The sequence below is a fragment of the Anneissia japonica genome, unplaced genomic scaffold (genome assembly GCF_011630105.1).
Source record: "Anneissia japonica isolate Jap-2015-1 unplaced genomic scaffold, ASM1163010v1 scaffold2737_len523936_cov211, whole genome shotgun sequence".
Lineage (NCBI taxonomy): Eukaryota > Metazoa > Echinodermata > Crinoidea > Comatulida > Comatulidae > Anneissia > Anneissia japonica.
Genome location: NW_022735439.1, coordinates 71,474 through 127,162, shown reverse-complemented (window position 1 = coordinate 127,162; position 55,689 = coordinate 71,474). Strand labels below are relative to the sequence as shown.

Here is a 55,689-nt window from a genome sequence, read left to right as displayed (position 1 = left end):
ATATTATACATGTATAATCAGCATATCCTTAAACATTATAACTTTTGTTGTTTTCGTGGTTATTATTATTATTATCTTTATATAATATACAGTAGGCATAGGCCTATCTATATAGGTCTAAATTTATGTATGTTTCGAATCCGTCAAAATTATCATATGTATTCGTGGTCATTATTGCTGTAATAATGCATCATTTGTTATGAGTTGGATCAGTTAATTATAACAATAAGATTGGCGTTCTTGTCATTAATGTTCACACGTTTAGCTGAAAATTGCTTTATTCTTGTCTTCTGTTTCTCATGAAGGCTTCATGATTACCATAGATCGTGCAAAAGCAAAATCACTCCATTATCAATTATGTTTAACATTTTGTCTTCTGGCACTGATGCGTAATGGAATCGTAAGTGTACGTTATCACGAAACCAAACCATACGACTCCGAACTTCATTGCCACGAGCCGTTTCAAAATATGACAAGGAAAATGTATGGCGCTCTCAATTTGCCGTAGGCATCAGTGCACACAATATTGATAGCGCACGATTTCAATGGGATGCTTCCTGTCAAATATTGATGAGGACATGTAATCATGTACGGTTTAGTACGTTCTGATATGATAGCTCGGGGCTTTTACCTGTCCCGATTCCTCCTGCTTACTGAAGCACAAGCAACATTTAATACGGAATAAAATAACATCTAATTTGAGACATCAATGGTGTCCTCTTATGTCTCGGATGGCACTTTACGCTAGAGAACGGGGAGCCGTCGACAACGGAAGTTCGGGTTCTGCCTTATTGTTTACTGTGGTCTTCACGCTCTGATGAGCACAGAACCACCGTCCACCCGTCTTCCCGTCCTGTTGCGTAAAGTGCCTAATAAGGAGCTTTCGATTGCGCGAAGTGACGACGGTATGACGTAGAACGCAATGACGTCACATACGTTGAGTTATCGCGGTCGCGTGGATTCTAGGACGCAATTTGGTCAAAGCTACGTTGCGCACATAGAACGTAGGACGTTCACGCATGAAAAATCCATTTATCTAGCATTGCATCGTCGCGCAAATCGAAAGCTCCCTAATCTGATTACAGGCCTATACAATCATGTATATATAAACAAAAATAGACAAATAATAATAGGCCTAACAGCTGCTTGAATATGAACATCATCTGCATTAAATTACTGTATCACCTTCAATGAAAAACTCCTTTTTGAGTTATGAAAAATGTGTATCTAGGCCTACATTAAACAAAAATTGCAAGAATAAAAAAAAAAACAAAAACAAAAACAAACCTATAAATAAAATGCAACCGATACACCAATGTAATGTTATCAATGCTTATGAAATGTGTTTGCTACAGATAAGAAGTGTCTCCAACATCAATCGTTTTTACATTCCTCTGACACGGCTAACGCCGATGCCAGCCTCTGGGTTTGAATCAGAAATGCCAAATCCAATGAACTGCGATAGAATAGCCAGGCTATAAAAAAGTAATAATAATAGTCAGATTCAAGTGAAATTAATATACGGCTTGTGATATTTGAGGTGCGCTGTATAATTGCAAGCAACAACAACTGTCTACGTTGTAGATACGATTGTCCTACTATGTCACTTTAAAGAAAAAAAAAATTAAGCCTCCTTTCAAATTAAAATTTGAGAGCGCCCATTCTGGCCATTAGGTACCATAGTTATACAAGTTGGTCGCCGGTCCCAAACATGTAAAGCTGATGTGTTCAAGACTCTCCATCTGTAAGAAAAAAAAAATCCCTCCTCGCACTACCTCCCCCACCTCTATTCATTTTCTGGTCTGCTAATGCTTTATCATTTGAGTAAACACTGGTTACGTTGGTTCCCACTGGACGTAAACTAACGCAACGCAACGCAACGACGTAGACGCAACGTAACGACGCTGAAGCAGAGGATGGGACAGAGGGGAGGCAAAATTGACGTGGTTGGTCGACAGCAAGTCAAACAATTTTGGATTTCAATGTTTTTGTCATAAAAATCTAAATTCATTTCGAAGTCAAATCAGGGGTCATATTTCACTGAATCGTCCTATTTAAATCAGTACTTGCAAACCAATACCGACAGTTTTTCGTCTCATTTTTGTTGACACGTCTTTCAATATTATTACTATTTAATGCTTAAGATTTAGACGCAGACTACAAAACTGCGAATAAAAATGAAAGTTGACAACTTATTGCGTGTGCTCGGCAAAACATTGTACGTTTACAAGGTTAGTTGTGTGAAGCATCCCTGTTGTCACGTGACTTCACATTGCATCACGTAAACCATCATTGCACACGATTTTTTTTACAGATTGTAAATTAGATGCATCATACAAGATAATATAGGGCCTATTATTGGTCAATGTTTACAGGCCTATTCAGATGCAAGATACAAATTAATATTTTATTGTTGAATGTAAAAAAAAAATCGAACCCTCAGTGTAAGGCCAGCAATGTCCTTACACGGAGGAAAAACACGTCGTGGTTTGTGATTTATTAAGTTATATTGCATATTCCTTCATATGTCTACTCAAAATTGTAATTTATTTATTTATTACATTTAATTTATCGAAGCAAATGTGAAATTATCATTTTATAACATTCACAATTATAACATTACCACAAGGCAATTATATTTACCTTTTTGCATATAGCATGCAGACTGCCTTTTTCTGACTGAGGAAGAAGTAATAAAGATCACATCAAATGATGTATTCAAATTACATTCTGACTTGAAAGGACGTGAATAACGTGGCCCAGATTAATACAAATGCGTTTTAAAATATTTAAATACGAAAGATATTATTCTGAATATCACAAGAATACTAAGTGAGCTAAGGAACTGATTCTTGTGGTAAGTAACGTATAAAGGTAAAACTGTGAATTTTCATCAAATTGCAAATATGCCTACATTGAGGATGAAATCTTCTTCAATGCAAAAATTTACTATCCATTTATAATTACAACAAAGACATACAAATGCTTATTGAAGCAAATCTTATTTTTATAGATGTGCTATTGTGCGGTTTATTACGTCATACATGTATATATAGGATATATATATATATATATATATATATATATATATATATACACATCCATATACCTTCACGAAGAAACCTCGGGAGTGTTGTTTCTTGTGTTTCTATCTTCAGTACATACTCAGCGCGCTTAAACCACGGGAGCACATAACGCAGTGCACGCTTAATAACTGTTACACCATAGTAGCACGTATGCAGTATACGCTCAGCACGTGTGCACCATTAGGTCTACGCAGCAAACAGAGCGCGTGCATTGAAACGTTTAGCACAGCCAATCACAGATGGGTAGCGCTACATGATTTATTTTGATAAGGATGAATTCGGGGCTGAAATTCATTAGGCCTACATAACTTCGTGAGAAATGCTTTATAATTGTTACATTATTCCAAATGGAGTTGAAGACCCCTTCGGAAACAAGCAGAAATGCTTTAAGGCTTATCCTGAAATTCTCTTATTGTTGTTTTCGTTTAATTTTGTACTCTGTTTAGTTGTGAGAATTTCGAAATAAATCAAATCAAGAGATAACGTCAGCGCAGCAGTGAAATGACACTACATTCATTGAGTCTAAAAGTATAGGCCTATGTTGAATTTTCCAGAAAAACATTCGATGGTCAGATAATAATCCAGGAAAATTATATTCTGATACTGTGTGGTTTTCTGAGAAAATATTGTGTTGTAATTTATTATTAACATAATAACTGCGGCTTGAATTTTGTTTTGCTAAATCCATTAAGCTTACGTATGCATAACGAAAAGCGTCTCTTTGCTCTCCGATGACGACATCTTACCGCGACCTCCCAAGCACTTCAAAGCTATTAAATCGTCATACTATTTACAATAATAATAAGATACAGCAGCCATTCAGACCTCACTGCTTAATTGTCATTCTTGAAACTCATTTACAGATTCCAACAGCTAATTAAAGAGATGAGCGATAGCACAAGACGGCTTGTGTAATACAAGTTAAACCATTAATAAACCACGGAAAACTAATAAGTTTATTACCCGTCTGACATTTACAAAAACCTACTGTCTATAATTTGTTTTATTCTGTTTAAATATTTTTGCTCAGTGAAATCTGTAGAGCTTTTACTAAAACAGTAGAATTATGAGTGTTAGGCAAATTTGTCGATTTATTAAAAACTATTTATGAAAAGGTTTTGCTGTGTTCGTAGTTGAGCCTACGTTGTTTTTCCGAAGGCATACGATGAACATATTATTTCATGAGGAAAAATACTCATCCCTGATACTATAAATAGGTATAATTCAATCCAGCAGCAAGATGACGTGACACGTAACCTGCACCTGGCAGGTGCCATATTATTGTTGGAGATTCTCATAAAACAATTCAAAAAAGAACTAAAAACAACAAAAACCAAACCAAACCAAAATTGTTTGTTTTTGCTATAGTGAACAGAATTATTATTATTATTATTATTATTAATTTTTTCACCATCACCAGTATAAATCTGAACACGCAAGTACCACCAACAATCGGAGAAGACAATTTGATTTTACAAAGTTAAAATTTACATTATCTGTAATGAAAAAAGGAGTATGTTGTTTTGCAATCATACAAAAATAAACAAATCAAAAGTTATATAAAAAACAATAGAAATCCTTTTAATTCTATCTTAAAAACTATAATTCTATGAACAATCAATATAGTCCGAATTATTTAGAGTACAATATTTGAAAGCTACTTTGTCTTCCGACCTGCGGATAAAACATCGAGAAATGAATGAAATGCCCTATGATTAAAAAATTAAATTTACATTTGTCTATTATATTAGTAAATTAAAAAACATATCCCAAAGATAATATACTAAAATTGCATAAAACGGTTATTTATTACAAGAATGTCTTTGATATCATTACTCTTGCCATTAGATATACAGCATGATAATCTAATGGATTGAAAAAAAAGGATACAAAATCTGGGATTGCATTATAGTGTCTATAAATCATGACGGACGTATGCAATAACCACAAGCTGTTGCACAGCCTAGAAACACTAATCTCTGTCTAATACTAATACTGTATGTAAAATTTAATCAAATATGGACTAACAACTCTATAAAGTAAATTATAAAGACGAAAAATATGTTCCTGTTGTGGAGTTGAACCAAAGACACTGATTTCAATTTGGACAATCTACCAACCATGTGGCCAATGGATTTTTTTTTCTTTCTTTCAGCATTGCAATTTTTTTTCAAAATTTTAAATTAATATTAACAAGATGAAAAAATATGTAATTTTGAAAACCAGAAATTAAATCTATGAATTTCGATTTTTACATTAAAGTCACATGCACTGTACGAATAATAAGAATTTCAGTTGGATTCAATCCAGTTGACTAGTGTTCTGTATATCTCTTGGCGAGAATATAAACATCGCTTTAAAAAACAGTAGTTATGTACTCTCTAACAAATTCTGGATACCAGGTTCAGTTAACACATGACCTATTGAGTACCTAGCTTTCTGTAATACAATTATTGCATATAAATGTCTATTGCCTTCTTAATCCACATTTAGGATTTATTTATATTCTTTATTTTACACACATTTTCTAATTTACTGTATTAAACCCTGTATAGACTGTCAAAATTTAATTGTTACAAAAACATAAGACATGACTAAATATGGTAATATGATGACATCACATGACCATATATAGGCACATCATGACTTTATATGGGCATACAACAGTTTTGAAAAAGAAAATTTGATAATTTGGACAGAGCATTATACAGAGTCTTGATTTAAAGGACTTATGTCTTCAGCTTAGCAGGTCAAATGTATGCTGTGTTAATATAAATATATATACAGGTACTGTATGTGTTTATCCAACATAAGGCAGTTTATGCAGGTATATTTCTGTATTATCAAAACATCTTTTATTACACTATTAAATTTATGCAAAAAATTGTGTACATATCAAAAACTATATGTAACTATATTATAAAATATAGAACAAACTATTTACAAATATTCAATGAGCTGTTGTAAGAATATAAAGTTCATAATATCATACTAAAGAAATCTACATTTATATTGGAATGTGCAACTAGAAAGACTGATATTAAAATACTATATATACTCTATAAATTCAAGGACATTTTGTAAGTTATGTACATTTGCCATTTGATTTAAAACTGATTATTAATTTTGCGACAACAGAACTACTTGAAAACGATGGCCTCAAACTCTCCCATCAACTGATTTTGCTGATGCCGTACATGTGGTTCGAATTGCCTCTAATTTCTCCGGGTGTTTGCGGAAGTACATGATAGAACCTATAATGAGTATTACAGCTACTAAGGCAGCAATGGTACATCCAACAATCAAGCCAACATTTGGCATGCCGCGTACTATATAGGTGGCGCCAAACTGTGCCTCAAACGACACCTTATCGTTGGAGAGCTCTGCATCAATCTTGTTCCATGTCTTGTACTCATCGTTTGAATAGTAAACTGTCAGAACATCATATGAATCATCATTCAGATTGATCTGCATTGTAAACGTTTTTCCTTCTTCCGTTAAAGCTACTTGTGGGCCAACTACTATAAAATTGCTTTCGTACTGCTTGCCGACATTTACTTCCCGGCCATAAGATTCAACTATCTTCTCCCCAACCTCTGGGGTCCATTCCTCCAGACGAATGTCAAACAGTTGGCTTAAGTCACCTTCATCAAAGGTTAGAATGCTATAAATAAAAAAATATATATTTATGTTTCTTCATTATCAATTATTTTTCATTTATTCTTACTTCTACTGGAAAATATCTTAGTTACTTTTTTCAAATTGGACACAGTTAAGCTTTAAAAAACTTAAAAGTCATACAAGGCTGAGGAAAATAGTTAAAATAAAAAAGGTACATAATTTACAAACCCTGAATTTAATATCTCACTCCATTCTATACCCCATCTACATCTACCATTCTTAACTGTCCCATTGGTCACCTTAAAACTTGTGAAGATCGTTTCTCTATTCTTGCTGCTCCGAAGATTTGGATCAAACTACCAGACTCTTCATGTTTGGCTGTCTCGACTCAAATCAAATTTTTTTTTCTCTGTATTTTAATTTCTGAACTTGATTCCTGTTTTTTTTTGGGGGGGTTTTGTTTTCTTCTTACTTTTTGTGCATTTGGGATGTAGTTTCTTAGCGCATAGAGATGACTTTGTATTAAGCACTTCAAGTACGTCGCTATTACACCATTTCTTGGTTTAGAAAGCAACAGCATGACAGCTCCCTGCTCTGTTAGAGGAACGACATTTGAGCGATCAGTTCCTTGTAAGCCTTGTCCATCATTGTTGTTAGGGTTGGTATTTGATCCTGTCCATCTGTAAACAAATCAATACAAAAAAAATTAAATATTTGCATTTGTGGCAAAGACAAGTCAAACCAGTCACTCATTGCAAAAAATCGATTTTTAATTATTTTTACAGGGTTAAAAAGTAAAATGAGAGCTATAAAATGGTAAGAGAATAATTAAAATCTGGCATTTGTTATGAAGTTAAAAGCATTTAAACATGGAGCTGTTTAAAAAACGATATTTGAGAAATTATCCTTTAAAGTTTATGATTTTGGGCATTTCTCAGGCAGAAACCATCACCAAATCGTTAAAAAATGTTGTGCTACATTAAATTTGGAATGGGAATACCTCTTCTATCAAATATAAATTAAATTAATTAATTGGCTCATGCTGCCAAAGTCATTGACTTACTGGAAGTGCACATAGTCTCCTGGTTGAACTTCAAGGTCGTTTGGAGTGAAATCGTACTCCGTTGCCGGATAAACTTGAACAATATTGCCCCTCTTTCCTCGTACATTCAAATTGTAAATATTGGCTCCATCCATGGATTCTGGGCGTTTACGTATAGCAAAGGTATGGGATCTAAAAAAATCAGAAAGGTATTTATTATCTTAAAAAGTTGTTTATTAAATTTAATCTACTGCAAACATATATAACAATTGAATGATTCACACAGCAAAGTTGATAACTTAAGAAGAGGATCCAAAAATTGATTAGACTTAGGAAATTAAAAATTTACCTTAAAATATAATAAAAGTATATTTTATTATATTTAAGTTACAGGTTTCCCTCCAGTTAAAGACAACTTTTGAAAGATTTCTCTTTATATGGGAACACAGAAAAGTGGTCTTTAATCAAATGTTGTCTTTTATTGGAGGGGTCTTTACAGGGCTGGAAAAAGCGAGCAAATGGCGGCGGGAGGCATCATGAATGTTCCAGAGACATTGTTGGGGAAAAAAATTTAAAAAAAAAAGCTGTCGGGCTTTATACCAGTAGTTTACAGATAGCATTTCATGCTGGAGGCATTTTATCGAGACAATTTTTATGGTTGGCACAAATTTTATTTATCCAGGCTTGGCTCTTGAATTAGTGGGTGACCTGTATTTAATAAGTCAGCATTAGGAAGCAGTAAACTGAAGCCAACCAGACATAATTGTTCATCAATTCTTCATTCAAAAAAGAAATTCATTATCCTTGCCATTAAGTACAGTAAATTCCGGTATGACGTACCTATCTTGGAATGTTCTGCCATACTGCGCTGTGTTGATGGCAAGTCTGAGCTGGAAGTCTGTGTTGCCGCCTGCATCTGGGAATATTTCAACTTCTGGATTGTTCTCAAACACATAGCCTCGAGTTTCAGCTTCCTGCTCATTAAGACCAAGTCTATAAACAATGACAATTAGCATTCACATTATTAATAATAATAATAATAAAAAGTTCTACTTATATAGTATATAATGCAAAAGGCTTTTATGCACTTCACAAAAAAAAGGTTTAGTAAGAATATAGCATTTCCAGATTTGAAAATTAAAAATTGTATCCAAGATTCTGTCATGATATCTTTGGCATGTCACCAATTGAGTAGACCTCACGTGACAAGACACTACTTGGTAGATTGGGTAAGATCACGTAAACGGTATCAGACTTTAATTCTGGAATTATCCCTTTGGTTGTAAAACAGATATTATATGTATTTTATTTATCTTCTTTACCCTCTCCCCAGACAGACCCTCCCCCTCCTTTGAGTCACCCCAGTTAATGGGCTTGCCTCAACCCCCGACAGAACCCCCTCCTTTGGGACACCTCAATTAAGGGGCTTACTGAACCCCCAGACAGACCCCTCCTTTGGGACACCCCAAGGGACACCCTATAAGGGGACACTTTATCGGCCATGGAATGAGGAAAAGTATATTTTTTAACACTAAGGCCAATCCCCATTTATGGAACACCCTCATTAAGGGACATATATTTGTCCCGAAGGTATCCCCTTATAGGGTTTTACTGTAGTTCAAAATTAATAAATATTACTAGACATTGATGATTTCAGTGTAGGCCTACCTCTCTGCAATGTTAAGCTGACTGGGCTGATTGTTTTTAGCGGCATTGTACCTTGCATCAGTATCATTCCAACCATCATATTCCCCAGTTGATATGTTGTACCTATACACACAAATATTAAGTTATGCATTGTGTATTAGTTCACATTCATTCCTACCTCAAGTACATGTGGAATGTATAAGTTGGCTTATATATTGATTATTAATTTATATATGTTTGAATAGTTTTATCTGGTTTGCATATTATACCTGTAGAACTGTTTTAATTGGTAAGCAGTAAGTAACATCCACTGTGTTTGGTATATTACCAATTAAAAAAGTTCTACAATTTATATATTGTCTGATTTTTTTAAATCATAACTATACAGCACACAACCCTTCTACTCTCAGCAACAGTTAGGCTATGTATGCCCATATATAGTCATGATGTGATGTCATCATGACCATACTGTATTACCTGATTCTCATGGCACATCTTTCATGCTGTATATTAGGTATCGTCCAATTAAAAGTGTTTGTTTGTCCATTGACCCCGTTGCCAAGGTGATTATCCCGACTCCAGTGGTTTTCCCTACAAATCGGTGCTTCTATGCCATGTGCCGGAAACATCTTCCATATTCCACGTTCACCATCGGGATCATCTTCTGGATAGACGAGATTCTAAACCAAATTGTATCATATTTGACGTGAATGTTACACAATAATTAAGCTGGAATTTCAGATGTTATAAATTAATCGTGTAGGACATTAATTAAATTGCAAGCTATGAGATTTTATTTTATCAATCTAAAGATTAGTTTTCCAATAATACTAAGTATGAGTACTGTAAATCACCTGATGACAAGATGACTAATGTCAAAATCATTATTTTTTCTTTATTAACTCTCAGGCAAGGTTCTCTGATCTTTTTTCATTTACTTTATTTATTATGCCAAATGTATTAAATGGAATTCCTTTTTACACAATGAGTTATTTATTAAAACTATTGTTTTTTTTTTAATCAGGGAACAAAGGTTAACATTCCATAAAAACATAAATAAAGACCTTTTACTTTACCCGTAAAAGGAAAAACCAAATATAAACATTGTATAATATAATATGTATATTATGCCTATAACTTACTTCACAATCCTCCTGATTGGTGGGAATAACAGAGTCACTGCCTGTATTCAAATTAGCACGAATAAATGCCTTTGGGACGACGCATGCGTAGCGTGGCTTCACGTTGAAACTCTCGCTTTGATAGTATTCACAACGTGATGCATCATTTGTCAAAACTGCAATGTCCTATTTCCAAAATAAATACAAAATATTGAAAAAGTGACAGTTTGAATTAGAAGAGGGGGGGGGGAGAGCAGGGAGGAATTTTCACAGGAGGCCCAGTACCATGGTTGGGGCTGAGGTATAACAACAATTATGATTATGGCACCTCCAGATAGCTGGAAATGGCACTCTGACTTAACTATACATATAATCTTCTTTTTTTTTTCTCAATTTTTTATGATTTTGGGAAATTTAAGGGGGGGGGGGGAAATGTTGGCTGCCTTTAGCTCCCCTTTGAATCCACCACTGAAGAGTACATCTTACTATGTTACCCAGGCTCCCTACTGACATCCTAGTAGCTTACCTTCCATGGATCCGGGTGCCAGTAAGGGTAATAATCACGTTCCTCAGGGCACTCATATCCCCTTCTTGTTCCCTGTGGATTCTGTCTTGTATATTTGGCGGAATCTCCTCTTAATCTCTGTTGATAAATGCAATACATTTAAAGATAATAAATTTTATGAATATAATTATTTATAAAAATAATTAAATTGTAATATAATATAAATTACAGGTTAGAATCATAGGATAGGCTAAAACAATATCTTCAAAACATATGTTGTATATAACTCATATACAAATACAATGGATTTAAATTAATTTGCTTTAATCATTAAAAACCATAAATAATTTCAGAATCTTTTTCAACTTTTCATTGAACCTTTGGAGATTTACTTTCTTCATTGTTGGCAAAAAGAAAGAATGCAGAGAATGGTATTGATGAGGTGTATTTGTGCAGTGTAGTTTGTTGGATGATTCTATTATTTTATAGGTGTGTCAGAGTTACATGCAATTTGACAAATTGTTGGTTTATTCAGGTAGAGTAGCTTTGTTCATAAAATAACTTAAAAATTTTAAATCATTACATACCTGATCGGCAGTGAACAGGCCTTCATTTCTTTGTCTCAGTTTACAGTCAATATAATAGTCATAATTTTCTTGCATACCAAATCGAGTGTCTCGGTTGCAATCGTAGTTATAGCAGTTTGCTGGATTGTCTGGAATTGTACTGCACATAGTGGGAAAAAACACAATGAGAATTTCAAAAAATTCACAAATAATCATTAATATATACTTTTGACAACAGCAGCATTTTATATCTAATTGATGATAATAATTAGAGTATATTTTAACAATGATGATGTTATAATTATTGGTACTGGTACTGGTATAGGCATTAATTTATAATGCTCTTTTTCCTTGCAGCGCAGTTCTTTTCCCTGGTCACTGGGTGCTAAGTGTTGTTGCTGGTAATCAGTTCAGGAGCAGGCAACCCCACCAGGTACCCATTTACTGGGTGGAGAGAACCAATGCAGATAACGTGTCTTGCTCAATCAAGCGAAATGCACAGCGAGGGATTGAAACCCCGACATCGAGGTTCGGAAAACAAAACTTTTCCTGCTGCGTCAAACCGATTCCACTAATATTTGATATTAAAATTCAATTCAAATTTGAAACAGAAAATTAAAATGCTTTAGTCACCAATTATATTTAATTAATGATATAATAATTACAGCGTTTTAAAAAATTATGATGGTGATTAAAATGATTTTCAGTATACCTTGTTGTTGTTCCGTCTCGTATCCAGTCACCACACATATACTGCAATATGATTTCACAGTGGCTATTCTGATCACCACAAGAATGCTGATTTGTCCTATAAAACATAATGACAATAAGTAAAATATCTGCTGATGGAAATTGATGTTATGCTGCCCTCCAATAAGAGATGTTATTTATCAAAACTGGAAGATAGTAAACAAATCTTTTATGCCATTTCCTCTTTTCAATTATAAGAAATATTGATTTTGTGTAAGCTATTGAAAACATTTATTTCATCTCCTTCTTGTTATAATATTTATTGTGAATAACAATAGCACCGTTAATAACAAAAACTGCCATGATGAGCCATATACAAATACTGTATACGAATACAGTATATAAATAGCCACTTACAATTGATTTAACAGACCAAAAACCTGGTAATTATTTTCATTTATATTAGAGCAACTCAGTAGAAATATAAGTGTCGACCACAGGAATTTGTGTAAACATCATGTCTAATCTAAAAATTCAAATAGTAGCACACACTCAGGGAAAATTTGTTATTCGTATTTTATTTTTCTACTTGGGAAAACTAGCCTAGTTGCTTTTCTGGGAACAATTTGATCAGTTGAAATAACTTATTGCTTTAATAATTTCCCCAAGAGGAATAATGTTGTGCATTGCCTGATTTGATTATTATTTTTTGTTTTGGTCAAACTAATCAGGTTGGTTAGTTTGACAAAAAAAAAATCAAGCTGAAAATGGTTTTAATAAAACAGAATTCTTTAAAATCTTGTAAGTGTTGTGTACTATAGCTTACCATTCTATTTGTAAAGTAGATCCTGTGTAGTAATACAAACTGCCAACATTGTAGCCGCCTCTATTGTTGTTTTGAGAATCAAACAACCTGCAAACAACAACAATTAATCACATCATAAGTAACACACCAAATGTATATCAATGTTAATAATATTGTTTATCAGGCAAGAGAAATACTGTACACACTTACAAGACAAAAAGTTTTCAAAATTTCTATCAATAAATAAGGCAAGATTTTTTTATACCTTATTTTTGCAAACCTGCTGCCCGCCAATAGGATGATTTCGAATAAAAATAAAATCTTATTTTTGGCCAAACAGAAATTCAGAAAAAAAAAAATTGTTTTATTACGTCAGCTGTTGCATTGAAATCTTCAAAAATTAGATGCATATTTTTTCCTAATTATATAAATTTAAAGCAATTAACCTTCCCTTTACTACATTGTTTAGAATCACCAATACAATTTTATTTTTATTTTCTCTTCAATCTGAATAAATCTGAATGGTTTGATTTTGGTCAAACCATTTGCTAAATAATAAAAACAAAAACTTATTTTTTACCACACAGGGTTTAAAAAAAAATCCCGCCTAAGGAGCTAATAATTACTTTAATTAATTAGCCTCCTCCCACGATTTTTTTATTATCACTAACTGCAAAATCTTATAAAAGTTTATGCATTTCAGAATGTTTGCACGATTTTTTTCCCTGGAACTTTTCCACTTTTTATCCAACTTAATTGTTATAAAAACATAAATTGTAATAAAACTTTAGATTGAACTCACCTATTGCCATTGTTCCTTTCTCTCTTTGCTTCATCTAATCTGTTATTACTTCCCCTAAAATCACCAACAAAAGAAAATAATTTGTTATTAAATTGCAAGTGTCAAATAACATTAGAAACAACTGTAACATGGGTTAATATGTGTATTTAATTATTTTAACAATTTATTTAATATTTCAGTGGCCAGCAATTCTGGGGGGAGGGGGCCCTAATAGCCATAGATCAAACGTCAAACGTTGGATTACAGTAGTTGCTTCATCCTTACCATTTCGCTTACAACCATGCGCCACCACACCACTGGTATCAGTGCCAAGGCCCGGGCTTGGCCCTAATAAAAATTTAGTATCATTACAGGGAGCTATGCCTACCTAAGAAACCGACTCATTGCACCACTAATCAACATTTTCGTTAATGCTTAACTAGAAAAACAGGCATTACACATCTTTGTTGAAAAATCACAAAAAATATTCAAGAGAACCTGTGGTCGTACTACCTAGGCTACAGTACTGTACTTTCGAAGTTCCTGTCACCATGGACCTATTAATAATGCTAAGTACAACGTTACCGTACACCTTCGATAGGAATGACAAAACGAAATCATGAGTTTCTTAATAAAAACAAACTAACCTTGGGTTTTGTAAGTACATATCAGCGTTAATTTCAATAACAAACAGTAACAGAACAGCTACTAAGATATTCATTTTGAATGAGGTACCCATTGTACATTAACGATGTTCGACCAGCGATCTCTCGCACTGTAATACCACTTTTGATGTTATCCGCTAAAGGTAGACCTCATAACTACTAACATTATCGCTTACGTAGTTAAAATAGATCGTAAACATTCATTATACATGTTAACTTACAACAATACAGAATATTACGCTATGCGTATAATGTATTTATATAGGCCTATTCTCTTTGTTTTTATTTTCCATTATTATTTAATTACAAAAATTAAAGAAATTATAGTAAGTATTAAGTGCGGAATAATACATGGAAATCCTCAGGGATCATCTTAAAGTTTACACGAAGTCTCTGATCCATACAATGACGTAACTTTGGTCTTATGATTCATGGGCATATTACTGTATACATTTTTATAGGGCCTAAGTTTAGCATTTTTGTTGTAATTTATTCGGTTTATATGAACATTGCTTCAAATATAATATGATGTATTTATAATAGGCCAAATTTTATGCAGGCCTATGCGAGCTATAATCTTTTCAACTGCTGATCAGAACTGCAGAAACCTGTTGCCAATAATAACACGTAACACATAGGCCACAGTATTTAGAATGTTATTATTCTATTACAATGTTTATTTCAAAGACAACTCAAAGCTGATGTTTTGAGGGGTTTTTTTCTCCACGCTAAATCACTTCGCACCAGGAGTGCGGAGACAAACCAGCAATTTTATATTTATTATTATTAATTAAAAATTAATAAATATTTTTTGATTTGCTTAGACTGCACACTTATGGATTCGCCAGCTAGCAATAGTTGGAGTGCATTGGCCGAAGCAGATCATTTAATTAATTAATTCAAAATATCTTTATTGCAATCAAAGTAAGCAGATATTGAATTATATAAAACACTAAAAAAAAAAGTCAAAAGCAGAAATTAAAAAAGACAAAACAAAGATTAAACATAGATTCGAGAGCTACCGTATATATATTAATACTTGTTTTAGTTTTTATTTTCATTATACGTGTGTATTTACAGCTTACGTGTTTTTAATTTCTGGTTATGATTATGATGAGTAGCTAAATTTTTGTTGTTGGGTATTGTAAATGATTTTTTCTTTATTTCACGTTTTTTGGGTTGCCTCGTGAAAGTTAAAAATGCTATGTGGCCCTGCCCAAAAATGAAGAAACTGGGACGATATGTTATAGTTCGACGGTCTGTCAGAGACTGTATTTGAGAGCTGACGGTGTTTCCCAGAAAAGCCGAGCGTCCCACCGTCGAGGATGGACAAACAATCCAGCTGTCAAAAATTATACTATGGTTATATTTGCAATGCCGCTTTCCTCTATTGTTTCCTGATTTGCACCCTCAATTATATATTTACATCTTTATTAATATTTAAATGTACAGTACTGTATGTAAATATTCGATTTCCATAATGAACATTGTTAGACCTATCTTCTTTTGCGTCATTGCTGCTTATGATGGTTTGAAGAGAAGAATACGATGATGATAATAATAATGATGCAGTGGGGTTATCGAGCAAAACCTGGTGGGGTCAGGGGACTCTAGTATCAGCGAAACACAAAATTTAAATACGCAATATCCATTTTAGTTTAGCAATATGGTCAAATAATTTTCGCTAAATAATCTAAATTTACTATTAATACGGAAACACAAAATGGAGTTAGTAGCCGACGTTAACTTGCCCATAAAAAGTGGTTAGGAAATTGGCATAACTTTCAGTATTTGTAAGCTTTTTGTGGCCTCACGAGGCTAGTAGCCTATTTGGTTTTAAGTTATGGCCTGGGAATGATAGCTACAATACTATTTCCGGATATGATCGAATCCTTTTAAAGGAAATGTTATATAGCATTAGCAATACCACCACCACTGTAATATCCACACACACCGAGGATTACTTCGGAATGGTACCATGGCAATGATTCATTGGGGGTGACTAAAACATGAAGTAGGAAATACGAGAAGTAGGAATATGAGAATGCAGATATATGGCCCAATAAAGCAGTTGCGCACACGTCATATTTTTATTTTTATTTTATTTCAGTTTTATACCATTTTCAGTGCGGTTCGAAGCTTTAGTTTCCAAAGTGGAACTCATATTAATAATTAAAAAAAGCAATGAAAGCAAATATTGAACAATGAAAGCAAATATTTGAGAACATCGCCGCTGTTGTGGTTGTCTGTAGACCTATAGATGTTAAATCATCATCATCATTATACCATGGAGTCTTTTGTAAATTTGTTGGTCTTGAACGCACCGTCAATTGACGAGTGCCACTGTAACAAAAGTGTAAGTTCAATAAATTATTATTATTATTATTATTATTATGCCAAACTATCATTATGTTAATATACATCAGGGACCATACCCAACAATCTCGACACGTATCCATTTCCAACAATACCAGTCTTAGACAATACAGTCAACAGGTAAGCATTACGTCATCTCATTGACCAAATATGGACTGTTAATTAGTCACCGCAAGTAGGTTGAATTGAGTCAGCGAACTGTCAACCAATACGCGGATCCTCAATACCAAAGAAACCGAAGATAGATAGAAGCTAAAATTGATACTAGTAGTTTGTAAAATCGTTGGTTCGTTAGACTGTTTCATTCCACAACAGTTTCTCCTGAATATATCTAATATTAAAAGACCAAGGTAAGTGATTTAATTATGGTTTGAATCAACGAGAACCTAGGCCCTTAAAGAAGTGCATGTACCGTTCTGGAGTTGAGATTGGGCTGCCAAAGTAGGTAGGCCTACAGTGGAGTGGTGAGCGCGGTAGGAGCGTGGAGGCCTATGTTGTCAGTAGTAACAAAGCCTGCCTATTGTTGCAAATCAATATATTTTGACTAATTAAACACATGCTATCCAATATATTATAATGTATATGCTCCATAGATCGAGGAGTACGGTATATTTAACAAAACCTTTTGTTGTGTTTGTGAGTAAGAGAGAACTTACTGCACTCAGCTCAAGACTGCTTGTTTGCCTCACTTTCTTGTGCATTTTCCTTTTTGTGTTTTATTGCTGTGATCTGTATTATTTGGTCTTTGTTTGTGAGACTGTACTATTGTGATGCATGGGGTTCCTGAATGATGATCAATTTTATGCCTGCCACAGTTTTCCTAAATAATTGAGGCTTGGCTTGCGCTTCATAACCGCAAGGGAAAGGCGCAATATAAATACCCAGTACCAGTACTGAAGATATTATGACTGTGAACTTATGGCTTAAATTATTTTTTTAATTTTTTAAATTGATTTAATTATATGGACACAGCACATGCACAAAGATTATCAATTAGTGAATATATAAATGTCCTACTTGTAGGTGACAATCCCTTTCACAGGACAAACATATACACAAACTAAATTCTGATCTTTTCCCTGATTTTTCTTATTTAATGGTATTTATAATATTTATTGTTAGCAACAAATATTAATTGTAGATACTGTAAGTTTGCAGTGGTGTAACAAAGAAGAGTCATGAAGCCCTGGCTACAGCTTCTTGGGCGCAGTACACATGGGCCATGGTAAGGACCTGGACCCAGTGAGATAATTGCCAAAACCCCAATCTGTTTCAGCATTTTTAATGTGTTAAAATAGTCCCTAACGGTCAAGGGCCCCTGGAGATATTATTGAATAACTGTTATTGTTAATTACTATCAATTACTCATTCTAAAGCACATGATTTTATGTATTTTGATGTTTATTGATGTTTGATTTACTTTTTTTTATATACTCTCCATTTTTGGAGGGAATCTTGAATAAATTGAAATTGAAAATTGAAATTTAACACCTAAAAGCTTGTACAATAGCTGTTATACCCCTACGAGTTTGTATTTCAGATAAGCTTATAAAATGATGTACAATGAAGATGAACGAACAGAGCTTGAAATATACATTGATGATATTTTCTTTCCAACTTCTGTTACTGTAACATTGTTTGCAATTTAATTTCTATTTACAGCAAAGATGAGGTCATTCCTGTGGTTGTTAGCATGCCTTGCAATAACCAGTGCAGATCTTTACCTACACAATCCCAGAGGTTCCAATAACAGACTTAATGAGCAGTCAGCCAATAGGAAGAATGCAAACAGGATGTTTGACTCTCAGGTGAGGATTCCTTTTTTTTCAAATAAAATCAAATTCTTATTCATCATTAAATTCCATAAAAACCAATTACAAATGCAAAGATAATATAATGATATATTATATATAGAGTGGTATTCATGTATTAAAAATTCTCTAGTAAAAATTATTTAAATTTATTCTTACACTTATCTCTCTGGTAATCCAATGTCATTGTCGTATTATACATTATTTGCTTCAGTGGAGGCGCCAGAGGGCCCCTCTCCATTTTTTATCATTCAAATAATTTTAGATTTAAAATAGTGGCCACAAACACATCTACCTTTTGATTTTTCAATCATTGATCCACCCATTGTGTAAATAATTCAACTTATTGAATTTAAACCAATATACTGTAATTAACCATTGTTAGATTCACTAAACTCCTATGAGAATATTGCACCTGATTGAAAATTAAAGAAGACATTTGGAGTTCGATTTTGCAGATTTTTAGATATATTAAGTTAATAACTTCAACCATGTTGCAAATAATTAGACAATTTGTAATTAATTTACAGAACAATAACAGAGGAGGGTACAACTTTGGTGATTCAACAAGCAATGCAGCTGGGAATGAAAATCAACAGTATAGAATGGTGAGATTACAAAATTATTTATGACACAAAACTACATTCATCCATATCCCTTTTGGTAACATCAACAGTCTGAGCTTTCTGCCTTGTATTGGCTACCATGATACGGGCATTAGCACCATTTGTCAGTTATTGCAGAGGGGCTATTTTCAAAGTGCAGCTTTACAAAATTTATATAATGTATTTTATCTTTAAAAAGAAATGAACCTTCTTTTGTTGTTGCTTGAGAGCTGTATAATATGCGAACAGTAATTGCATTTATTTATTAAAAATTTGACAAAACTGTCCAAAGCAAAACCATGCGACGAGGGCCAACACGAAAGTGCGAAACTCTTGTAACATTCATTCATCAAAACAAACAGTGATTAAAAGAAAATTACATTATGACACAAATATAAATGATAATTAACTTAACCTAAGATTGCTAGAATGGATGATTGTTATTTAATTAATGTTTTATTCAGTTTGCAAACAGTGATAAAAGCCAACTCTAACTAAATATAAATATACTGTACACAACACCTTTTAATTGTAAATTCAATACACTCTAAAATATTAAATGAAACATTGAATTTCTTTGAGTTTGATCAGACAGCTCCCTGGTTTGATGTATATCCAGAAAGTGCATCTCAGTTGGCAAAGCACATGATTTTATGTATTTTAATGTTTATTGATGTTTTGTTTTACTTTTTTTATATACTCTCCATTTTTGGAGGCAATCTTGAAAAAAATTTAAATTGAAAATTGAAATTTAACACCTAAAAGCTCGTACAATAGCTGTTATACCCCTGCAAGTTTGTATTTTAGATAAGCTTATAAAATGATGTACAATTTATTCGGTGTAAACACCAAGGATAACCCACAAAAGTCTAAAGAAGACTTATATTCAGTGTTGGTGGTTATTTGGGCAGTACACCGGGACACAATCCCCTACTCTTTTCCGAATAATGTACTGCGTTCTTTAGCGTGCACACGGGCCATAATGTACACCAACAGCTTAAATGTCTCATCCGAAAGACAGTGGGCGTAACTTTGATTTCAGGCCCTCTATATGAAACACAAGGAGAGTATCGATGGAATTGAACTGGGGACCTAGAGATCTCCACGGTTCAGCACACACACAGTGGCTACCACCAGTTGCTGACTGAGCTAAGCTGATAGATATACAGCCTGATATAGGATTATACTATAAGTGCTAGATTATTATTATGATTATTAAAGTTATAAGATAAGCTCCATCCAAAGATAGTGATGCAGGACATCAAAATTCATTATTTAAAGCTTACAGAATTTCCTAAACTAACTTTGATATTAAATTCCAACCAAGAATTTATCGATTAGATGTTTATTTTAAGTTCTGAACGTCAGCAAAGATTTCAAGCAAATAAAATAACAGTTTGCAATTGACCTTCACAATCAAAACAATCAATGAAATTCAGAAATGAATTAATAAAATTATTCAATCAGAAATTACTCTAGCAAATAAACATCTATTAAAGGTCATGCCGTATTCTCTATTTTCTTTTAATTGTTTGAAATAACAATGTAAAGTTAAATGCTATATTTGTGCACAGAAGCTTAACTAATTGACTGTATTTACGTTACTGTTAATGACAACGCATATATTACTTATCTCCACACACTTGTTAGATGCTCTGCAGGTTTCTTTATTCGCAATATATATAAAATATTTGCCATATCTTCTGTGCAGCTGATCAGAAAATCTCAGGAATTCTAGATTTGCCAAGTAAAGTTACACAGTATCAAACTGTGATGAAGCTGTTTCATGTGCCGACAAAGTGTCTCTGGGAAATTAGGAACCTAAATTCATCTGATTATACCCGTCCTTGATCTTTTCAATACTTGTATTGATTGAGGGTTTTATGGGTATTTGTTAATTTAGGGAATTCATGCAGTAAAGATATTATTTATAGACAGAACAGAACTTAGCAAAATATAGGATCTAATATAGTTTATTTTAAATTTACGGTGATTAAAGATATTTTATTTGTGATGTAACTACTGTACGTTGATTATTGCTGTAGGCTATAGATTATGAAAAATATTATAATATCTCTGATGACTGCTAGCATCTGAACCTGTACAACCTTGTGATAGGGGTTGACAGGTTATAATGAACATTAAGAACATAAAGAAACTACGTCAAAGCAAACAATGAACTACATGCGTAATATTTATGAATGCATTCTGAGAAATAGATAAAAACGAACAATAATGGATTTGAAGAACATAGAAGAAACTCATTGAAAGCAGTGTAGGCGTAGAGTGCATCCTTGTGTGACTAACATTGGAAGGTCACATTGATGGCCCATGACAACATACACAGTTGATAACACTCTACAAAATTATTAGCTATATGTTTCCATAGGTTGAAAAGATGTACAAGTAATATATTGTATATTAATTCAGATTTCATGGTGTGTCCACACCTTTCTCTACTCAAACAAATTTCATATAGATAGGTCAATTAAAGTTTGCAATGTATTCAAAAATACCAACAGGTTTGTGAAAATGAGTAGATAGTGGTGTTAATATCTGGCCTTATCTTATGACCGATCTTCTAAATTGATGTTTGAACAAACTGTAACCACCCCCAAAAGTCAAATAAATGACTCATTTATTGCAGAAGGTTATTTTATTATCAAGTAATTTCTTAAGTTTATGTATTCATGATATGGAAAGTATTTTATCGTTTCAACGTGTACAATCTACCAAGTTGGCAGCTAGCTTAACCTGTTTTGTATGAAGTTGTTCAATAGATAACATGATGTGAATTGGAGCAACAACACTGCTTTTGCTTTAATTGCAGAGAGAAGCATACAAAACAGATTTATACAGATTTGAAGAAGGAAGTTTAATGCTAAAAAAGGATTAGATATATCTTGTTGTATTGGATTTTCAGGGTAGCCTATTTGTGAAGTTGTCATCAGTGATTCAAACTACAAAATCCTAAAAAAAGTTAATCCTGCAATAGGCACTGATTGGCACTTGTTCCATCTTAATTCCTACATTGTTCCTGCTAAAAATAAGCAGCTACTAATTTGTAGGCAGAGTAAATTCCTCATTTCTTGGATTTAGTTCCCATAGAATTCAGCCTTCCTGTGATGAATCGGCAAATTCTATGCGTAGGATATATTTAAAGGTTATTTCCTGGTTCACACCTTTTTCTTCCTTCTCAAGGGTGTTAGTGTTTTTAAAGGTGGTTGTTCACAGCTCAATATATCCCAAAGCTGACCAGGAAGGAAGCAATCTCATTGTTTTATATTATTATTGAAAGGACAAAATGCATGAAAATGATGGGAAAAGTGTTTCAAAGTCATTTAAAAGAAAAAATGTAAATGTATTATCATATATCAAGAAGGAAATTTAGATAATGACCCTGGTGATCTGAGCAGAGGTGATGCTGCACTTAGCAGACATAGGCCTGGGATCAGGATAGAATACTAAAGTTACAAACAGAATTTTACAAGCAGTGAAAAAGGGACAAATTGAAATTAACATTGTTGACAACACCACAGTATACTCACCCATTTGCCTAACATGTCCTAATACCCGCAAACCCCCCTCCCCATCAACCCCTCCCCTGCCTCCCACTTTTACTTTTTTTACTTTTTTTTACTTTTAATAAACATTAATTAATTATAAATGGTTTTTAATTTTATAAGAACCAAATAGATAACAATAAAATTAAAAAAAAAAAACATTTATAATTATATACACAGAACCAGATTTTATTCTTCAATGAATAAAGATTTAGACTCATAAAAGTTATTTAAATGAACCATCGTTTTTTCAGGAGTATTTTATGAGTGGTCCATATATGCGGTATACAGATGCAGAGGGCAACCCTACAGGCGAGGGGCAGTCCTTACTGAACATTGAATGGACCAATCAGCATGGCTGTGGTGGTGATGAAGACACCGACCCTCACAAGACCAACTGCTTGCTGGTAATGCAGTTCATGTGTCAAGATGATGTACCAAGTGCAACAGGTATATTATATATATATTTTCTTATAAATACTACTTACTCATTATTCTAGTTGTATTTGGAGTGGATTTGAATGGTTTGGTGGTGAAGGTGTTTGCCTTCCAATCCCAAGGTCCTGGGTTCAATTCCTGTGGAAGCAGTATTTTTTCTCTGAAACATCTTCAATCCTTAAGTGTCAAAGCATAAGCATTATTATTATTATTTTTTTTAAACACTAGTCACTGGTAGCAAAATATTTTAACAAAGAATGGCTAATAATAATAAATGTACAATTTTCTATATTTTTTTGTCAAGAGTTTTTTCTTGTCAGTTTAGTAAAATTTTCTGAATTTTATTTTTATTGAAAAAAAAAATTATTATTTTTATAATTATTTATTTTAATAAATACCAATTTCAGATTTCATTTTAGTGTAGTATCAGTAAAATTTGAATAACTTACCCTCTGAATAGCAACTTAAACTGGTAGGAAAACTCATCAGCTAAACCAAGTTTATACTATTAAACTAGAATTTGATAAATAATTATTTAATACTCTGTCGGTAGGAACTGATGACACCATTCGAAATGGTCAAAACACCGGAACCCAACAGCACAACCGTATCCAAAACTTAAATGAGGGGCAGGGCAGTGCCAACAATCGTAAGAATGTTGTGGCCTCAAATCGCGGCCTACATGAGCCATGGCAGTGGTATGACAAATGCTACAACAGGGAAAGAAATATGGGTAAGTTATTAAGAATTATGGGTAAGATTTGTAGGTAAGTTTTGTGCAGTATGAGGTACAATTGAAATTGATGAACATGAATCATGTATATATATATATATATATATATATACCTTTATTTGGCTCTTAAGGGGAAACTCTTGTCTATAATTTCGCCTTAATGTTGTTTAAGTATAGCGACACTACTTTCGCCTTAACGTACTGTTTTTAACCCTCTTCATTGTTTTAGTTTTCCCCTATGACAGATCTAAGCTGTTTTATATCTGTCTCTTATACACATCTAGATGTGTATAAGAGACAGTACTTGATCTTTTCAATACTTGTATTGATTGAGGGTTTTATGGGTATTTGTTAATTTAGGGAATTCATGCAGTAAAGATATTATTTATAGACAGAACAGAACTTAGCAAAATATAGGATCTAATATAGTTTATTTTAAATTTACGGTGATTAAAGATATTTTATTTGTGATGTAACTACTGTACGTTGATTATTGCTGTAGGCTATAGATTATGAAAAATATTATAATATCTCTGAATCAATATAATAATATTATAATATCTAGCATCTGAACCTGTACAACCTTGTGATAGGGGTTGACAGGTTATAATGAACATTAAGAACATAAAGAAACTACGTCAAAGCAAACAATGAACTACATGCGTAATATTTATGAATGCATTCTGAGAAATAGATAAAAACGAACAATAATGGATTTGAAGAACATAGAAGAAACTCATTGAAAGCAGTGTAGGCGTAGAGTGCATCCTTGTGTGACTAAGACAGTATATACACATATATTCATTATATTCATTTAATTTCTATATGGTCATTAAACATTTTGAGTGTGTGGCAAATTTATTATTTATTTATTATGTTAATTTATTTATTATATTATATTATTATTATATTTATTATTTTATAAGATTTATGGCACACATATCCAGATAACTGCTCAAGGTTTTTTTTTTTTACCTAGTGTACTGGGTACAGAATCAATCATACACAACATGCGACCTTCCCGTGGAGCATTCCTAGATATGCCTGTAATCACCACTGCTAATTTTATTCCGAATCATTCACCTCCTACCAGATACCCATTATACCCCTGGGTGAAGAGAGGCAAATGCAGATAAAGTATCTTGCCCAAGCACACAAGCAGTGTGATAAGCATTGGCCCTGAACCCCCAACCTTTCAATTGGAAAGCCCAACACCTTACACGCTGTGTAACATTCTCCTACTCTACTGTCATATCATTCTACCAAAATTTTAATTGCATCAATTCAATTTACAGGTCTTTTTACTGCTGACCAAAACCTGCAAACTAATAACGGTAATGGATACAGCTCAGCGATTTACACTCGACAGAACCCACAAGGAACACAGAGGGGGTATGAGTGCCCAGAAGAACGTGACTATTACCCTTACTGGCATCCCACCCCCTGGAGAGATGTTGCACTGCTTGTACAGAATGTCTCAGAATGCAGGTTGGTTGATAATGTACAAAAAATGTTATGGGAATCAGTCAATGCTAGCTCAACATCATTACAATGTGTAATAATAATAATGATAATGATAATAATAATAATAATAATGATGATAATGATAATGATAATGATAATAATAATAATAATAATAATGATAATGATAATAATAATAATAATAATAGTAATAATAATAGTAGTAGTAATAATAATAATAATAATAATAATAATAATAATAATAATAAAGCTTTTATTACTATGAAGAAAAGGTAATAACCTAGAAAAAAAACTGGTAGGGTATAGGATGTTCTTAGTGCCAGAAATCCTGCTGAAGGTCCAGCAAACCCTTTGGAGGTCCAGTAAATCTGGAAAACATATTTACATTATGACTGTGCCAACCTAATCCCTATGACAACAAATATATCCATTTTTTAAACGGTTAGAAGGTATAGTTGCTAAATGTGTAGGCCTATTGTAGACACTTTGAAGACAGGATGAGATGATGAATATGAATTCTGTTTGATTTATCACAGCAAACTCCAGGCAGAAAGCTTTAACGTCCAACAATACTATGAGTGTGTGGAGTACTACGGCAATGGCCAACGCAAACACTGGTCAAGGTACAACAACCAGGCTGACTGTGAAGCCAATAATGGTGAATGGCTAGCTTTTACCGGCTACTTAGAAACAGCTCAAGGTAAGTAAATTGTGGTGATTAGCTAATAGTATAGCCAGGCTCTTTTTAGTGTGTTATTTGTTATAATTTATTTTTATAAACTACTTACCTGTATATACTGTTATATTTTTTTCTTGCTTAAAACAATTATTAATTTATGATTATATAACGCTGAAAACCACTGTTATAATAACAACATGTAATTATAGTGAAATGTTTGCTTACTGTATATAGTGCATAATGCATGAATAATAATTATTCATTATTTGTCCTCATTATAAATCAGAAATTTACACTGGGCCCCCGTCGATCTGCAGCTGCCACAGTTGAGCGCCATCCGACTTTACTACAACAAACCCGTCTAAGTCTCAATATGAAGGTTATTCGAGGAGCTAAGCGATCAGACTCCAATTCAAACCCAATGCTGGTTGGGTTTTAATCGAGGTCTTCAACACAAGAAGCAGGAACAATCTCTCAGCCAGAGCCTCAGTTATAATAATACAAGTATTAAAAGTTATGTTTAATTTCAATATGATTCCAGAATTTGGCACAGAATCAGCATGCAATGCAGCCAATAACAACCAAGATAGTGTCAAGTACATATGGGGTAGGCCTGAGGATGGTCTAGCTCTTCAGTGCTTGGTTGCCTTAAACCCACCTGATTGCCTGCAAGCCCCATGGACCAGGGACAACCATCTTGGAAACACAAGGACAGGGGAAAATGCACAGTATACCATGACACTTCCCTACTTTCCATCTGGAAAAGCAAAGCGATGTGCATTTAGAATGAGGTAAGAAACTTGATGATATGTAATTTTATGGGAGTAATTTTTTTTTTTTAATAGTTCGGGGAAAAAAAAAACAAACAATAACTACGGTATACGGAACAATAATTATTTAAGTTCATTACAAAAAATAATAGTAATGCAAATGCATTTGCCACAGTTCGAGAGAGACAAAAGCTAAAAGCTAATCTCAAGTACTGCAGGGGCGGATTTGGGAGGAGGAGGAGGGGTTTTATGAGCCAGCCCTGCACCCCCACTTTCTAGAAAGTAAAAAAAAATAGAAAAAAGGGAAGAAAAAAAAATTATTGATGGGCATCTAGGAAACTTCCAGGGAATTCCCCAGACCCCCCTGGGGTAGTGTTTTAGCCTTTTGGACAACTCTTTTTAATATTATTTTTATTTCTCAATTCAGGTATAACATTAGTACAGACGATTATGATCCAGCCAATACTGATGCCAGCCACAATCAGAACTAGTAAGTATACAAGCTATGTTTGAGGAGTAAATGTTAAAATTGGCTTAATTATATCAAAATCTGCATGTGTGATTTATGCACACAACTATACTTAGTGTAATATTCATGATCTGAAACTGACCATAAACTATTTTGTATGAAATTAAACTATTAAACATAAACTATTTGTTTACTATTATTTACATAAACAGCATTATAAATTATATGCTGCAGTTATCAAAAACTCACAAATATCATGGTTGGTGGTAATGAGATGATAATGATTATATAATAGTAGAGATGGTTATGATGATCATCAGTAATGAGGCTAAATGGATGACTGTGACAATAGACAAAACAGCAATTTATCGCGCTGTTGACGAAATTAAATAAATTAAATAAAAATTGCCTTAATGATGATGCTGTTGATGATGCTGAAATAAATGGTAATGATGATGATGACGATGGAAAATGTTATGAAGTTTATAAGCTAACAATAAAGTTGTGATGATTCTTATAATTTTTTAATAAGAGGGTTTTTGTAGCTTGATGTTAATTTGAATTATGATGCTGCACATGTTGATTTTGTGGATATTAAACAACTAAGTTACATTACTAACTACATTTTATTTTTTACTAAAGTCAAACAGGCGAGATATCACCGATCCAGAATAATCCGAATGTGGACGTTGGGGCAGACAGCGTTCCATTGCGTCTTGCTGTTAACACCGCTCAGTATGGCCGCGTCTTTCAAGACAGGTCACACGCCTTCAAGATTGTACCCCGACCAAATCGTGAAGGCACGTGCTTTGAGTTTACCTAATTTTAGTTTACAGTTACTTTACATTTATTTCAATTAACTGTAATTTAAATGCTTTTAATGTATTTACACTTTGTACTTCAGAATTAGAAACCTTCCTTTTTACTGGATACCCAATCAATGTGGGGATATTGTTTTTCCTTTGTCCTGATAACAAAAAGTTAAATTTCATACAAAAAAAAGAATTATAATGAAGAGTTAAGAACTAGAAGCAAATTTAGATCTTTGAAAGATTTTAAAGCAAGTGAGTGTATTATAGTGGTGCGAATATTTGATTATTCCAAAGTTTCACAGAATGATAATTAAAAGTAACCTACAAAGTGTTTTTAGGTTATTATATTTTACATTATTTTAATTTCATTGTTATTATAGTAATGTTAATATGTGGTGTTTATTTCAGGTATTGAATCAGCAAAGATCGTAAACTTAAACGTTCGTGGAAAGCGCGGCAACATAGTTCAGGTGTACCCAGCGATAGAGTATGACTTCACGCCAACACGGTTGGAGATTAATGAAGGTGATATGATCCATATACAGTGGACAGGTATGATGACCACAAACAAACGTTGTGTTTAATATGTTTTATATCAATACCCTTATAGGGCTATGGTCAAGTACAAACACCCTGTACATAATAATGCCAAGTAATTATATAGCACCAATCAATGATCAAAGGCGCTGAGCATTATTACCTCTGGTCACTGGGTAACATACAGTCCAACCTTCTCTACTCCCTGGGGTGTATACCTTGTTGTACGCACAAAACTAGTACTGTACAGCCAATGCAACAACATCATACTGGGTAGCATTAAACATTGAACATAATTTTGTTTTAGGGTCCAATACTCATAACAATGGAAACCCAGCTGGAGATGGACAGGCTGGTGATGCTGGAGAAGGCAGAGGGGGTAAGTTTTCAAGATTTATCAGCTATGAAAGATTAAATTGATTTAATTTACTTGCTTTTTATTTTACACATTCAAAAGTTTTCTGGTCAATTTGGAATTTTATTCTATAAAACTAAATCTTGTTATTTTGGGTGTAATTAAATCTGTAGACTGCCTATTCTTTGTTATTATTTAGGTCTTTTTAATGCAAGCATATGTAAATTATTATCATCATTAATGAAAAGGTATAAAAATAAAAACAATTTTTCCTGATTTTTACAGATGTATAAGTAAGGATAAGAGTGCATAAAGTAGTAGCCAGTACCAATTTATGGGGTGTTTTTTTTTTTTTTCAGTACCAATCTATGGGGTGTTTTTTTTTTTTAGTAAACACCAAATGATTTGGAAGGTTTCATTGAATTCTTTTTCATAAAGAGTATAATATTTAATGCTGAAAAAATAAAATCACTAAGTAAGTTAAAAAAAAAACATGTTTTGTTATGCTCAAAAGAAGGTATTTTCTCTTTTGAACAACTGTTGTCTATTTGTCCTTTTTTGCTATGTGCTTTTGTGTGTTCTTTGAGCACAGGACTTCTTTAGTTTTAAATGAAAAGATATCCTTAAAAAATGATTTTCTTTTTTAGGAACCGACCGCAATAATATTGTGCAGATACCAAGTGCACTTGACAACTATCCGCTGCCCTTCGACAGGACCACTATGTGGCAGAACGCTAACATCGTGTGGATTCACTCACAGGCCGACTCGGAAACGCAACCACCACCGGACTTCTCCGCCGTAGACCTGGCAGTCAGCATGGCAAGCTCTGGGTATTACCAGTGTATGTCCGCTGCAACCTGCGGAGGCCAATCGGCTCAAAATAAAAACAAAATTAATAATCTACTAGATAATGCACCTGCTTCTTACAAGGGGGCGCTGTTACAGATACCTGCTGGCGAGTATCATTATATGTGTACGAGGAACAATAATTTCACCAATCGTAGCCAAAAAGGAATGCTTATAGTAAAGGAAACTAATAATGCAAAAAAGAAATAACTATTTTGAATTACTCCTCTATAAACACGTGTGTATTACAGTATTGCATTACATCATGTTTAACACATAATACATAAACACAATTTCCTATACTCATCAAAGTTTGTGCCTCATCTGGTAATACAATACCTCAAAACTTACCTAACGTAAATCTTAATCTTAAATATCTGTGTTGTACTTATATAAGTATGGTATATTTTTGATAAATGGTATATAGTTTAGAATATCTTTTACATTGTATAGATTTCAAAGTATTAATATGTACTGTATATATTGAATATCATTTTTGTAATTTCTTAAAATTATTTCATAATTACAGCTAGAAAATAAAAAATATGATCTAGAACAGTGTATATACATATTTAATATTTTAATTGTTATATTTCAAATTACACAATTGTAGAGAAACTTAAATGTGTGTAGCATAATTATAATTTTTGGGTACTATGTTTCCTAATCCTAATAAATAAAGTCAATTTTTTCAGACATTTCACCAGAAAATAGTCCTTTCCAATCAGAAATTGCATTCCATTTTATATGAGGACAGTGATATGGGTCAGTGGGTACAGCTTGTATTTTTAAAAATTAATCTTTTGTATTTGGTCTGCCGGTCAGACGAAAAATCCTTGAAATAAAGTGAGCTTAAGACTGCAGTTTGTTTACTGGCATCTTTCCTTGTCAATGTCTATTATGGCCTACTTGGATTTAATTACCTTGTTGCGATCCGAGACCGCCCAACATGCATGGCACTTGAAGAAGAAAATTAGCATTTAAATATATAATATGATGGCAACATTCATCACTAGATAATTATGGGAATGGAAATGCTGATTTGAAGACGTCTGAAAATTTAAAGCAATACTTAAAATTAACCATGTAATAGCTTGTAGGTAGCATCTGGTAAATAATATTGAAATAAATTTACAGCTTAGGACTGGGAATACAGTGCTACATGATACCAAACCGTTAAACGAAAGTTCCTTATAGTTGTAGGAAAAAGGGTTTCCGGTGATCTGAATATCCTCTTACTACCCAGCACTGTAATGCAGAGTCTTAGTGACGAAGCTCGTTTTTTTAACGAAGAAAAAAATAAATAAAAATAAATTTAAATTCTGAGAGTGCCATAGTGGAGTCATAATTATAGATTTTATTTCTTACCTCAACACAAACCATGAGTTGGCTGACGTGTTATAGGCCCTCAATTTGTGAAAGTTCATCACTGGACCAGCTACTGACTGTGGGGCGGATTCAAATGGGGGAAAAGAGACTACTGTATTGATATTTAAATTGTTAGTCTGAGAGTGCAATTCTGGATTCTGGCCATTTGAGATGCCACTTCCATAAATGTTTTTGCCCTAACCCCTGAGGTGCTATAAACCCTCATCTGTGAAAGTCCCTCCCTAGTCAGAATTCGATTAAATAAGACCATAATTATGAAAGAAATCTGAGCTCCACCACTCGACCCGAGCAGGGCTCAGCCCCTATACGGCCCAGCCATTTTGGTCCACATAGATTCTCACCCACCCAAAAAAAATCCTGCGTACGGGCCTGGACGTATTAACAATGAAACATATTTAATTAGAATAGGCCTATATGCGTGCAAAGTATAGGCCTATGCATAGATCGTCATTTGCGTACGTGCATTACTGTCATTAGCGAGCATAAGTTACATACATGCGAGCTTACGGGCGTTTCGCCACTGTTATGTAGTACATTTCACGAAAACATAATTTTGGACGCACTTCATGTTTCGGAAGTGTACTATCCAAATAAATTATTATTAAAGGGACTATTGTCAGATGATCAGATAGCGCGGCCTACATGTTTGATTAGGAGCGGATCCACTGGGGGGGGGGGGCGTCAGTCACGCCGAAAAATTAAAAAAAATTTAGATTTAAGAGTTAAAAGGAAGAAAGAAAATAGGGAAACAGAAAGTGTACCCTTGAGTTCAGTGCCGATCCAGCAGTGGGCGAAAGGAGAGCTCGATTATTTGACCACTCACCAATTTTAAATTTTCAATTAATTGATTTTCCAACGAAAAATCATGCTCAGTGGCGTAACGCCTAGGCTATGCGCTCTAGTGCGGCGGTCCCTTACGGGACCCTTCTGTGCCCTAACCCATATTAATCCTGCGGGGTGGGATACTCAGTCGTCCAGGACTACATTTGTCAAAATTTAAAAAAAAAAAGTATATTCAAATTTTTAGTCTAAATTAAGTGCCATTTCCGGGAATTTAGAGGTAGGTGCCATAGGATAGACCTTTGCGACGTCCGTGAGGGGAGGAGCAGCATCTCCCAAGTAAGTAATAATTTTGTTGAGAAACACTGCTTTTGAAAAAGCACTTTTACCGTCTGAGAGTGCCATTTCCAAGCGTTTAGAGAGGGGACTATTCTTCAAATTTTCCCCAAGGGCCACCGACCCTTGTGCCCCTACCCATAGGTTCCAGTAGGTTCCTCGCTCTATAGCACCCTGATTCAAAAGGGCTTTGTTGCTACATGACAGCATAATGTGTTACTGGCATCGACTGTTGGACCTATTCTTAAAATTTGGGTGTGGAATAGATTGCACACAGCACCCCCACCCCCGTCAGGATACACCCCTGTTGATTCGCTGCTCTTTGTGTCTCCAGCTTTGTATTATCCATATGCAATAAATACAGTGCAATTTGAAATGTTGTGGTTTGTGTTCCTTTCTTGACTGATAATGATTTTGATATAAAGACACCGATACTGTTTAAGCCCACATCCACCTCGTCCATGTATACGTATGTATTTGTGTATGCTTTGTTCAACCCCTTAACCTAACGATAGGGAAGTCAGTCGACCTTAAAACACTGAGAGTGTCATTCCTGTTGGTATGTTGATCAGGGGTGGGAGGGGGAAAACCTGGGGCCAGTGTCCGGTCGAGGGAAAAACACAATTCGTCTAAAATCGATTAAACAAGCCTCTGAAACCCCTAAATTTTCACTTTAGGAAGATTTTGATTGACATCCGACCACGCCTACTTTGCTCTCGTCGAGACCTTGCAGATATCAGGGGCGACTGGCGTCACCCCTGACGTTGATCTGCTTATTGTATTTGTTGTCTGGGAGTAACTGTAGGCCTATTAAACATTGGAGATTCCATTCACTCAGCTGACAAAGTTCACAAATACATCAAGACGAAGTAAATAACAACAACTAAAACGCATTTGTTTTTACTTATTTTATTCACTGTCAAAAAATGTCCGAAATGAATAAAAATTTTCCGAATAGAGAAGAGTAGTGAATTGTGTGTGGAGGAAACCGAAGTACTCGGGGAAAACCACACGACAGTGACAGGAGATTAGCTCCAGTAAGGAAAGATCTGAATTCTCACCCTTGTCACTGCCCCGTGAGCTTAACCACACGTGTTTATGCAATTAAACTCATTGTAGGCCTATAAATAACAACATGCATAAAATACAAATTACCTCAACAGTTACATTTTATTTAATTTTGATTTAATTTTATGTTTATTTTATCATTCCTATCATCAATTAATTACTATTGAAAATATCAATTTATTCTATATAATTTATATTATATCAATTTTAATTTTATGTATTTTATATGAATGACAAAACAAAAATGAAGGAAAAGAAGCGAAGTAGAAAAGGCACCATTTCTCTGTTCCTAATACTTACATAACCTACCTATACTTACTCTACAAGCCAGGGATGGAGAAAGGTACCTTCAAGAAACAGCACAGAAACAACAAAAAATAAAGTGATAATGAATTTGAATGAGTATAAATGGTATCATTCCTCTTAGTGCTTAATTACCCTAACTGTACTTAACTACAGCTTACTATAGCCACCTAGCTAATCGGATGCCTAGAACCTCCCACTAAGAGGAAACTTACAAAAGAGGAAGATACCTTTTAGTTAGAAAAAGTATGAGTGCAATTAGTATGATGTAATGAATAATGGCATTAGTATTTCGATTAAATTATATTTATTTATATTTTAAATATATTATATATATTTATAGCTATTTTATAAATTAAATATTTGTATATAACTGTTGAGGTATAAATTTACAAATGAAAAACATTGCATAATACAAACATTGATAAGGGCCGGCAAAACAAAGTCAGAATTATAAATAAACTTACATACATGTATTTATAATCATCGAGAATTAGCCATTTGAAATACCATGATTATTATTAATGCGATTTTATAAGAAAATGGGTGCTCCTAAAATGAAATTGCGTGCCTTTCCATCTACATTCTCGATTTGCGCACATCATGACATCTTGCCCGTCTACCTGGAAACATCAAAATTATATGCTTTAGAACTATGTACATAACATACACATTAATTGTACTTGTTGATTTACGTTGACGTCATGACATTGTTCTAATGAGAGATCACTCACAATATATACTTCCCATGCTTCATAAGAGTGAATTTATGCAATTTTTCAGGATCAGCCCTTAGTATATATTTATTTATCAAATTAAAAAGCAACAAATAATCAACTAGTAATAGTATATATATTTGTAGGTGTACCAAAGGCTAGGGTATTCTGTTTATTATATTAAAATACAAATGTGTTGTTTATTATGAACGTTGAGAATAAATATTTAGTTTATTGCAAAATGAAATTAACAAAAAATGAAGAAACAGTAACAATCCAATTAACAATAGCACAAAATATACATAATACTTCCATTCTCTAAAGCAAATGTATGTGTTTTTATAATATACAGGCTGACTTTATATACATACATTTTACGATAACACGTAAGGTAGGGGAAGTATCACTCCTATGGTCTACTTTATTAATGTGAATTCATAGTTTTAATAACTACAAAATGAAATTATTAGATTTATTCCCCTTACGTTCCAGCTTTATACTCGATTGGCCCACATCCAAGGCATTCCGCACATTTATCTGAAAAATATTAAAAAAAAATGATTTAGGATAAAAAAAAAAAAATGGGAATCATATACTGTATTTAGATTTTTCTGGTTTTAATATCATTTAATCTGTGAATATACCTAAAGTACACCAATACAAATACAGTTAAATACTTTTTAGTCGACTATACCTTAATATTCAATCATCTTGTCAGTTGAAATATCAAATTTGTGTACCATCTTCTTTTTCTGGTTTTGATTTGTATCTGAAGTACATATAAACACACAGAAAATGATTTTTACTCAATTTACCATAGTAATTTATCATCTCAGTTAAAATATCGATTTATAGGCCAAACAAAAGATATTGTACATTTTCATTACTTTACAGTAATGCAAATAAATTCAAAACGATAAAAATAGTGCAAATGAGATGTCACTCAATGTACCTTAACTCAGTCCTTGTAGCTGTCTTTCTGCAATTGTCTACCATGTTCTTTTTCTGGTTTGGAGGTCCTTCAATCTGTGAATATAGCTAAAGCACACCAGATATACAGTTCGCAAAAATTAATGCTTTTAAACCCGACTTACCTCAATATTCGATAATCTTGTCAGTTGAAATATCAGTTGCTCTCCCTGTCTGATCGATGCCGCAATGCCAAACTGTACTGTGCAGGGGAAATTCAAATACATATTTATACTATGTCTATTCTCACATTGTGATATCAATGGATACAAAGAAAGAAATAGAAAACCCTGGCATTATTTTACATTATGTATGTAATCAGAACTAATGATATTAAATAAATATTAGGTAGTTCTTGTTCTTGTTTAATATATCCCACCAAAATTTCCTATATTATCATTACAATGTGTAGGAAGATTATTCCATATCCGAAAACCTTGATCATGTTTGTTTTGTTCAGTTGTTTTTCATTTCTAGACATTCAAAATACCATGATTACATGGTCAACTTCATTAATGTTATATTCATAGTTTCTAAAAATGAAATTATTTGCTTTATTCCCCTTACGTTCTTTTCTCAGCTATAGTTACAGTAGTTATCCTCGATTGGGCACATCCATGGCATATTCCGCACATTAATCTAAAAATGTCAAAATAATATAGAACGGTTCAGTACCAATATTTAGCTTTTTCTGGTTTTCAGCTGTTTTTAAATTGGACCACTGGAAATAAGTTAGTAAATAATACCTATATTCTATCATCTTGTCAGTTAAAATATTTGTGTGCCATCCTCTTTTTCTGGTTTTGAGTTCTTTCGACCTGTGAATATATCTAAAGTACATAGAAACACATAGTGAATAATGTTTACTCAATTTACCTTAATATTTATATTCATGTCTAACAAATAATATTCTAAATCGTCATAAGTTTACAGTAATGCCAATAAAAAATTCAAACGATAACAATATTTGCAAAAATACTCAATCTACCTTAACTCACTCCTTGTACTTGTTGTTTTGCTGCAATTGTGTACCATGTTCTTTTTCTGGTTTGGAGTTCTTTCAATCTGCGAATAAAGCTAAATCACACCATATATACAGTTTTTAAATGCTTTTTAACCCGACTTACCTCAATATTCTATAATCTTGTCAGTTGAAATATCAGTTGCTGTCTCTAGTCCGATCCGACACCGCAATGTCAAATAAAAACTTTACTGTGTAGATGAAATTCATATACATTATTATAATGTCCTATATATTTTAAATGTTTAGAAAGATTATTCGATGATCCTAGAAACTTGTTTTTCATTTCTAGAGAATTAGTCACCATTTATTATACCATGATTACGTGGAACTTCATTTATGTGAATTCATAGTGTCAACTTCAAAATTAAATTGTTGCTTTATTCAACTTACGTTGCTTTTCCAGCTATATTCTGAATTGACCCACATCCATGGCATTCCGCACATTTATCTGGAAATATCAAAATGATATAGAACTGTTAAGCACCAAACAAAATTTAGCTTTTTTTGGGTTTAAGCTCTTTCAATCTGTGAATTGTGTACCATCTTTTTCTGGTTTTGTTTTTGGAAATGATTTTTACTCAATTTACCTTAATATTCATCATCTCATCAGTTAAACCCGACTTACCTCAATATTCTATAATCTTGTCAGTTGAATATCAATTGCTGTCTTAGGTCTGATCCGACGCCGCAATGCCATATCGTCATATCAAATACAAACTGTACTGTGTAGAAGAAATTCATATACATATTTATACTACGTCCATTCTCAAACGAAAAAAATACATTGTGATATCAATGGATACAAAGAAAGAAACAGAAAGGGCTGGCAAAACAAGTGTGCATGTTGTGTATATACTTGCTCATGTCAGATACATATTTTGTATAATGTGCGTAATCAATATGATATTCAATACATTTTTACTATAGTTCTTGTTGTTTAATATATCGCATCAAAATTCCCTATATCTTTTAATTGTTTAGGAAAATTATTCCATATTCGAGAACTTCGATATGTTGTTGAATTGTTTAGTCTTATACAAAAGCTTTTTCTCATTTCTAGAGAATTAGTCCCCATTTAAAATACCATGATTACATGGTAATCTTCATTAATGTGAATTAATAATTATATTAATAATTAATATTCTATCATCTTTCATTTTCTGGTTTTGAGTTATTTCAAGATGTGAATATATCTAAAATACATAGAAACACATAGTAAATGATTTTTACTCAATTTACCTTAATAATTCATCATCTTGTCAGCTAATATCGATTTATAGACCTAACAAAAATATTCTACATCGTTATCAAACTTTAGAGTAATGCAAATAACAAATTCAAACGATTTTTATTCAATTTATATTAATATTCATCATCACAGTTAAAATATCGATTGATAGGCCTAATAAATAATATTCTACATTTTCATTACTTTACAGTAATGCAAATAACAAATTCAAACTTACTCCTTGTATTTGTAGCTGTCTTGCTGCATTTGTCTACCTTGTTCTTTTTCTGCTTTGGAGGTCTTTCAATCTGTGAATATAGCTAAGGCACACAAGATATACACTTCGTAAATGCGTTTTAACCCAACTTACCTCAATATTGTATAATCTTGTCAGCTGAAATATCAGTTGCTGTCTCTAGTCCGATCCAACACCGCAATGGCAAATACAAAATGTACTGTGTAGATGAAATTCAGGTACATATTTACACTAAGTCCATCGTGATATCAATGGATACAAATAAATCAGAAAAGGACTGGAAAAACAAGTGTGCATGTGTTTGTGTATGTACTTGCTCACATACATATTTTATATTATGTTCGTAATAAAAAATAATGATATTCAATACACATTTAATACATTTAATATAGTCCTATAATATATGTCATCAAAATTCCTTATATCTTTTAAATGTTTAGGAAGATTATTCCGTATCCGAGAACCTCGATATGTTAGTCTGTTTAGTCTTATACAAAAGTTGTTTCTCATTTCTAGAGAATTAGTCCCCACTTAAAATACCATGATTACATGGTCAACTTCATTAATGTGTATTTATAGTTTCTATAACTATGAAATTACTTGCTTTATTCCCCTTACGTTCGTTTTTCAGCTATATCCTCGATTGACCCACATCCATGATATTCTGCACATTTATCTGAAAATACGAAAATAATATAGTTAAGCACCAAAAAAATGAGAATAAATATTTAGCTTTTTCTGGTTTTAAGCTGTTTCTAAAGTGCACCATTGGAAATACAGCTAATAAATACTTTTTTACTCGACTATACCTTGATATTTTATCACCTTGTCAGTTGAAATATTGGTGTACCATCTTCTTTTTCTGGTTTTGAGTTCTTCAAGATGTGGATATATCTAAAGTACATATCGTCATTCCAAATACTGTGTAGGTGAAATTCATATACATTGTTATACTACGTACATTCTCAAAAACAAAAAAGTACAGTGTGAAATCAATTGATACAAAGATAAAGAAATAGTAAAGGGCTGGCAAAACAAGAGTATATTTTTATATTTACATGCTCACATACATATTCTAAATAATATTCATTACATATTTAATAGCTCTTCTTTAATATACCGCTTAAAATGGCCTAAATTTTTTAATGTTTAGGAACATTATTCGATGATCTGAGAACCTTGATATGTAAATTCGATTTCATTTCATTTCTTTAGGCACGAGTGCCAAGGATATGCCAATCAGTGAACTCAATCACTATCTTAGGTGGCATCTGTTAAACAACAAGGGACTGATTGGACTAGTACACCGGGTAACCAGCTACTCATCTCGAAGGATGTACTGGGTTCTTTAAAGCCGGTTACTCACTGCGTGCGACGGCGACGCGACGGCAACACGATAAAGAACGCACACGAATACGCGGACCCAACGGATCGTCTTTTTAATGAGGATCCGTTCAGATTGCCACTGACAATCAGCAGACGGCGTTGCGTCGTCTATCGCTCGCCGGAAGCAAATGTGAATTTGTCGTGCGACGCAGTGAGTGTCCTGCTTTAAGTGCACACGGGACATATACGTACACTGGGCCTATGGAAGTCTTTGTCCGAGAAGACTTGTTCCACCACCGGAACCATTGGCGAGTGAGCCGTTCTAGATAATTAGTCACCATTTAAAATACATTGATTACGTGGAACTTCATTTATGTGAATTCATAGTTTCTATAACTACAAAATGAAATTATTTGCTTTATTCCCCTTACGGTGCTTTTTCAGCTATATCCTCATCCATGGCATTCCGCACATTCATCTGAAAATATCAAGATGTATAGAACGGTTAAGCACCAAAATTATTAGAATAAATATTTAGCTTTTTCTGAGTTTATGCTCCTTCAATCTGTGAATATATCTAAAGTACACCACTAGAAATAAGGTTAGTTAATACTTTTTCTACTCGACTATCAAAATATCAAAATTGGTTTCGAGTTCTTTAAATCTGCGAATGTTATAAAAAGTACAAAGAAAAACAGTTAGTAAATGAGTTTTATTCAATTTACATTAATATTCATCATCTCAGTTAAAATATCGATTGATAGGCCTAATAAATAATATTCCACATTTTCATTACTTTACAGTAATGCAAATAACAAATTCAAACTATAACAATATGTGCATAGGCGTAGATCCCGGGGGGATGGAGGGGATATATCCCCCCAATATTTGACAGGGGGGGATGGTCCATTGAATCATCCCCCCCCCCCCAATATTTTGACTATGTCTGGGATAAAATGGATCTTTACACACTACAAAAGACTGTCACAGAAATAATTTGCACTGTCTTATGCGCTTACAAAGATGAAAATTAGCATAATGTATTAATGTTGATAACAAAATTATTTTATCTGGTACCAATCTAAGCTCTACTTTCCTTAGATGTTATATGTGCTTGCAAAGAGAGCCACATTTCACACTGAAGGGTGTGTACGACATCAGTAATGTTATATCAATTGCAAGAATGTTTAAGGTTATATCGGTTGATGAGGAATTTATTGATTAGGCCTATAACAGCAAATTGCATCAATTTATTTTGCAAAAACAAGGTTTCCAGCTTCAGAGGGGGGGGGGCACATCTCCTGTCCGCACAAGGGCACACATTAACACCAGGCGCGTAACAGGGGTCTTGGGTCAGAGTGGGTATATTTTTTTTAAATTTTTTATTTCAACCATCTTTAAAGAGGGTAACCCTTCTAGTTTAGCCCAGTAGGTTAACTGACATTCAGGGGCCTTCTTTAATAAAATTAAAGAACAGTACAAACAACATCATCACAACATAATAATAATAATAATAATAAAAATAACAATAACAATAACAATAACAATAACAATAACAATAATAATAATAATAATAATAACAACATACAATCCTCATTTCCCGGTGAGTAATTTACCATACCCACCCCACTCCCCATCATTCCACATTTTCATTACTTTACAGTATGCGAATAACAAACGATAACAATATGTGCAAAACATGATATGTTACTCAATCTACCTTAACTCACTCCTGGTATATGTAGCTGTCTTGCTGCAATTGTCTACCATGTTCTTTGTCTTTCAATCTGTGAATATAGCTAAAGCACACCAGATATACAGTTCGTAAATGCTTTAAAACCCGACTTACCTCAATATTCTATAATCTTGTCAGTTGAAATATCAATTGCTGTCCTTAGTCTGATCCGATTTTGCAATGAAATATCTTCATATTAAATACACTCTGTACTGTGTAGACAAAATTTATATACTACGTCCATTCTCAAAACGAAAAAATACATTGTGATATCAATGTATACAAAGAAATAGAAAAGGAACAGTGTGTATGTGTTTATTTATATATAAATTTATATATATATATATATACACATATATACCGTACATGCTCACAAATATTATTTTATATAATTTACGTAATCAAAAACAATGATATTCAATACATATTTAATAGTTATAAATAGTTAAATATATCGCATAAAAATTCCCTATATCATTTAAATGTGCAGGAATGTAAACAGAAGTTTAAACAATAACAATGCAATATCAATAGTACAAAATGGTGTCACAACCAAAAAAAAAAAAAAATTCTTATTAAAGACCAAAGCAGTTAAAAAAATAATAAACCTATTCTATATTCCATATCTTGAATAATATAAACAGAAATTGAAACCTACCTTAACTCTAATAACCTTGTCTTGCTGCACCTATCTACCATGTTTCTGGTTTTGATTCCTTTCATTCTGTAGTTATTTAATAAAGAAAACTAAATTTCACTAGTAAATATCAATATTAAAACATTATAATGTAAAAAGAAATAACAATAGCACAAAATATGAATTGTCACTCGACCTACCTTAACGTTTTTAATTTGTTGCAATCGTCTTAGTTTTGAGTTCTTTCAATCTGTGAATATATCTAAAATACACCAGAAATACATATTCTTGGCAGTTGAAATATCGATATATAGACCTAAGAAATATTATTATACATCTACACTTGACATTAAAATATTGAATATTAACTAAGCGATTGCTTCATCCTCTGGTGGTAGTCACTGCTGGAACGTGGATATCCCTTGATCCTGGTTCAATTCCAATCGCTGTTCAGCTCAGCTTTCTTGTGTTTCAGCTGGAGGGCTGAAATGCATGTTTCAATAGCGCACCGTCATTCGGTTCAGACGTTTAAACCGTTGGCCGTCCCATGTGCACGTCAAAAAAAGCAAACAGCAGTGGATTGTTTACCAGTGTGCAGGCCTACTGCCCAACCACCACTAGAAGGTGCCAACAAGTATTCCCAATCCAATCCTTGTTTCTTGACTTTCGTGTTTACACCAAATAAACCCAATCAGGGGCGGATCCAGCACAGGGGCACGTGCTCCCCAGTTTTGCCATTAAATTTTAAAATTAGCGCTCTCACTTTTCTATTCTGAATATGTTGTGTGCACACCCCCCCCACCCCCACATCCCGCCTCCCGTTTGAAAAATTCTGGATCCGCCCCTGCCAATTCAGTCCTTGTTTCTTGGATTCTTGTTTCTTGACTTTCGTGGTTATGCTTCGTGTTTACACTAAATAAACCCAATCCAATCCTTGTTTCTTTTCCTTTAGAGAAGGGGCAAACATAATTATAAACACCATTCAAGAACCCAACAAATGTTGGGCTTCTTAAACAATGCTAAACTATCGAGCCCCTTTCAATCTGAAATTGAAACATACAAAGTATTTATATAAATGTTCTGTACAATGCAGTAGAAAAAATAAAAAACAAGCAAGTTTTATTTTTTGCCACTTGTTTTTTTTTTCAGGAATTGAAATTTCAATAGAGATGATAACTGCCGACAGAAATATCAGTCACGCGTCAGTCCTTGTTCCTTGTATCTTTTTAGAGCAAAGAAGAAAACAATTATAACCTCTTTCAATTAATGTTCTGTAAAGTTATAAAACATGAAATTTGTATTAATATAAGCGAATCCACCTACCATTTTATTTCGTTGTTTGTATACCATGAAAATTAACACAGCTAGCTTTGTTTTCTGCTCACACATTTTGGGTTTGCAATGCGGAATACAATAGCTAAATAATTTAGCAATAACCAACATTGCAATAAAAATAATAATTTTCTTAATTATTAATTAAATCTAAGATACAGTATGTACGTAAAAGAATACAGGAATACAAACCGAACTAGTTCAATTCCTTTTGTTTATAAGCCTGACATAAAAAAACATTCAAGACTAAAAAAAAAACACCCCGTATAGATTACATTAAGTAGGCCTACAGTAATAACTAAAACATTTCATATAGCAATAGTAGGCCTATGCTTAATAATTATATAATTGTTTCAGCTTTTGGAATATTTTGTACGGTATGCCTTTAATTGAATTTGGACAGGTTAAGAGGCCCCAAAGATGCACGAGCGCACAAGCTCAAGGCTAACGGCCACAAACGCTGCTGTCAGTAAATTTAAATATTAAAGTAGCAATACTACAGTACTTTTGAAAATATTTTTTGAGTTCCAAATAATTTTAAGTGGATGGCTTGTATACCTTTAAAGTTTCAGTTGTGCTGTACGAGTTGGATTAAAACAGATACAAGGTGATTCAACATATACAACACTATATAAAATATATTTTACAAATGCATGATGCGAGTTGGGTTAAAAACATTTACAAGGTGATTCAACACACAACACTACACAAAATATATTTCACAAATGCATAATACGAATTGGGTGAAACAAATTAAATGGCGATACAGCATCATCTAAACTATTTTAAATAATGCTGCATCAAAATGTACTAGGCCTAGTACACGTTATAATATTAGTGTATAATTATATTGTTTCATGAATGAATGAAATGAAATGAATAAATGAATGATTAGCTCCTTAGTACAACAAACTTTAAAGGATAGGAATCGACCAAAACGAATTTCAAACCAAACAGAAACAGTGATTTAAATTTACCATCTACAAGGCCATCTTATCTGTTGTAGAAGACGGACTTAATGGCGTTTCTTTGCCGCGAAAAAAAATTTCATGCGCGAGCTGGGTTTTATCTAGTTTGGTACACCCGAGTTTTGAATTTAGGCCCTAAAATACTATTTTCGAAGCAATAATGATGCATATTGTCCTAAATATACCGTAAACACTTGTGGACTAAACATAATGTTGCATTTAAGTATTGATTTATTATAATACTTATCGTAAAACCATGGCCCGGTTGAACACAGGCATTTAACACATCCATGAACAACATCGTCTGGTCCAAAACCTTTATCGAAATGGTATGCGTCAATTTGTATCTACAACGCAAGTCCACAAACGCATTCATGCATAGCAGTGAAACAGGTGTATAATAATATATTGTTGACAGCCTCTTCTTTAAGAATAGATTTACAACAATAATGTTCACAGTGGCTTAACCGCGAGTGGGGGGGCTGGGCGAGAGAGAGTTGGGGGTCCTGTATTTCCCCCGAATTGGCAGAAGGGGATGTGTGTTTGTGAGGGAAGAATTCCACTATCAAAGGAATAAAACGAATGAAGAAAGGCTGCATTATGTAGATAGGGCCCCAGGGGCGGACCCAGGGTGCCCGAAAAGGTGGGGGGGGGGGATCGAGAGTCAACACTAACCAAGGGTATTCCCCTGTGAAATGCTTGTTTTCAAAAAGTCCGGAAATGACCAGGGGCGGATCCAGAGATGAAAATGGAGCCGAAAGTTGTGCCGATCGAGATAACAATAACCCAGGGGCTCCGGGGGCATGCCCCAGCGAAATATTTGTTTTCTAGACGCCCAAAAATAACCTCTGATGCGTTTTGGGCAATCATTTCTTTTTTTTCTTTTTTTTGACTTTCCAAAAAAAAGGGGGTGGAGAACCGCCCCTCCCCTAAATCCGCGCCTGATAACCTCTGAGCGTTTCGGGCGATTTCTTTTTTCTTTATTTCTTTTTTGACTTTATCTTTTCAAAATCTGTGCGATAGCAATGTAGTAATGCATGGCCCAGATCATGTGGGGAAAGTGGGACACGTCCCCCAACATATTTTTAAGAGGGTTGGTTCCCACTTTCGGCGGCAATGTGCTTTCATAAGTCAAAAAGATGTCTGAAAATTAAAATGAACTCCATAAATGACCCAGAATTTTGTGATAAACCTTATTAATACTTTAAACATTAAATTATTAAAAATCAATTAATGGTTTACGGCCAATAAACTCATTTTAAATATTGATAAGACAAATTATATTATTTTTAGATCACGCCAAAAAATAATTCCTGTTATTGATACCTAAATAAAAATTAACAATTCGATATAACTGAGAAAAAACACAGTTATCGCTGGAATACAATTAAATGAACAGTATGTTGGAAGCTCCATATACATTACATTTCTAATAAAATCGCAAATTTATTGGTATTATCCACAAAGTTGAACACATTTTTCTCTCAACGTATTCTTTTAAATTTATACAACTCATTTAGTCTACCGCACCTTCAATACAGCAATATTATATGGGGAAATGATTACCCGACAAATATTGAAAAATTACATAAACTGCAAAAACGAATCACAAATTCACCCTACAAAAATCCCTCTAAACCCCTCTTTAAAAAAAATAAATATATTAAAATACGACCTAAATAAATTGGAGTTGCATGCTTTATGTTCAAGTACCATCTTCACCAACTCCCAGCCCGTAGTGAACGACTAATTAACCCAGAACCAAAAACAGATCGAGCAAAAATATTACGAAATGTTAATAATAATGTACATCCCGTTTATCCGTTAACAGACTAGAAACAAGTAAAAGATCTATATTTATTAATGGCCCATCATATTGGAGTGATCTTGAAACCACATTAGAACCAAAGTAAGGACTTTAGAAAAGAATATTAAGAAGTAATATTTGAAACATATCTTACAACTTAGTTAACTAGGGCGCTTTGTAAATAGTATCATTTGTTGAATACACTCAGCGATTTGACCGAGGAGAGGTGGGATTGCAGGTCTCCCCCTGTTGGGACCCCTTCGATCGGGGAGTGCTGGGAGCCGCCGGATTTGGCCGGTCTTCGTTTGTAGCGGTGCCTAGTTGGGTTGGGGGTGGGGGTGCTGTTGATTGGTTAAAACGTGTTGAACGTTTTCAACTCGGCCCTTAACGGACTCAGCCCTCTGATTCCGCTCTACTAAAAAAGTCATGCTTGCTATCCCAACATTTCGTACAAAAACCTGTTTAAAACTCACTTATTCATTCTTTGAATTCAACCACTGCACACAAAATTACTTAATGTTAATTTAAAAACCTATTTTGTGTCTTACTTAGAAAAATCAGTACAACATATCAACATTTTTTTCATCCGGAGTCTGGCTTTGGGTCGCAGGTTATGAAAAACACCAAATAACTTCAATGGACTGATAAGCGAACCAGGCTACGGAGCTGATGATATGTTCTCTTTTTAAACATTTATTAATACATGTGAAGCAAGTGGTTGATCCGGATCCTTGGGTACACCCCTCCCAAATTCTCCCCTCGGACCATGAGTTATAAGTATGGAGTACACTATAAATCTAATCCTCTGATTAGACCTTCGCGAAATCTCTGAGGGGAGAGGTTTGTAGAGAGAGAGGGAGAATAACCCTCGTCAGGAAGAACCTAATAATTTTTTCGAGTAAGGCACTGCTTTTGAAAAAGTCTTACCTCTGAGAATGCAAATTCCGAATATCTAAAGAGGTGCCTATTCTTAAATTTTGGTTACTCCCTATTGTCCCCCCACCTCACCCCGCGGTCAGAAAATATCTAGATCCGCCCCCGAACCAGGATTTATTACTGAGTTAAGACATCCTTACCTTTGCCTATCGTACACACATTAAGGAGTGTGACTTGTATGGGTAGGCCAAGATGCGTAAATGTTTTCCATGGCAATGGTTTCTATGCGAGTCACAATGAAATTGGTGTCGTGCAACGCGCAGGTATTTCGAATATCTTGCTGAAATTCGTCACAAATGGATAGAATATGGAATGCGTGCAAATGTTCCATCACTACTTAGTTACCTGAAAACAAACCCAGAACCATTGATATTCAATATCAAACCGACAGAACTGCTACTTATTTTGGCTGCTCCGTCTAAAACTGTTATTTTACCAGTACTTTTACTTCGACAGCCATTGAATTTGTAATAATACTTACAAATAATGTCTCCTGTCAAACCAAGGAAGCGACTTTGTGACATTGGTACTCTTGATAAACTAGAAAAGCAAATTCTAGGACTAAAGAAACCTAGCCCGCGGTGCCAGGTCAAGAAAACTTGCTTTACGCAAGTTTCACCCGCGACAGCTACCGAGCGCCAACCCATCAACAGGTAAACTCATTGATGGATTGATTTATTATTGATTGATGGATTTGTTGGTTAAATTATTTATTGATTAAACGTATTAAATATACCTAATTAATAATAATAATTATAATAAATTTTGGGAAAACGCCGAACGTTTTACAATTGTGTAAAAAATGATAATCCAATTCAGCTTTAATGAAGCGTATTGTATTTTTCATCAATTTGCGTCCGTTTGGTTCCATCATTAAGGATTTTAGTTCGGAAGACCTGCCAATTTGTTTACTTAGGAAGTATGAGAAGATATCCCTACGCTTCATTAAAGCTGAATTGGATTATCATTTTTTACACAATAATTATAATAATTGCGAAAATATTGATAAACATATTATAATGTTAACTAAACTCTATCGTATGGTTTCGTTTATGTCATTACAATCTGCATTACAATGATTATTCTAAGATCAATAAAGCATGCATTTTCGAGAAATATATTTTTTTGCCAGGAAGCACTATTAAGATATATTAACTTAATGACAAATGTTCAATTGTCTTGCACAGGGCTAAAATGATCCTTGACGCAGCACTGGTAAATCCCGCCAAGTACTGCGTGGCTGGTAACCGTATACCAGGTAGGAAAGACCCTCTCTGCATATTTGATAGTAAATCTGACTTCACGTCATCAGAGCAGATGAGCGAAATGCACACATCAAACACCACAGGTAAGTCAACCATTGAAACACCCTCTAGTCAACATATTAAAGAATATCTTCGCCGTAAAAAGATATGTCTAGAAACGAGTAACAAGTTACATGCCCACTTCTGGAAGCGTGGCTTCCAAGTCAAGTCATATTATTGGCAAGATATTGCATTTGATAGTGCAGAATTTGAACCGCCAACAAATATGCAAATATATGAGGACTTTCCACCACTCCTGGCTAAGGATCCATATGACGTATGCCCAGAAGGTAAGTCAAATAGCCCGCCGTCAATATTCTGTGACGGAAGCTTAGTTCACATTGATAGGCTTAAAAATGAGCAACTTTCTCCTAAAGATTGGTTGAAAAACCATTCAACTATCACTAAGGATATGAGAAGAGAACAAGTCGATCTAATAATGACAATTTCCCGTCAGTTTAATTTCGGCCACGGACTCGGATTTCATAGTGTCAGCGTCCTGGATAATTTTATGTCAAACTCATCAGCTCGGGTGGTTACACCTGAAAACTTTCGATTGGTTTCTATTGCGGCATTTGTTGCTTCTACAGTTTCCAGATTCGGGAAAGACACGAGTGCTATTTACAGGGCTTTACTCGGGCATGGATACACACAAATCCCTCAAATCAAACAATTTACTCTGTTAATTCAATCCAGTTTAGCCTTGAATTGTCTTGAGGCTCCAACAGCATTAGATTTTCTTGACGCCCACTGTAAGAAATGGGTTGTACTTCGACCGCATCATGACCCTAACATGTTATTTTCAATGGACCAGGTAGGTATCCAATCTCAACGACTATTGATACAAGCTACCAAGAGTTACACAGTGATGACACAGACGTATGCGTCGAGGCTAGCAACAGCGGCCATATTGGTTGCCTGCGAAATTCTAAAAGAGAATGTTTGCAAACTTTTCCCAGAACTACAATTGTCTTGTTCTGCTAGTGAGATAAATGACATAAACGTCACAATGAATTGGTTCCGTCGTGTTCACCGCGATTCTTTCAAACCAAAAATGGCACACAAGCGTCCTTTAGAAAATTGAATTATATTTTAATTAATAATATTTTCTAGATTCTTTTCAGATATCTACCAGTATCTACAGATGAAATTCGTACAAAAGGCTTTCTATGATAGTTTAACTGAAATGTCCATGCAAGAAAATGTTTAAAGTTAAAAAAAAAAAAATGATGGCTACACTGAAAATAAAATTTATTTTTATACAATATATAAACATATACATGATGTAAAGTATTATTAGGCCACGTATGTTCCACATAATTTGTTGGTCTCAAAAAAACAAACTAACGACAGGAAGACAAATAAAGTATATATCCCTATAATCAGCAAAAAGTAAACTGAATAATAGGTTGAATCTAGAACAGTGTAGATCTATAATTATAATAAACGGAACCTTCATAACGCAGACACTCTTATGTAAACAACGTTTTGGCGGAAATTAATGAACAGTTAAAAAAAATATGACTAGGCTACGTTAAAAATAGAAAATAACATTAAAAAATATTAGCAATACTATGATGTAAAATAATATGTTCAACATAGATAAACTGTTGGTCTCACAGAATAACGTACCTTATATAATAAAAAAGGCTTGTATATTATCAAAACATTTAACTATAGTATTATGATTATCAGGAATATTTTTAAATATTAAGAGTTCAAAATTAATACTTTGTAGAAATACAGTAATAATGTAGTCAGTTTGCTTCAAAATAAAATCGTGACTAATCACTATAGTGTTAAAAATAAACGTAACTTTTTGAAAAAAAATCAATGTTAGACTGTGGGTTTTAACTTATATGTACCTGTATTATGTATATATAGCAATAATGTAAAATATTATTAGGCCATGCGTATTTGATATAAACTATATTAGCAATAACAAAATGTAAAATATTATGTCACTATTGTTTACCTCACAAAATAACGTGCACTCAAGACTTACTTGTTTGCCTAATTCTATTTTTGTTACTTTTTCCTTTGTGTTTTAATTGTTGTAATCTGTTTATTTGTCTTTGTTGTTTGTGTGACTGTACTACTGTGATGCTTCAGGTCCCTGAATAATGCCTACCATTGTTTTCCTGAATCATTGAGGCTTGGCTTGCGCTTCATAACCGCAAGGGAAAGGCGCATTATAAATACCCAATTCCAGTACTAGTAGGTCTAGTTGTTGTTGCATACTATATAATTTTTGACTTAATATAATAAATTTAATTTTTTTAATAATAAAATTCATAGTGTTAGGTGATTTTAATTTAAGTACCGTAAAGTAAGAAAAAAAAAACATAATAAAAAAGTAAAAAAGTCATGCTATGGTTTGACGTCATGCTAACCTGATGACTTTGCCAACCTCACTTCCTCGTAGTGCACCTGAGAAACTTTATCATGGAGATAAAGGCAAACGAGGCTCTGGTCACTCAATAACTTGAATTAGCCAATTCATTGTTTGAAGTACACATGCTCGTATCAAGATCAATCGAAATAAACATACATACAACATAGGTTTATGTTGAATAATGACAACTGTATGCAATCCATTGAAACAAATACACATCATTATCTGCTTACCATGCTAAAACTTGCATCAGTGACTGAAACAAAATAATATACTTTTTAATATATTCATATTCTGCGCATTATAAGCTTTAACATGATAGCTAATTTACTGCAATTAACTTACTACTGCCAAAGTTATGAGTAAAAGTCTTACGGCTTTTCTGTACTAAAGTGTTGTCTACAATTAGTGCCACATTCTTGCTGGTAGACCGAATTAGTCACCAAACCAAAGCTGTTATAGTGGGTATAATATCAAAACAAACCACTAGGTGGCAATTTTTGAATGCAATAATAAGCCTCTGCTGGAGTAAATTTCAACAGTTTTTACATTTTATCATAAAATAACTTTTTGGTAAATATTTCTTTAATAAACGTCAGACTTTTGACCCGTTAGATTTGAAATGGAGTGAAATAAACAGATGGAAAACTTGAACGTTTGTATAGCCGCGTTGTGTGAATACAGGCCTAGCTCTAGAGTCATACAATCAAAGTTCTTCTGACTCATTGGCCATCGTAGTCAAAAGGCAGATCTTATTCCATAATTCAGCAATTTTAAGTTTGTCCGATAATTTAAATATTTCATACAAAAACTACATCAAAATGACTTGGTGACCGTATTTAAGCTAAATGTGTACCTCCAAATCAACAGCGATCGTCTTGTCAGCGCTGGATGTGGCGAGTCCTGCAAGCGATTGGCCTTGGCACCCTAGAAACCCTCCAGAACTCTTCATGTTTTTAGTCTGAATAAAAATTTAAATCAAATCAATCTTAGTCTCGTGAATCTATGAATCATTCAAAATGTATACGCTGTTATAAAAAGTATCTTCTATGCTAAACTTATTACATTATAGATGATTTAATATGAACCACTTTCGACTCCGCTCAATGCATTAGCTTAGCTCTTTGGCCAATGTTTACAAAATCATACCCACTCGGCGAAATCGCGATGACGTCATTTTTGGTGACTAATTTTGACATATTTTTCTTTTGTTTATGGGACAAACTTCATTACAGAAGACTATTATAGGCCTGTAATAGATATTCAAGGTCTACTACACATTTGTTTCATACTTATCTGAAAAAAATAATCATAACCTGCTAGTTGAAATTCACAGATACAACAATTATTTTAACAAAAAAATTAAAATTTGTTACGATGTTAGGTTTTACAATGAAGACCTCTCAAAGCTAGACTTCCAGGTATCAACTGAAGTAAGTTTCCCATGAGCCGTGATCAGCTGTTTTTCAAGACAACAGCGGTGCAGTTTACACTTACACATGAGAGTAGATAAAAGCAGTTTGCGATTTGTGATCATTTCTTTACTTGTGCTTGGGCAGCTTTCTTGGCTTTGATCAATTCCACAATTCCCTATAAAAACAGAAAAAGTACATAACTTTTAAGAATTTATGTAGGAATAAAGGAATCATATGTAAGCATGCATACATGTGTGTATATTACTGTTTCTATAAAATAGAAACAGGAAAAGTATATAAAGTTAAGCATTTAAATCATATTCTTGCATGTATGTGTTATATTATAAAATGCTTTACTTGTATGACAATTCATGTGGTTATCATTTCTTAGTACATTTTGCGACATGCGACCGAAATTGCTTGATATCGCCACATATGGTCATGATGTGATGTCATCATGACCCTATTTAGGCATGTCACATGCTTTTGCAAAAAATAACTGGACAGAAATTTAGACATCGAACTTATGACAATTCAATTCAAAGCACAAATTAACAGCAATGGCACACATTTCTACAAACAAATATTTTAATTATGTATGAAGTATTTTGTTAAATTGTTTATTGGTAAAGTACGATTTTCGTGTATTTATTTATAATTGTACCTTGTATCGTTTCATAAATTCTTTCTTTGTCCTGTTTGGCACGGTTTCAGCAATCTTGTCCCAATGACCGGGGTAATCCTTAGGGTACGACTTCAATGATTGTTCTAAATTCTTCTACTCCTCACTAGTCCGAGCCTTAGGAATATCAGCTGAATATTTAAAGAACAGTGATTCCATTAAGATGTTATTTATTCTCTTTATTCCTGTGTAAAACAGAGCATTGATACAATTTTCTTATTATTATTCACTACCTGCAAGGCATTACACAATTACAGAAATAAAGTTAAAGTTAAAAAAACATTTTAAAAACCTTTCCAACTTATGCCACAAATAGTTTATTAATATCAATCTTAGGCAGCTCTAATGGAATATCTTAGTTCTGCAAAGCATCATGGATAGTGTATAATCCAGTGAGTTGAGGTAGCGAATTTAATTTGTTGTTCAAGCTATACGTCTTTTGGGAGAACAAATGCAGCAATGGCTGATGAGCAGTGGCTGGTAAAGACAGAGTGGCTATAGCTACCTTCCATCTGTGTGCAAGCAGATCTAAAGTAGATTCACTTGAGAAGGATGAGACATCAATGGCAAGAAGGAATTAAGAAGGTGGCCACACGATTAGGAATGGACACAAGTGAGGATTGGGCGGGGGCTTTACAATAATTTCATATCATCAATTCAGTGGGCGGATTATGATGAGGGCGCACAATGTTGGAGCTCACACCTGACCCAAATCAAACATTTTTGTTTTGCTTCTATATGAATGAATACTGAACACTGAAGGTGAATCGTAAATATAATATATTTAAATGACACTAACATTTTTAGTCTTCGAACAAACCCATTTTTAAAAGTGTTTTCACTGCTTTTCTGATGAAATAACGTCCACTTATTTGTTGACTGAACAACCTCTATGAATGAGTTCCTAATGATGGATGATGGGGTTAGTCAATAATAATCAGTGGACGTTATTTGATCAGAAAAGCAGTGAAAACACATTAAACAGATATCTGAATTACCTATAACACTTGACTCGAGTGTGCGTGCCTTTATTATAATTTGAGAAGTATGAGAAAAAGCGTGCAAAGATAAGATTGGGTTTCGGCACATGAAGTAAGTACTTGCTATGGTACATCACAGCGATTAATTAGGTCGATGATGAATATAGAGGTACAATTTCCCCCAAATTTTACCACCTCTTGTGCATCAGTCGTAATAATTAGATCTCTGTTGTTGCCAAAAATCCCTAATTAAAGATTATGAGAAATTTGCTGGCGCCTCATCTAGACTAAATAATGATGGTGTGATAATGGTGAATTTTACTTCCGATTTTACTGTATAAAAGTGTCATTTCCTGCCATCTAAAGGTACTATTTTCTAAAATTGTCTCACCTCGGCCCCAACCATGGTGAGGCTGAGGTGGTTTTGGACTCACGGCTTTGATGTAGGCAAAGTATATATGCATCAAAGAGAATGTTTTAAAGTTTTATGTGTACATTACACATACTAATTTGATCTCTGTGGTTTCCGAAATTCGCTGATACTTTTGACTATATAATGGTGATGTGATAATGATTTCACAAAGGGTGATTTAATTTATCCTTATCGCGAGATTGCGTCAACGTGCGGTATCACTACTTAAATCCAAATAGATATATATACCTATCCGTGTCAAAGGCTATATAAAATTCACGCTACCATTTTTAACAACGTACAGTACACTTTTCATAATGAATTCAGGCTCTGATAACCGTTGCATCCCAGTGGCCGATCCAGGAATTTGAAATACTCGGGGCCGCAGGAAAAATCGAAAAATTAGGTACCAGATCTAAATTCTAGTTTAATCCAAAATGTTGGGTTTGACGATAAATTAAGTTCCATTCTCATATTATGGCCCTTGTAGTACAGTGCATAAACATTTCCTTTGTTTTAAATTAAAGACCGATCGTTATTAATGAGGTGAACTTGTATTTGGAACAAAAAACCGTGAAAATAAGCAGAAAATATACGATTTTGAATGTTTTTTAGTCTTGTTAATACTTCATATCGCGTCCACAGAGATTACAACCAAATTCTCTTTACTGCTACAACAGCAGTGCGAAGATTGTCCGCAGCCAGGCTTTGCATCGTGACGTATGAGTGCTCTTCCATTTTCAGCCAATCAGAGTAGATGCATGCCCAGAGTGGGAAAACAAAATATGAAAAAGATGAGTAGCGGTGTACTACAGTTACTGTAAGCTGATTGACTTTGATAACGAATAGCATTGGCGGCTCTGGGGGGGGGGGGGGGGGGGGGGGGGGGGGTGGGGTGGGGGGGGGGCTAAGTTGTCCGACAGGGGGACTTAAGCTCGTAGGTGGAAAAGGGGTTGAGAGGGGTTCCCCCCTCCCAGATGATATTTTTAAAAGAATATTAACATCTGGATGGCCGAAGATGGCACTCTCAGAATGTGACAGTCATGTGTTGGCTTGGTGTGGGCCTATTTTAATATGTTTTATGGTCTGACGGCCCGACGAGCTCTGTCCGGTGAGGGGGTGGCTTCACCTGTCCGGTGAGGGACTTAAGTCCCCCTACCCCCTCGCTGGCGCCGCCACTGAGCATTAGCATATCAGGCATCAAATTGTTTGGTATCAAATTTTAAAAACATGTTTAGACCAAATTTACTGAATTTTTCATTGCATTTTATTTCTCTTTACACGTTTTCTGTGTTTTGTTCTTGGTGCAATTTGAAATCGTTTTTATGGGACCCACATGGAAGTAGTTGTTACTTTTTATGGCTTATCCTATTAATCAGAGTTGTTGTTGTTGCACTTTTGTCTTTCTTGTCCTGTTATTTTAATTACATGATTAATGAATAAATTCAATTTAAACTAATCAAATTTGATTGGAAATTAAACTTGAGAATATTGCCAAAAATGTTCCAAAAGATAATGGTTCCTATGTTAAGATTTGTAAAAAAGAATTAGGCATGTTAAAGTGTTTTATATATTACTCTGCTTATTTACAGAATTCACTCAAAATTGTGGTATTTTATTTTTATTTATTATATTCAATTTCCGGGTAGATCTATAAATAATGATACAATGAGAATACAATACTT

At 33.8% G+C, this 55,689-nt stretch overlaps 2 protein-coding genes and 1 long non-coding RNA gene across 7 annotated transcripts; 1 reads left to right on the top strand and 2 right to left on the bottom strand.

Moving 5' to 3' along the window:
* Positions 1–4,438: 4,438 nt before the first annotated feature.
* LOC117116606 (protein DD3-3-like) lies at positions 4,439–14,667 on the bottom strand. The gene is made up of 13 exons (XM_033260677.1): positions 14,512–14,667; positions 13,886–13,939; positions 13,105–13,191; positions 12,301–12,396; positions 11,610–11,748; positions 11,044–11,160; positions 10,539–10,703; positions 9,874–10,076; positions 9,418–9,519; positions 8,590–8,742; positions 7,771–7,941; positions 7,180–7,387; positions 4,439–6,761 (listed from the first exon to the last, which is right to left on the bottom strand). The coding sequence occupies exons 1-13, from the start codon at positions 14,601–14,603 to the stop codon at positions 6,246–6,248; spliced, it is 2,103 nt and encodes a 700-aa protein (XP_033116568.1). The 5' UTR covers positions 14,604–14,667; the 3' UTR covers positions 4,439–6,245.
* A 2,415-nt stretch (positions 14,668–17,082) lies between these two features.
* Positions 17,083–30,231, top strand: LOC117116585 (protein DD3-3-like). Its single transcript, XM_033260651.1, has 13 exons — positions 17,083–17,255; positions 18,568–18,713; positions 19,247–19,324; positions 23,139–23,334; positions 23,876–24,055; positions 25,351–25,543; positions 26,074–26,237; positions 26,758–27,007; positions 27,414–27,476; positions 28,098–28,255; positions 28,676–28,819; positions 29,112–29,183; positions 29,807–30,231. Exons 2-13 carry the CDS (start codon positions 18,573–18,575, stop codon positions 30,214–30,216), a joined length of 2,049 nt encoding a protein of 682 aa, XP_033116542.1. The 5' UTR covers positions 17,083–17,255; positions 18,568–18,572; the 3' UTR covers positions 30,217–30,231.
* Positions 30,232–33,414: 3,183 nt separating this feature from the next.
* On the bottom strand, positions 33,415–39,937 carry LOC117116599. Of its 5 annotated transcripts, none has more exons than XR_004446785.1 (14): positions 39,833–39,937; positions 38,885–38,996; positions 38,694–38,751; positions 38,058–38,274; positions 37,831–37,873; positions 37,217–37,313; positions 36,982–37,039; positions 36,556–36,779; positions 36,314–36,397; positions 36,135–36,206; positions 35,551–35,769; positions 35,293–35,367; positions 35,084–35,135; positions 33,415–34,505 (listed from the first exon to the last, which is right to left on the bottom strand). It is a non-coding gene; the product is annotated as an uncharacterized LOC117116599 (long non-coding RNA). The 5 variants fall into 5 exon arrangements; XR_004446786.1 differs by having other exon boundaries at positions 38,901–38,996; XR_004446784.1 differs by lacking the exon at positions 38,885–38,996 and having other exon boundaries at positions 39,833–39,887.
* Between the last annotated feature and the right edge of the window lie 15,752 nt (positions 39,938–55,689).

What these genes read in the sequence shown, in the direction of transcription:
- LOC117116606 (XM_033260677.1), bottom strand. Translation starts at nt 14,603, where the DNA reads ATGGGTACCTCATTCAAAATGAATATCTTAGTAGCTGTTCTGTTACTG. An exon ending in TCTACTTTACAAATAGAATG is followed by an intron (nt 12,397 to 13,104) that starts GTAAGCTATAGT and finishes TATGTTTTATAG; the next exon opens with GACAAATCAGCATTCTTGTG. An exon ending in CGAGACGGAACAACAACAAG is followed by an intron (nt 11,749 to 12,300) that starts GTATACTGAAAA and finishes CACTATGTGCAG; the next exon opens with TACAATTCCAGACAATCCAG.
- LOC117116585 (XM_033260651.1), top strand. Translation starts at nt 18,573, where the DNA reads ATGAGGTCATTCCTGTGGTTGTTAGCATGCCTTGCAATAACCAGTGCA. An exon ending in TGATGTACCAAGTGCAACAG is followed by an intron (nt 23,335 to 23,875) that starts GTATATTATATA and finishes CTCTGTCGGTAG; the next exon opens with GAACTGATGACACCATTCGA. An exon ending in CGATGTGCATTTAGAATGAG is followed by an intron (nt 27,008 to 27,413) that starts GTAAGAAACTTG and finishes TTCTCAATTCAG; the next exon opens with GTATAACATTAGTACAGACG.